The sequence below is a fragment of the Aquarana catesbeiana genome, linkage group LG02 (assembly GCF_042186555.1).
Source record: "Aquarana catesbeiana isolate 2022-GZ linkage group LG02, ASM4218655v1, whole genome shotgun sequence".
Classification (NCBI taxonomy): domain Eukaryota; kingdom Metazoa; phylum Chordata; class Amphibia; order Anura; family Ranidae; genus Aquarana; species Aquarana catesbeiana.
In genome coordinates, this window is record NC_133325.1 from 236,198,567 (window position 1) to 236,270,655 (window position 72,089).

Here is a 72,089-nt window from a genome sequence, read left to right on the forward strand (position 1 = left end):
GCCATTAGTGTTTCTTGCCGAAAAGAATGTCCATCTAGAAGTTTGTTAAAAGTTTCAGTGAGAATGGGAGAGAGTATTTCTGAGAATGTTTTATAGTATAAAGCCGAGTAGCCGTCTGGGCCTGGTCTTTTGTTAAGTTTTAGGTCTTTTATGGCGTTAGCAACTTCATCTATAGTTATAGGCTCATCCAAACTGCTTTTTTGATTCTGAGATAACTCAGGTAAGGTTATTTTTGAGAAGAAGGATTCAGCCTCTGTAGGATTAAATTCATTGTTTGTCTTGTATAAAGTTGCGAGATGTGAGTGAAATTTATGGACTATTTTAACTGGATTACAAGTGTAAACATTTTTTGATAATTTCAAACGTATTGGTTTGAAAGATTTGTTAGTTGAATTTAATGCCCGAGCCAAATATGTACCTGGTTTGTTTGTATTCATGTAGAAATTGTGTTTGGAGCTTTTGAGGGATTTATCAACTGACTCAGTGAGAAATAGATCGTATTCCAATCTAGATTTTTCCAGATGAGATTTTGTACTCTGAGATGGATTATCTTGAAATGATATGTAGGCTGCATTAAAATTGAGTTCTAGTTTTTTTGCTAGATTTTTGCGTTCCCGTTTAAATAGTGCCATTTGTCTTTGTATTGTACCACGCAAGACAGGCTTATGAGCTTCCCACAGTGTTATTGGGGAGATGTCTGTTGTATTATTAATTGATATGTATTCCTTTAACCACTTGAGCCCCGGACCATTATGCTGCCTAAGGACCAGAGGTCTTTTTCCAATTTGGCACTGCGTCGCTTTAACTGCTAATTCCGCGGTTATGCAATGCTGTACCCAAACGAAATTTGCGTCCTTTTCTTCCCACAAATAGAGCTTTCTTTTGATGGTATTTGATCACCTCTGCAGTTTTTATTTTTTGCGCTATAAACGGAAAAAGACCGAAAATTTTGAAAAAAAATGATATTTTCTACTTTTTGTTATAAAAAAAATCCAATAAACTCAATTTTAGTCATACATTTAGGCCAAAATGTATTCGGCCACATGTCTTTGGTAAAAAAAATGTCAATAAGCATATATTTATTGGTTTGCGCAAAAGTTATAGCGTCTACAAACTAGGGTACATTTTCTGGAATTTACACAGCTTTTAGTTTATGACTGCCTATGTCATTTCTTGAGGTGCTAAAATGGCAGGGCAGTACAAACCCCCCCCAAATGACCCCATTTTGGAAAGTAGACACCCCAAGGAAATTGCTGATAGGCATGTTGAACCCATTGAATATTTATTTTTTTTGTCCCAAGTGATTGAATAATGACAAAAAAAAAAATATTTACAAAAAGTTGTCACTAAATGATATATTGCTCACACAGGCCATGGGCCTATGTGGAATTGCACCCCAAAATACATTCAGCTACTTCTCCTGAGTACGGGGATACCACATGTGTGGGACTTTTTGGGAGCCTAGCCGCGTACGGGACCCCGAAAACCAATCACCGCCTTCAGGATTTCTAAGGGTGTAAATTTTTGATTTCACTCTTCACTGCCTATCACAGTTTCGGAGGCCATGGAATGCCCAGGTGGCACAACCTCCCCCCCAAATGACCCCATTTTGGAAAGTAGACACCCCAAGCTATTTGCTGAGAGGCATATTGAGTCCATGGAATATTTTATATTTTGACACAAGTTGCGGGAAAGTGACACTTTTTTTTTTTTTTTTTGCACAAAGTTGTCACTAAATGATATATTGCTCACACAGGCCATGGGCCTATGTGGAATTGCACCCCAAAATACATTTAGCTGCTTCTCCTGAGTATGGGGATACCACATGTGTGGGACTTTTTGGGAGCCTAGCCGCGTACGGGGCCCCGAAAACCAATCACCGCCTTCAGCGTTTTTAAGGGCGTGAATTTTTGATTTTACTCTTCACTGCCTATCACCGTTTCGGAGGCCATGGAATGCTCAGGTGGCACAAAACCCCCCCAAATGACCCCATTTTGGAAAGTAGACACCCCAAGCTATTTGCTGAGAGGCATGGTGAGTCTTTTGCAGCTCTCATTTGTTTTTGAAAATGAAGAAAGACAAGAAAAAACTTTTTTTTTTTTTCTTTTTTCAAATTTCAAAACTTTGTGACAAAAAGTGAGGTCTGCAAAATACTCACTATACCTCTCAGCAAATAGCTTGGGGTGTCTACTTTCCAAAATGGGGTCATTTGGGGGGGTTTTGTGCCACCTGGGCATTCCATGGCCTCCGAAACTGTGATAGGCAGTGAAGAGTGAAATCAAAAATTCACGCCCTTAGAAAGCCTAAGGGCGGTGCTTGGTTTTCGGGGTCCCGTACGCGGATAGGCTCCCAAAAAGTCTCACACATGTGGTATCCCCGTACTCAGGAGAAGCAGCAGAATGTATTTTGGGGTGTAATTTCAGATATTCCCATGGCATGTTTGAGCAATATATCATTTAGTGACAACTTTGTGCAAAAAAAAAAAAAAAAAATTTGTCTCTTTCTCGCAACTTGTGTCGCAATATAAAATATTCCATGGACTCGACATGCCTCTCAGCAAATAGCTTGGGGTGTCTACTTTCCAAAATGGGGTCATTTGGGGGGGTTTTGAACTGTCCTGGCATTTTATGCACAACATTTAGAAGCTTATGTCACACATTACCCACAATTCTAACCACTTGAAGACAAAGCCCTTACTGACACTTATTGTTTACATGAAAAAGTTATTTTTTTTTGCAAGAAAATTACTTTGAACCCCCAAACATTATATATTTTTTTAAAGCAAATGCCCTACAGATTAAAATGGTGGGTGTTTCATTTTTTTTTTTCACACAGTATTTGCGCAGCGATTTTTCAAACGCATTTTTTGGGGAAAAAACACACTTTTTTAAATTTTAATGCACTAAAACACACTATATTGCCCAAATGTTTGATGAAATAAAAAAGATGATCTTAGGCCGAGTACATGGATACCAAACATGACATGCTTTACAATTGCGCACAAACGTGCAGTGGCGACAAAATAAATACATTTTTAAAAGCCTTTAAAAGCCTTTACAGGTTACCACTTTAGATTTGCAGAGGAGGTCTACTGCTAAAATTACTGCCCTCGATCTGACCTTTGCGGTGATACCTCACATGCATGGTGCAATTGCTGTTTACGTTTGCCACTTGCGTTCGCCTTAGCGCAAGAGCAGGGGGCGACAGGGGTGCTTTTTTTTTTTTTTCTTTATTATTTTTTTGCTTTTTTATCTTATTTTTAAACTGTTCCTTTCATTTTTTTTTTTTAAATCATTTTTATTGTTATCTCGGGGAATGTAAATATCCCCTATGATAGCAATAGGTAGTGACAGGTACTCTTTTTTGAAAAAATTGGGGTCTATTAGACCCTAGATCTCTCCTCTGCCCTCAAAGCATCTGACCACACCAAGATCGGTGTGATAAAATGCTTCCCCAATTTCCCAATGGCGCTATTTACATCCGGCGAAATCTAAGTCATAAAATGCTCGTAGCTTCCGGTTTCTTAGGCCATAGAGATGTTTGGAGCCACTCTTGTCTCTGATCAGCTCTATGGTCAGCTGGCTGAATCACCGGCTGCATTCTCAGGTTCCCTGTTGAGACAGGAGAGCCAGAGAAAAACACGGAAGACGGTGGGGGGGGGCATTCCCTCCCACGGCTTGTAAAGGCAGTCTAGAGGCTAATTAGCCGCTAGGATTGCTTTTACATGAAAGCCGACCGCTGGCTGAAAAGAATGATACCAAGATGATACCTAAACCTGCAGGCATCATTCTGGTATAACCACTCAAAGTCGTGAATGGCGTACCTGAAGACAAAAAAATGGTTAACAATGGTAAACAATAAAGTACAGTAAACAGTAAAGTATAAATAATTACATACCTGAAAAACAAACATGATAAAACATAATAACAATAACAATAACAATAAAACATTGCAGAATAGAATACAGTAAAAAAAGAGCAGAACAATAGAGAGAGAGAATAGAGAGAGAGAACAATAAAACGACAACTATTTTTTTTTATTTTATATATATTTTTTTTTTTTTTTTACACTTTTTTTGTAACTAACTTTTATAACTAACCGGTTCCAGGTTCGGGTCTCTCAAAATGCGATGGCATCTTGGGAGACCCTGTGAAAGTGTGCCTAGTCTGTGCAATGCTGTACCCTACGCTAATACTCAACTAGTGCATGGTAGCGTTCAAAACATTCACCAATGCAAAGACCAGGATTGTCAGGACAGGAGGGACAATAATAGCGGGTGTCACGCTTATATCCGCGCTTGCTGCAGACACGACATCTTTTTGGGGGGGTTCGTTGGGTAGGGGTACTCGGGAGGACATAAAAATGCCTCTCATGCAGCCGACTGCATTTGGTTGGGGATGTGAATGGGGGAAGTACGGGCGCTGCAGAAGGGGTGTGTTCCCAATTAGGATTGGCGAATGCAGCAGGAAGGGCACTATGGGCACGACGGGCCTGTGTTTGTCTTTTTGGTGGCAGCGGGACACTACTTGTGCTTGCCACCTCACCAGCTTGAACTGCACTTATGGGACTCGCCACGTCACCAAGTGTTACTGCAGCGCTGGTTTGACTACGACCGGGGTGTACTAGGCCACTGGTGCTTGCCAGTTCAATAAAAAGCTTCCAAAAAAACTGTTAGCGATCGCAGGGATCAGGCCTGACTCTGCGAACGCTGCAGTTATGCGTTTAGTGTTTTGTAAGTGACAGTGATCGATCGATACTGCACTTGGGTGGGCTGGGCTGGGCCGGGCGGAGGGGCAAAACGCAGGTGCTAGCAGGTATCTGGGCTGATCTCGCTAACACTGCGTTTTTGGGAACCCTAAACTGCTGGGGACGCTAGTATAGATCTGATCGGATCAGATATTGATCCGTTCAGATACTATACCACTAAGGGAGGTGTATGCTGCGTGCGTGGGTGTTAGTTGTACTGGCGCTAACCTGACGCTGCCTGGGGCCGGTGCTTGCTAGTTCACCAAAATGCTACCAAAAAAACTGTTAGCGATCGCAGGGATCAGGCCTGACTCTGCGAACGCTGCAGTTATGCGTTTAGTGCCTTGTAAGTGACAGTGATCGATCGATACTGCACTTGGGTGGGCTGGGCCGGGCGGAGGGGCACAACGCAGGTGCTAGCAGGTATCTGGGCTGATCCCGCTAACACTGCATTTTTGGGAACCCTAAACTGCTGGGGACGCCAGTATAGATCTGATCGGATTAGATCAGATATTGATCCGTTCAGATACTATACCACTAAGGGAGCTGTACGGTGCGTGCATGGGTGTTAGCGGTACTGGCGCTAACCTGACGCTGCCTGGGGCTGGTGCTTGCCAGCTCACCAAAATGCTACCAAAAAAACTGTTAGCGATCGCAGGGATCAGGCCTGACTCTGCGAACGCTGCAGTTATGCGTTTAGTGTTTTGTAAGTGACAGTGATCGATCGATACTGCACTTGGGCTGGGCCGGGCGGAGGGACAAAACGCAGGTGCTAGCAGGTATCTGGGCTGATCCCGCTAACACTGCGTTTTTGGGAACCCTAAACTGCTGGGGACGCTAGTATAGATCTGATCGGATCAGATATTGATCCGTACAGATACTATACCACTAAGGGAGGCGTATGCTGCGTGCGTGGGTGTTAGCGGTACTGGCGCTAATCTGACGCTGCCTGGGGCGACGCATATCACCGTCGGGTGATCAGGGGGCTAAACCTTTATTCGGTAATAAACGGCGGGTGCCCTGACACTATAAAAAATAAACGAACTAACCAGCGTCACCCGTAACGGTTATACGGTGATCAGTGGTGAAAGGGTTAACTAGGGGGCAATCAAGGGGTTAAAACATTTATTAGGTAGTATATGGGGGTCCCTGTCGCTATAAAACGCTGACGGCGAACCTAAATATTTACCTCACTAACTAGCGTCACCAGCGACACTAATACAGCGATCAGAAAAATGATCGCTTAGCGACACTGGTGACAGGGGGTGATCAAGGGGTTAAAACTTTATTAGGGGGGTTAGGGGGGTATCCTAGACCTAAAGGGGGGTAATACTCACTGTCCCAACACTGTAACTGTCACAAACTGACACCAATGCAGTAATCAGAAAAAAAAAAAAAACTGCTGGTGTCAGTTTGTGACAGGGAGGGGGGGGGTGATTGGGGGGGGATCGGGGGGTGATCATGGGGGGGATCGGGGTGTTTTGTGTGCCTGGCATGTTCTACTGTGTTGTGTAGTGTTGGTGCACTCACATACCTGTCTTCTCTCCTCGGCGCTGCAACGGAATACCGAGCCGAGGAGAGATTACATAATTTCCTTTGCTGCTGTTTAGCATACAGCAGCAAAGGAAGTGATCTGATTGGCCGGCGGCGATCGCGAGGGGGGGGCCACGAACGGATGGCCTCCCCCTCATCTCCGATCACCGGAGGACAAAACGGGACCGCCTCGGGCACCGGGGGGGGGTCCGATCGGACCCCCCACCCGCGGGAGGCAAATCACGTACATGTACGTGATTTTGCCTGCCCGTGCCGCCTTGCCGACGTACATCGGCGTGAGGCGGTCCTTAAGTGGTTAAAGCTTGTTCAATGGCCATCTGATGTAGTGGGTGTTTGAGCATTATGTCCGGTAAGTACCACGTTGGGTCATGCGCTTTTGGTATGGCTGAGGCTATAGTAGTGTATACTGCATTATGGTCAGACCACGGAATCGGAAATTATATCTGATGCAATAATTTCTGGTATCATTCCTATTGTTAGAAAAATATGATCTATTCTGGTGAAGGTTTGATGAGGGTGCGAGAAATAAGTGAATTTCTTTTTCATTGGGTTACTTTCTCTCCATGAATCTACCAGATTGTATTTGGAAAGAAGTTGAGAAAAAGGTAATCTAGAGGTTATTTTGGATGGTGTAAAAGGTGATTTATCTAGAAATGGGAGGAGGACCTGGTTCGAATCCCCACACATTATCACTGTTCCTATTTTGTGTGTATTAATCACTTGTAATATATGTGAGAGGAATGGTGTAGGTTGTTTGTTAGGAGCGTAGTAGGAAATCACCGTGATTGCTGTATCCATTATATAACCCATGAGTATCAGGTATCTACCTTCTGGGTCTTTAATTTCTGATGATAAGGTGAATGGTGTGGATCGGTGAAATGCAATTAGAGTTCCCCTTTGCTTGGTACAGGCAGAAGCCGTGTAAATTTGTTGATAAAAAGGAGAAATATATTTTGGAGTAGAATCTTTGGTGAAGTGTGTTTCTTGGAGGCATACTATGTGAGCCTTCTTGTTATGGAAAGTACGGAAGGCTTTGGTCCTTTTTTGAGGGACATTTATTCCCTGAACATTCAGGGAAAGTATATTCAGTGGTGCCATGGCAATAGATCAAATAGTTTTGACTTACTTTTTGTTATGCAGAGCTGACTGCGCAGATCAACCTGTGTGGACTGAAGAGATGAATAGATAGAAAAGAAACCAGTGAATTCTGGAGTAAAGAGTAAACAAAAAACATATGAGATTAGATGATACATTGTATAAATTATTTTTTGCAAGTAATCACAATTTACCCGTGAAAGAGAATAAATATCTCTCTCAGGGGAATAAGTGCCTTCATCACACTCCCACATAATATGGTTGGGAGAATGAGGAGGGCTAATGGGGGTACACGGATCTTCCGCTTACAGGAGAGAAGTGCTATGTCAAAAGACATCAAAATGATGTTTCATTAATTGGAGTGCAGAATATAGTTTTTGTTGAAATTATTTATTCCAGGGTGGTTGTATATGGTTAGTCTTGCCCTAGGCTAAATAATTCAGTTAGAAAGGTACTGTTAATAACTTTGGTATTGATGAAGATAGTTTGAATTATTTTGGGATTTTAACCCTTTTAGAGTAAACAATTACATATTTTATTCATATGTAACTGTTTAGATATGTTAACTCATAAAATTGAGGTTGTATTGCTTCAGATTAGAATAAACAAAAACATAACTCTAGGAACTAGTTAGGTAATAATATATTTGTTTTAAGAAAAGAAAGAAAAAGCTTCCATTACTTCTGGATTATTGAACATATTTGTCCTAAAAAGTAATAAATCTATTGTTATTACCTGATAATATATAACTGAACAAGAATTTCCTTATTTCACTTGTATATTCTAAGGCTATATGAATCAGAAGTAATAAGAAATATAACTGGAATGTAACATGATCCCACACAGAGTGTGACTATCAGAATGCAGTTACATTCAGTTATAAATATAGGTTTTTTATAGAGAACCATCTCTTAGTATAACAAATGAAGAGATATCAGGGATTAGGATGTCAGTCCATTGAATCTTCTTGGTCCATGGATGATGTGGCATAACGGCCTCTTTTGTGAGAATGATGATTCCCATTTTGTTCTGAAATTTTCTGGGTGCTGCCTGAAGGTGAAGATGATGCCATTCTTTTGCGTGTGGGAGTGTTGCTGCTTGTGGGTTCTGTCAGATTTAATTTTAAAAGGGTTTGTTGTAGTTCATCTGCTGATCTGCTTCTGTAAATTGTACCTTGGTAGTTAAATCTGACTGAAAAGGGGAAGCCCCATTGATACATAATGTTGTGGCGTTGCAGTTCCATTAGTTGGGGTTTCATGGATCGTCTTTTAGTAATAGTAAGTTGGGATAGGTCAGCAAAAATGTGATAATTGTGTCCTTGAAAATTAAGTTCCTTTTTTTCTCTTGCAGCAATTAGTATTTGTTCTTTCGTTCTGTAATAATGAAATTTTGTGATTATATCACGTGGGGGTCCATCTTTCTTTTTGGCTGTGAGGGCTCTGTGTACTCTGTCCAGTTCTAAACTTTCAATAGGGATATCTGGCTTTAGTTCTTGTAATAGAGCAGAAATAGTAGATTGCAGGTCTGTCACAGTTTCAGGTATTCCCCTTATGCGCAAGTTTGAACGTCTGGCTCTATTTTCGTAATCTTCGAGCTTAGTTTGAAGTATTAAATTCTCTTTTTTTAATTGTTCCAATTCTGTTATATTTTCTTGGGTTGTAATTTCAATTTCATCCATTTTTATTTCTAAGGCTGCGGTGCGGTTTCCCAGCTCTCTTATTTCTTTGGTTAGGCTTTTTGTTATTTGGTCTGAGGTTTGTTTTAAAGCCTTATGAAGCATCTTTTCAAATTGTAATAATATTACTGGGGATGCTGAGGAGTCTTGTGGAGAAGTTTGTGAGAGGATTTGTTCTGTATCTGACTCAAATGGAGAGTCTTGCTGTGACATTTTCTGTCTGTGAGAGCGCCCTGATGCTGTATCTTGTGAGGTGACTGGAGTTGCTTCAGCTGCAGTGAGTGCCTGTGAGCTCTTTGTGAGGTGATTTTTATTTCTGCCACGGTTTCCTCCCAGTACCATATTTCCTGCCCAAACTTTCACAGTTTGTTCCCTGGGGCAAAAAGGTTCAAATGGATACCTTTTGAGCCTGCAGGCTCCGCTTTGTCCTTCTCTTCTCTCCTCAGCGGTGTGGAGCTCTAACAATGCATGTCTGCTCCGCTAGGCTCCGCCTCCTGCCCCCCCAACAGTTGTTTTTCAATCTTCTTGTGTGAAAAATATTCTACTCTTCCACCACACCACCGTGATAGTGACACCACTCCCTCTGAAGAGCGCACTCACCAGATTGCAGACTCTCGTGTTCGGCAAAACAGCAATTGAACCACACCTGGGTTGCATCTGATGAACCGTGAATCCACAGCTCCATATGTGAAAAAATGAATAAAGTGCTCCACATAGCGTGATGCCATTTTGACAGATTTATTAAAATCACTCCAAACACACTTCAATGGTTACACTCACTTTTAAACTGAAACATAAAAGCCACAGCAAGCACAGCAAGCAACAGGATCAGTGATCCAACGGTGCACCGCGGTCACAGCGGACCTGAAGTGTGAACTGGGATCCCATTTGAAGAAGTATTTTCGACAAAACATGTCTTGGGCATGGTTACACGGCATTCCATCGCACTGACATTAGACGCCGCTGTCTGAGGAGGACTACACCGATCGGATGGCTGGGCCTTAGAAGGTTGGGTGAGAGATACAATAGTTCACACTTCAGGTCTGCTGTGACCGCGGTGCACCATTGGATCACTGATCCTGTTGCTTGCTGTGGATTTTTTTAAAGGCTTTTATGTTTCATTTTAAAAGTGAGTGTAACCATTGAAGTGTGTTTGGAGTGATTTTAATAAATCTGTCAAAATGGTATCACGCTATGTGGAGCACTTTATTCATTTTTTCACATATGGAGCTGTCTTGATTGGATTCACGGTTCATCAGATGCAACCCAGGTGTGGTTCAATTGCTGTTTTGCTGAACACGAGAGTGGGAGGCTATACAATCTGGTGAGTGGGCTCTTCAGAGGGAGTGGTGTCACTATCACGGTGGTGTGGGGGAAGAGTAGAAGGTTTTTCACACAAGAAGATTGAAAAACAACTGTTGAGCTTGATCATTAATTTTTGTAATTTATTATCTATAGTGACACTTTTCACTGGGTGTTAAAGAATTTTTTTTCATGATAAAAATAATTTTTTTCATGACACTATTATTATTATTTTTATGTATAAGTAGAGGGTCATAGGCATTATGCTGCTCTGACCCATTATTTTACACAATTTATATTAGTGCCGCTGTCTCTATCTGTACACATGTGAGAGGTATAATTTTGGGATTCTGATCGATCAAGGGGTTAAACCTTTATTGGGAAATATATGGTGGGTACCCTGACGCTATACAAGACTAACACTGCCGCTAACTAGCCAACTAGCTAACTAGCATCACATGTGACACTAAATACAGTATAGATTTTTTGCCAGCTGTCTTAGGTTGAGAGGGATTTGCTTGTGATATATTTTCTATGTATGTACCATAGATAGGTGTGGGTTGATCAACACTCTTTTAGTAATCTATTCACTTTATCATTGGATTGGTATCCATAGATTCTGTTGATGGAGAGAACTCTGGGTTTCACAGAGGGCACTGCATAACCTTTTAACATATGAGTTGTTTTTTTGGCTGGCATACACAATGATTACATGGCTGTTTTAAATTCACTATGATATTCACCTGCACTCATTGATATGTTGACTATGTAATATCGACCTTTGGTTTGTTATGTTGCATGTTTTTTAGTGTGAATAAATTCTCATCTTCTCTGAGAAAGAAAGAAATTCCAAAATGTGTTGGGCAAATAGAGGTCTGTAGAGATCTGTATACAAAAGCTATGATTGTATATTCATATCGTCAGCCTTTTGAGTTTTTTAACCCATAAATGTTTTTTACTAGTTTTTAAAATATGTGTCAATAAAAATTATTTTTTATAGATTTATACGTGTGAATATATTGAATGCCTGTAAAGTTCCTTCCAGACATATTTTTGATGTAACATTGTATGTGAATTTGAATGTATGGTTTTAAGCTCCTGAGGTTAGTTATGGCCTATGGGGTCAAATCTTGAAAACTCGGATAAGTATAACCTTGGAAGTACTGAGAGGTGATATCTCTATCAGCAAGCAGTAGGTCCTGTAATAGTACAGCCACATAATAATGTCTCACAGAGGACACTCCAGAGAGTGCCTGGTAGGGGGCCAGTGAATGTGCTCAAAAAGAATGGAAGGCACAAGTTCTTGAAAAAGAGCCACAGTCACAGTTTAAATCCTTCATACTCTGTAGAAAGTCACTAATACAAAGGCGGGACTGCCTGGAATCTATTTTTCATGCTGCAGAGTCGTCCATTTCAGTTCATGAATTTCTACAGTTTAATATATTGCTTCCACTCTGTCCTCCAAATTAGGCCTATTTCTCAGATTTTCTTGGGCAGGTGGTCTGTGATTTGTCATAATATAGAGTGAAGGGCTTTCTACAGTAAAGCATACATTTTCAGACAATAGCTCCCAGCTGGGGGAACAGCATTATAGGGGTGAAGCAGCCAGTGCAATTTTAGATAGCACTCATGTAAAGACCTCTTTGATTGTTTAGGGCTTAGTTTAGACTCTGAGCCCATATTGACTATCCTGTCTGATGCCCAGGATGCATACAAACCTCTTTGTGTGCACCAGTTAATAGCTATGAAGACTATCAAGGATGTTATCAGCAAGTCCATGAACAAAAGGTGAAGAGAAAAATTACAAGAAAGAAAATGAGTAGATGCTTTACCCAACCAATTGCTGTGGACAAAACCTTCACTTTTTCTTAACTTTTTTTCCTTCTTTCTAGTACCAGTAAATTAGCATTATTAATATTTCAAAAGGTTGTATACAATTTAATGCTAGGCATAAACAGACATCTCAATGAGAATAGAGAACAACAGGCAAGGATAAATCTGCCATCCTATCATGATTCACATGAGCAATTTTTTTTTTTGTTTGTTTGTTTTTTTGTAATTCTTTATTTAATCGGTCAGTCATGTTCATATATATATAAACACAAGAAGGTGTGGAGAGAAATGCAAACAATCTCATTATGGTTGCTAGACCAATAAACTCTTAGCCTACAGTATCTGTAGAACAGAATACAAAACCAATAAAGAACAACAGAAAGAGAGTGGAAATTCATTCCCTCCTTTTCTACTTGCTATTCACCCCTTTATCTCCCCTGTCTTCCCCATCGTGTTTAAATGAATGCAGGGAGATCACCAAAGGGACAAAGCCGTTGTTTTTAGCATAAAATCAAAAGGACAAAAATCTGGCCCAATAAATCTACTCTAATGCCCTGTACACATGGTCGGATTTTCCGACGGAAAATGTGCGATCGGAGCTTGTTGTCGGAAATTCCGACCGTGTGGGGTCCATTGGACTTTTTCCATCGGAATTTCCGACACACAAAGTTTGAGAGCAGGCTATAAAATTTTCCGACAACAAAATCCGTTTGCGTAAATTCCGACCGTGCGTGGCCAATTCCGATGCACAAAATGTCACGCATGCTCAGAACAAATTCCGAGACGGAACTGCTCGGTCTGGTAAAATTAGCGTTCGTAATGGATTTAGCACTTTCGTCATGCTGCAATGTTTTAAATTGTTTAATGCAGCGCACTCTCTTCTTCTTTATAATGCTAGAAGAATGAAGTTGTTTTGCTGCTCATATTCACACAGACTTCTCACAAACTTCTTTCTTTATTATTTATTGTGATTTCATGAATATAATATTTTTATTTGTCACATATCCCAATTTTTTTTTTTTTTTTTTATGTTTTTAGATTTTGTATTTTTTTTTTTAGTTTTTTAAATCCTGATCTCCTGTTATTTTTTTAATTATTTTTTTTAAGCTCCAGAATAGTTTTGGGTGTGTTTTGTGTGTCAAGTTACCACAACACCATTATTATCTTGTATTATTTAACCTCAAGGAGGTTGTTTGGTGTCTCTTTTTAATTTCACATTGTATTTTTGAAATGTACCTGCCTCCTCACAAACAAACTCTTTGAAGGAAAACACACATAGGCAAGTATTATTAAAAAAACCTTCATTAAGGGGTCCTAACCAAATAAAGAGGGAAGGCAACGCTGGATAAACTGCAAAAATTGGCGAAGCCTTTGGCCCCCAGGGCACACATCAACTATTTTAATGCAAAACTGGTGGTTTGAGGAGTCCATATATAAGGAAGTACAATCTGGTCCAGAAGTCCAAGAGATCATGAACAGCAGCAGATGACATACATGTCCCCAGGCTGTGGTCATACAAGAGTCTTGTCAGACCAGACTGAACCCAGGCCATCACTTTCTTGTCTTCCTTCCACTCTTCCTTCCAGGCTGTGTCTGTGGTGGTGGAGGTATGGCAGGAGGAGGATGATGCAACACACACAGGTGGGTATTGGGTGTGATTTGGCCCCTCACCCCCTTAGTTAATGTTTTATAAAGGATTTCCTCACACACAAGGCATTGGCCATCCTGCATGACCTGCAATTTGGTGGCAGCCATGGAGGCAAAGGCCTCTTCACAAGTGGGGGTGAGGGACGCAGAAGCCTCCTGAATCAGCCTGAGTGCTGACTCCTCCACATTACTCCCCTTCCTAGGTCTTTTGTTTGGAAGGTGGAGGGGAGGAACCTGGGATTCTGTGAGGCTCCTACTGGGCCCGGCCACCTCCTGGCTGCCACATACCCCCGGCCTCCTCCTGGCTGCCACATTCCACAGCCTTCTCCTGTGTGCCACATTCCACAGTCTCCTCCTGGCTGCCACATTCCACAGCCTCCTCCTGGCTGAGGTCTTTCTGTGTATGAAAAAGGGACATAGTTTTAGTTTTTTCTTCATCAATCACACACAATTTTCATCTCATGACTGTTGCAAATTGAATGTTAACAAATATAAAAGATTATCATTCTGAGCCCAGCATTTTTCACTCTTGTCCTAATTATTTTTGCCCACTACTGTCTATTGATATGTAAAACACTTTATTAAATCAGCAATTAGTGATCAATAATAACATCTAGTAAACATCATTTATTTATTGACAAGAAATCTGTAGAACAATGCTATACCTGGCTCAAGCTTGGCTCCTCCACTTTTTACTGGCTGAAAGGCCCAGGTTGGACATCGGAAGCCTCAGCTGGGGTGGAAGATAGGGTGGAAGGAAGAGTGGAAGGTAGGGTTGAGAGGGATTCCCTGACTTCAGTCTGGTCTGACAGAAATCGCAGTCTCTCATAGTACCACAGCCTGGGGACATAAACGTCATCTGCTGCAGCTCCGGATCTCTGGGAATCCTGGACCTTCTTGCGCTCCCTAAGATATGTGCTCCTCAGGCCACCAATTTTGGCTTTTAAATAGGGGATGGTTGCCGTGGGGACCACCGGCTTCACCAACTCCAGCAGTTTCTCCAGCGCTGCTTGCCTCTTTTGTGTATGATTATATTGTGGGTGTTTGACCTGCCACAGACAGGGAAGCTCCCTGTATTTGTCTATGAACAGGGGGAGGAAGTTGTGGTCATTGAAGCCATCCATTTTATCTGCAATACACAAGACAAACCCTAATGTCAGGCTAAAGTCTCCTAATCTTGTCCCAATATAGGCCTCAATCTGTAAGCAGTATAGGCCCAAGTTAAAATTGTACCTTCGTTATCACGAACGGCGCTTCCGATACTCCTTCCTCCGCTCACAGATCGTACGTACGACGCACGCGTGTTACGCTTTATATACACTGCGCATGCGTGCAACTAAACCCACCCCTGACGTTCTTTATAGTCTATTCCCCGCCCCTTCTCTTTCGGTGCAGTGGGGGAGAGCACATGGCAGAGACACAACAGGTGTGTGATAATTCCAACAAGGAGGAGGAGGAAAGCCCAGAGCCGGAAACATCACTATCCCACAGGAGAAGATTTAAGGCATCAAATATGGCCTTTGTTGAGATGGTGTAGATGGTCGACATATTGAAGAGGGCCGACTATGATGGGAAGTATGGACCTTACCCCAACCCAAATGTGAGAAAGGCCAAGGTCATGGCTAAAGTTGTGAAGAGTCTGCACAGGAATTTTGGGGTATGGCGATCCAAGGATCAACTGAGGAAGCGGTGGTCGGACCTCAAAATCGGGGAGCACGATCAGTATACAAGGATCAGGAGAGTGCTGCAAAAAAGTGGTTGTCCTGTGTTCCTATTTTTTTATTACGTTCGTGCTGCTCCATGTGCTTTTCCTTACTGTTGTACAGTTTAAAATGGCAACTTTCATGCTCATGGACACATTATTCGTTCGTAGGAAACATTGGTTGTTCGGCCACTAAAACACCATGTTTTGGCCAGATGCAGTTCAATACATTTTTTCTGTCCTACTTCTCTTAAAATAAGTTTGTTGTCTAGATGGGTTTGTAACTAGAATGAAATGCAAAATAGATTCTGTGTAAGGAGAGGACACTCAGCAGCTGTTTACACATCTGGACACAGGAGCACTAGTGTGGGACACTAGAACACCCTTTTAATTAGGGGGCCCGCCAGGTGCTCCAGTGTATACTATAGGGGTGTCTCCATCTGTGAAGCTTGTACAAAACAGGTAAGTATTCAAGCTTGACAGAGGACAAAAATATTTCTTCATCTTGGAACTCTGCCAAAAGAGACAATTGTACCCCACTTCCAAGCAATGTTTCATATTCCTATTTCTGGCCTCAAATATCTGTGCTAAGTATACCTATTTTTTTTCACACAGGAGAGAAAAGACTCGGAGGACACCACTCATCAGAGGAGACCACAGACCCCCCACCTCAGGAAGAAGGGGAAATCCCCCAAACCCAAACAGAGGAGGAGGAGGGAGACATTGTAGAAATTTTCACCACAACAGGTAAGTGTCTGCGACCACAGCTTCAGGTAAGAGATGGAAGCCTGCATATTTATAATACATGGTGTGTTTTTTTTTGTTTGTTGTAGGTGATCGTGATATTGTGGAAGAGGAATGTTATTTCACATTTGAAAGTGCCCAGATCCTCATCGGGGAGATAATGGGGTGTAATTGGGATTTAGAAACCCTAAAGAAAAACATCAGTGATGTTCAAAACAAAATGAAGAACATCATTGATGTTTTAGGGAGAATATAAAACACCTAGAAATCCCTAACTTATTGCAGGTTTATTTTTGTTTTTATGACTAATTTTTGGCATATTATAGAAAAGCCAAATTTTGAAGATGCACACAGTGTGTCAACATGTGCTATCTGCCATCAATGAGATCAATGAGATCAATGTACGCGTTTTGTGGGTGTAACCCCTTCCTTGATTGTAAAGTAGCTGAGAGGAAGGGGTTGCACCCTCAAAGCACGTCCCTTGATCCCCCATAATGGCAGCTAGCACATGTTGACATTAGGCAATTCGTGTGCATTTTCAAAATTTGGCGTTTCCAGCGGTGACATCACCCCATCTGCTGAACGCAATATCAAACACAGTTTATAAATACTCATGTCTGATATTGCCTTCACTATTTATAAAAGTTGAACTTTGTAAGTTCCAGAGTTGTGTATTTTTTTATGGTTTTAAACATGCCTGTTTTACCTTAAAAGGCAATTTCTACTTAATGTGACCTAAAAAAATGTTATACAACAAACATGTTGGTTTGTTCAAAAACCCTTGGGGAAACGCACATATGATTGTGCTTTGATTAAAAAGATTGATAATCAACAATGTGTGCCTTCTTCTTTCAATGCTCAAAAGCAGTTTTTGGATTAAAGTTGTTGTTTTCAGTGACAATGGGGGTTATTTACTAAAGGCAAATACATTTTGCACTACAAGTACAGTTTCATTACATTCTCAAGTGCACTTGTAGTGCAAAGTGTATTTTCCTTTAGTAAATAACACCCAACAGTGCTTTCTAATTTTACACAATCACGCCATTTTCAAGACTCCCCAAATTTCGGTCATGGTGTTGAAAATGATTAATATTTTTGTCAGTAATGCATTACATACATTAACAAAAAAAACAAGGTGTGTGTGTAGCAGACCCACAACATAATAATAATAGTTAGCCGAATAAGAGATTGTCTGTTGAAGAAAAAGGCCAAAATTAGAACATTAACAAAAGATAACCGAGGAGACAGCTAACAGAAAGCCAAGCAGTAAATCAAAGCAAATATTTGTTCAGTTTCAAATATATTTTTATTTAAAAAATGTCTCAGACATTGTCTGGCATATCGATGGCCCCCCTACCCACAGAGTATTTCATGTATCTTATACAGACCTCGCGGGCACTCTGAGGGGCCGAGCCAGGACGGCCAGTTTCAAGCGCTGTCAGGGTTGGTTCATTAATATTAATTCCGGCCTCAGGCCCAACTGAGGCAGCATAGTTCAAAGAATTTCTCCTTAAAAAGTTGTGGAGAACACAGCAACACAGGATGATGTGATTGAGTTTATATTCCGCCATGTGTATCGGTGTAAGAAATAGGCGGAACCAGCTGGCCATTATTCCAAATGTGTTCTCCACCACTCTTCTGGCTCTGGCCAGTTGGTAATTAAAAACCCTCTGGTCCAGGGTGAGGGTCCTCATAGGGAATGGCCGCATAAGATGGTCCCCAGCGCAAGCGCTTCATCCGCAACGAAGACGAAACGAAGATGAATGGGAGTCCTTCTGCATTGTCTTCTGGAGGTGGCAAGCCCAAGCTGCCATTCTACGCCTGTAGAACTCCGTCTGGGCAATGACTCCACCATCCGACATCCGGCCATTTTTCCCTACGTCCACATACAGGAACTCGTAAGTAGCCGACACCACCGCCAACATCACAATACTATTGAACCCCTTGTAATTATAATAGTATGACCCCGAGTTGGGGGGTGGGACAATGTGGACGTGTTTCCCATGAATTGCCCCTACGCAGTTGGGAAAGTCCCACCACTGTGTAAAGTGGGAGGCCACCGTCTGCCATTCCTGTGGGTTGGAAGGAAACTGTGGAGTCAAACAAGAATAAAAAAAATAGTCATTTTGTACATAAACATTGAAAGCAGATTAGACACAAACATTCTTGGCCAACATCAGTATAACATTTATTTTAGGGAGTTTTGAAAGACCAAGGTATAAGGTCCACTTATCAGATTCATCACCCCCTCTGATGGCCCATTGTAAAAATTTTAGGGGGGGGTTTGGACAGGTAAACCTCTCTACTTCATTGAGCGATGAATGCCTAAATAATGTGTATTACTTTGGCCAGCCCCTCCTTACTGTCATAATACAAAGATATAAATACACACTGTACACATTTTAGCACATTTTTACATTCTGCTATTACCTATCAAGATAATAATAGGATACAAAAACTTTTAACATTACCATTTGAAAGTATTCAGGCAGGCCCTTGCACTACATGCTTTGGGGAATTCATCCATAAATCTAAACACAAAAGAGGTGGGTATAGTGTGTATGGGTTTGGCAAAGTCAGCAGATAGAGGATTGGTATCAGCTGACTAACAGTTGGGGGGAGGGAGGGTTCCAAATGGTTTTGGGACCCCCAAAAAAATCCTCTGGCACTCTGCCTGAATTTAAAGCACAAATAACATTTGTACACATTTTAGGGGGTGCTTAGGGTAAAGCACTACTATGGAGCTGACAAAATACATTGTTAAGTGACTGAATGAGGTGGATATAGGCCCAGGAGAGCATGCTGGAGAGGTAAGTGAAGGCAAATATGCATGAAGGACAAAAAATTTTTAGAAAATTCCAGCATGCATGAGGACAAAGGGGACATTCACAGCATATTATAATCATGATAATTAGGGAATAAGAAAAGGAATATAATACATTAGCAAACATTAAATACATATAATGCGATTTTAAAGGATAAATCTTACCTTAATATAGTCCTTCTGCAGGACCTGGATGATGGCAGAACAGGTCTCTAGGATATTGATCCCCAGAGCCTGGGGCGAGATGCCTGTCGAGAACTTGAGGTTCTGCAGGCTTCTCCCCATCACCAAGTACGTGGCGACTAGCCTCTGCTCTGGAGTGATGGCTTGCCTCATGCAGGTATCCTGCCTGCTGATATAAGGGGTCAGCAAAGCCAACAAACAGTGAAATACGGGGTCCGTCATCTGGAGAAAGTTCCTGAAATCGTCAGGATTATTCTCACGGATCTCACGGAGCAAAGGCATGTGACAGAATTGGTCATGCTGGAGCAACCAATTCTTGGTCCATGAACTCCTCCTTGCCCTGTTCATGGACTGGGCTTGTGTCAAGGTAAGAACCTCAACACCAAGCCCCCACACAGCACGAACTCTACGATGAGTACGTACATGCAACATGGCTAGAAAACAGTCAGCTGGTCAGAACGAAGTAACAGAACGCACTGAAGAACAGCAAGGCCTGTGAAGAGTGACCTGAAAATCAATAACGAACAGACAAGAACACAATGATAAACCAATGGGAACTCACTGCACGCACTGAAGACCAGATACAAACCCACAAACACAAACTGAACAGCAGAAAAACGAACTGAAAACCACAAGTCTGAAAAAGCGCAAATCGTCTCTCACCAAACTTTTACTTTTAACACGAGATTAGCAAAAGGAGCCCAAAGGGTGGGGCGCTTGGTATTGAACTGCTCTTTTATAGTCTCGTCGTACGTTGTGTACGTCACCACGTTCTTGACGTTCGGAAATTCCGACAACTTTGTGCAACCGTGTGTATGCAAGACAAGTTTGAGCCAACATCCGTCGGAAAAAAGCCATGGATTTTGTTGTCGGAATGTCCGATCAATGTCCGATCGTGTGTACAGGGCATTATTATATTGACAGTTATTACAACTCAGAAAAAATAGATGGAAGAAAAAAAAAAAAAACATTAAAAAAAAAAAGAGAAAAAAATAGTACCACCCCAAACCAGTGATGGGGAACCTTGGCACCCCAGATGTTTTCGGAACTACATTTCCCATGATGCTCCACTACACTGCAGAGTGCATGAACATCATGGGAAACGTAGTTCCTAAACATCTGGGGTGCCAAGGTTCACCATCACTGCCCCAAACTAATCAGCGTGCGGGAGGGGGCGACCTCTTCTTTAAATAACTTTTAACTCACCCTGTCATTTAACCTAGTGTCTGGCCTATAAGTTGCTTAATAAAATGTTAAATATCACAATACATTATATCCTGATAAAAATGTGAACCAGTAAATGTTGTCTAGCTGGACCAGGTATTGTGGAAATTGTCAGCTACTCCATCTTAAAAAATTAAATAACTCTATTATGCCACATTTGCATCAAAAGCGGTAAAGTAGGCTTCCACAGAGCTGGAACACACTCTTGGGCTGCTACTAAGAGTTGAGCTATAAGCAAAGATTTATAATGCTTCAATGGCACAGCGTTGACCTGCAAAATATATCAAATAGGGGTACTCCCTAGGTCCACTGTTGTGATTTTATGGATTATTTTACGTACTGCACTTCTGCCCAAAATAGGCAGAGAATCTGGCAATCACAAAAAATGTGAATTAAAGGACCCACACCTCACTGACAGTGCAACAGGTGGGAGAGATCTGCGGCAACTGCTTATGTTAATAATTAATTAATTATTAATTAATAAGAGCAACCAAGGATCCAGTTATTAATACAGTTACATTAAGTAAATGACCTGTATTCTCATTAAAATGCAGAGTGTTCCATGTACAAATTGTATCCAGTATGCTCCTAATATTAAAGGATAAAATGATTAGTAGAGTACACCTTTTTTAAAAAGGGTACAGTTGAAGATCACAATAGTGAAAGTCTAAGTAGAAAATGGCAATTAGAAAAGTCAGATTGACTTCCTTTGCTTTTCAGTTAGGAAGCGGCTCATGTAAGTTGAAAGAAGGCAAGTCATTATGAAATTTGATTTATGACATGCTTCAATCTTTAATGGATTAAAGAATAACGTATTTTACTGTGATTGTTGCTTGGAGCATGAAGTTAGAGGTTAAATAATGCAAACAACTGAAAAGTAGGCAGTGACTGAAAATATGAGACATACTTGAACTATTACATGCATCTTAAGATCGTCAGCACGTCCTAGGAATTACATTGAATATAATTTGAATCATCAAGCTGAGGTGACAAGTAAATGTTCCACTGAAAAATGTGCAATGAAAAGCAATGGCATCTTGTTGGTTTAAAGTGATGAAATGTGTTGAAATTCATTGCCTGACTACAAATGAAGTGATGGGCAGTATACAGTATATGGTTCCTGGCATTTACCTGTGACTGCTGTGGTCCATACTGCAACTACAGATATAATAACTAGGGATGAGCCCGATGTTCGAGTCGATTGTAAGTTCGACTCGAACATCGGGTGTTCGTCTGTTCGCCGAATAGTGAACAAATTGGGGTGTTCGCGGCAAATTTGAAAGCCACAAAACACCCTTTAAAAGTCTATGGGAGAAATCAAAAGTGCTAATTGTAAAGGCTTATATACATGGTATTGTCATAAAAAGTGTTTGGGGACCTGGGTCCTTCCCCAGGGGACATGTATCAATGCAAAAAAAAAAAAGTTTTAAAAACGTCCGTTTTTTCGGAAGCAGTGATTTTAATAATGCTTAAAGTGAAACAATAAAAGTGAAATATTCCTTTAAATTTCGTACCTGGGGGGTGTCTATAGTATGCCTGTAAAGTGGCGCATGTTTCCCGTGTTTAGAACAGTCCGAGAGCAAAATGACATTTCTAAAGGAATAAAAGTATTTTTAAAACTACTCACAGCTATAATGAATTATCGGTCCCGGCAATACAGATAAAAGAAGTCATTGAAAAAAACGTCATGGGATCCCCCCAGTCCATTACCAGTCCCTTTGGGTCTGGTATGAATATTAAGGGGAACCCCGTGCCAAAATGAAAATAAAATTGACGTGGGGGTTACGTAAACGGGTGGTCCCACCCCCTCTAATGCCACAGGAAAGCCATAGGGATGTCCCCGTGTGTCAGAGGGGGGTGGGGTCACCCGGGAATGTCACGGTGCCCTCAGTTATAAAAGAACTGTCAAAGCAAAGACGTGTTATACGGCGGGAGCCTCCCAGGGAGGTGGGTCAGTCGCGTTTTTTTTTTCTTTTTCGGTCCATCGGCGGAGCAGGGGAAGAAGAAGACTTCATGGGACATTTTTATTTTTCTATTATTTAATAAAGGACTTGTTCCAAGCCGTGTCTTGTCATTTTTACCATTTTACCATTTTTTTTTTTAAATGGTAGGGGTACATTTGTACCCCGTTACCATTTTACATGGGGGGAGGCCAGGATCTGGGGGTCCCCTTGTTAAAGGGGGCTTCCAGATTTCGATAAGCCCCCTGCCCACAGACCGCAGACATCTAGAGTAAAATTTTTGCCCATTCATCTTTGAAAATAGCTCAAGCTCTGTCCAATTGGATGGAGAGCGTCTGTGAACAGTAATGTTCATGTCTTGCCACAAATTTTCAATTGGATTTAGGTCTGGACTTTGACTGGACCATTCTAATGCCCCGTACACACCGTCGGACATTGATCGGAAAATCCGACAACAAAATCCATGGATTTTTTCAGACGGATGTTGGCTCAAACTTGTTTTGCATACACACGGTCGCACAAAGTTGTCGGAATGTCCGATCATTCTAAACGCGGTGACGTATAACACGTATGTCGGGACTATAAATGGGGCAGTAGCCAATAGCTTTTGTCTCTTAATTTATTCTGAGCATGCATGGCACTTTGTGCGTTGGATTTGTGTACACACGATCGGAATTTCTGACAACGGATTTTGTTGTCGGAAAATTTTATAGCAAGCTCTCAAACTTTGTGTGTCGGAAATTCCGATGGAAAAAGTCAGATGGAGCCCACACACGGTTGGATTTTCTGACAACATGCTCCGATCGCACATTTTCCATCGGAAAATCCGACCGTGTGTACGGGGCATAACACATGAATATACGTGAAATATCTGATCTAAACCACTCCATTGTAGCTCTGGCTGTATGTTTAGGGTTGTTGTCCTGCTGGAAGGTGAACCTCCACCCCCAAGTCTCAAGTCTTTTGCAGACTCTAACAGGTTTTCTTCTTATATTGCCCTGTATTTGGCTCCATCCATCTTCCCATTAACTCTGACCAGCTTACCTGTCCCTGCTGAAGAAAAGAATTCCCACAACATGATGCTGCCACCACCATGTTTCATGGTTGGGGATGGTGTGTTCAGGATGATGTGCAGTGTTAGTTTTCTGCCATACATAGCATTTTGCTTATAGGCCAAAAAGTGACTGACCAGAGCACCTTCTTGCACATGTTTGCTGTGTCCCTCACAAGGGTCCTCGCAAACTGCAAACGGGACTTCTTATGGCTTTCTTTCAACAATGGCTTTCTTCTTGCCACTCTTCTGTAAAGGCCAGATTTGTGAAGTGCACAACTAATAGTTGACCTGTGGACAGATTTTTCCACCTGAGCTGTGGATCTCTAGAGCTCCTCTAGAGTTACCATGGGCCTCTTGGCTGCTTCTCTTATTAATGCTCTCCTTGCCCAGCCTGTCAGTTTAGGTGGATGGCCATATCTTGGTAGGTTTACAGTTGTGCCATACTTTTTCCATTTTCAGATGATGGATTGAACAGTGCTCTGTGAGATGTTCAAAGCTTGGGATATTTTTTTTATAATCTAACCCTGCTTTAGGTTGGGTTCACACTATTGCGAACTGGATGGGGGTTTCCCCGGATCCAATTCGCTTAGCAGGAGACTGTGACCAGCTCTCTATAGAGACGGTTCACACATCTGCGCAGCGGCTCTTGTGCAAATTGCACAGGAGTCCTGTGCATCTTTTGGTCCATTTCAGGTCCGAATTCAGCCCAAAATTCTGGCTGAAATCTGGCCTCAAATGGTGAATGGAGATGCATCGGACTCCTGCTGTGAGCCGCTGTGATCTCTAGTGTGAACCCAGCCTCAAACTTCTCCACAACTTTATCCCCGACCTGTCTGGTGTGTTCCTTGGGCTTCATGATGCTGTTCGTTTACTAATGCCGTGTATACACGACCGGACTTTTCGTCGGACTGAACTCCGAAGGACTTTTCAACAGAGTTCCAGCGAAATGGACTTGCCTACATACGATCACACCAAAGTCCGATCGTTTTGAACGTGACGACGTACAACCAGACTAGAATAAGGAAGTTCATAGCCAGTAGCCAATAGCTGCCCTTGCATCCTTTTTTGTCCGTCGGACTAGCATACAGACGAATGGATATTTCGATCGGACTCAAGTCCGTCGGAAAGATTTGAAACATGTCTTATTTCTAAAGTCCAACAGATTTTTCAACAGTAAAGGTCCGATGAAGCCCACACACGATCGAATTGTCCGACGGATTAGTTCCGTCGGACCAGTTCAGTCGAAAAGCCCAGTCGTGTGTACACGGCATAAGTTCTCTAACAAACCTCTGAGGGCTTCACAGAACAGCCTTTTTTATACTGACATTAAATTACACACAGGTGTAGTCTATTTATTAATTAGGAGACTTATGAAGGCAATTGGTTTCACTAGATTTAATTTAGGGGTATCAGAGTAAAAGGGGCTGAATACAAATGCACGTCATACTTTTCAGATATTTATTAGTAAAAAAATTTGAAAAACATTTTTCATTTTCCTTCCACTTCACAATTATGTGCCACTTTGTGTTAGTTTATCACACAAAATCCCAATTAAATACATTCACGTTTTTGGTGGTAACATGAAAAAATGTGGAAAATTTCAAGGGGCATGAATACTTTTTCAAGGCACTGTACATACCTGTTCGATTTAAACTTTATTCCCCCTCATCCCCCCATTCTCTGTAGGCTTTAACCGAAAGGCATTACACAATAATGTTGTTACTCCAAAAAGAAGCTACCTGGAGCTACGTAAAGGGTCTATGTATCAGTCATACAAAATTTCTTCTACTTCATTTACAATTCGTTTTCTATTAAGCTGTGAAATGTCTTCAACACTACACAAGTCAAGTTCAATGTAACACATTTTTACTTCAAAATACTTAAATTAAAAATGTGAATATCATAAATAAGGGGAGAAAATCCCTCCATCCAGTAACATGACAAAATGTGGAAAATTTCTAGGGGCATGAATACTTTTTCAAGGCACTGTACATACCTGTTCGATCTAAACGTTATCCCCCTCATCCCCCCATTTTCTGTAGGCTTTAACCGAAAGGCCTTGCACAATAATGTTGTTACTCCAAAAAGAAGCTCCCTGGAGCTGCGTAAAGGGTCTATGTACCAGTCATACAACATTTCTTCTACTTCATTTACAATTCATTTTCTGTTAAGCTGTGAAATGTCTTCAACACTACACAAGTCAAGTTCAATGTAACACATTTTTACTTCAAAATAATTAAATTAAAAATGTGAGTATCATAAATAAGGAGTGAAAATCCCTCCATATATCAAAATAGGTTCACCAGTCACAGGTGTGGGCCCTATATTTATAAAGTCAGAATCAAATAAACATTGATGAAGAGAAGCCACAAGAAAGTGTTTACATATAACTGACTAGGCATTTTAATTTATATCACTTATTAAATACAAAAAAAAATTAAAAAAGATGAAATATAAAGTATATATTTCCACCTCCAACATTCACAACATTAAAAACAAAAAGTCCAGACTACAGTTACATATGCATTCAAGGCTATCTATTGGCTAAAACATGTACAAGGAATAGCTCTTACCTAAATGCAGTCATGGAGCACTTCCCTCAGATCCCCCATGGTTGCTTCAATAACCAAACGATCAATCAAACAAATAATTACAAAAGGCAAATGATATCCAAAAACAGTAACTTGGGGGGTCGGCGGGAATTATGGAGCTACACTGGAGAAATGGACTACTTTTTCCTAGCCTCCATTTACTGAATCAGCTTGTGTAATAGAACCATCTAGGGTAATGCAACTGTCTCACTGCTATACTGACACTCTGCTATATCTAGGGTAAATAACCTAATGCCCTGTACACATGACCGGTTTTCCCATCGGAATAAACTCTGAAGGTTTTTCCGACGGAGTTCCAATGGAACTCTGCTCAAGCTGTCTTGCATACACACAGTCACACCAAATTCCGACCATCCAGAATGCAGTGACGTACAACACGTACGACGGGACTAGAAAGCGGAAGTTCAATAGCCAGTAGCCAATAGCTTCTGTTTCGTACTTGCTTCAGAGCATGCGTCGTTTTTTTGTACGTCGGAACAGTATACAGACGAGTGGTTTTCCTGATAAGAATTGGTTCTTTGGGAAAAATTTAGAACATGTTCGCTTTCTAGGTCCGTTAGAATTTTTTATGTAAAAATTCTGATGGGGCATACACATGATTGGAATATACGATGAAAAGCTCCCATTGGACTTTTTCTGTTGAACATTCCGCTCGGGTGTACATGGCATAAGAGTCTTTTAACATGTTCATTTGTGGTGAATGATTCTCACCTCCTTTTGTGATCTAAGATTCAATCATCTTTTATGACCTTAGGATGTGTCTGTGGCCTGGCTGGCTTTGACTATTCCTCCCCCAAAATCAAGTTTTCTTTATCAGTCCCTAATTGGGGTGGGAAAGGATTTCTCATTTGATTATCTCATTATAAATTTAGTACAGCTTATTGGAGAGGTCACAGACAGGGGGCTTAGTCACAGTCAGAGCAATTATTCCTGCTTGAGTAATTTTTCTGCAGGAGTATTAAGCAGTTGAACACAGCAGTTTAACTAAAGCAGGATAATGAAAGCAGCAAGAAAATACCACAAATAACTCTGTTCCACTCTGGACCAACCGCAAACCACCAGTTTGCAAAGTATCTTACAAGTCTGAATCCTATCCCCTCTACCCTTTAATATGCCCCCTCTACTCTGCCTGCTCATACTAGTATCCCCTGTTTTCTAATTCTTACTTCTTTTCACCTCTTCTTCACCTGTAAATGTATACATTTCACCCTTACATCTACCGTCTCCCTTCCACTGTTCTCATCACCTCCTGCTAATACTTAACCCACCTGCAGACCCAAACACCAGGACATAAGTCACACTACCACCTTACTTTCCTCACCCCCCTTCTCCTAACCTCTGGGGATATCTCCCCTAATCCTGGTCCTCCAGTATCTCCCCACCTGGCACCTTCCTTATTCCAGAATTAGCCGTATACTTCTCAGTCTAATCTCAATCTCCTGCTTCCACCCCCCCCCTTCTCATGTGTCCTTTGAAATGCCCACTCTATATGCAACAAGTTCACTTCTGTCCATGAGCTTTTTGTCTCCCACTCCCTTAACCTACTTGCAATCACGGCTTCAATCATCAGACTCTGCCTCTCAAGCGGCCCTCTCCCATGGAGGCCTCCCCTGGACTCATTCACCCAGACCCAGTGGACAGAAAAGGATGTTGGTTGGTTTGCTTCTATCCCCACTGAGCACCTTTCAAGTTCTTCCTACCCCTCCCTCTCTAATCTTCTCTTCTTTTGAAACACACTGTATTCCTGTGTGTATGGTGTCATGCTTTCTTGATGATTTCTCTGCCTGGCTACCCTACTTTCTCTTCTCTGAAATACTATCATTCTTGGTGATTTTAACATCCCCACAAATGTTAACAACCCAGCTACATCCCAACTTTTCAACTTAATCTCATCCATTGACCTAACACAATGGACACAGTCCTCTACTCACTCTGATGGTAATACCCTTGACCTTGTTTTCTCCCATCTTTGCACCTCCTACAGCCTCACCAACACCCCCTTTCCTCTCTTTGACCACAATCTCACCCCTTTCACAATGTCCTTTTCTCCAGCCACCTGTCCCTCAAAGCAGAAAACAATTACCCGCAGTAACATTTGGCACTTTAATCCTTCTCTTTTCTACTCTGCAACTGACCATCTCCATGACAAATCTCACCCCTGTCTTGCCATGACCTGGCCATGGTCTACAACAGTTCACTTTCATCCACATTGTTTTCTCTGGTGCCTCTCACTATAAAAAGTATCATGCCTTGACCATTACAACCTTGGCAGACTGCCGACACCAGAAAACTTAAGGGACATAGTCGCACACTGGAGTGATTGCATAAAACCAAATCTCAGCATGCATTCACCCTACACTACAGCCTTCTTAAAATACAATTCCTCCCTCCATGCTGCCAAACAAGCCGTCTTTTGTCACACTCATTAATACTCCGTTTTCTAGTTTTTCTCTTCCCTTCTCTGCTTTTAATTCTCTACTCTCTCCACCACAATCTCCACCCAGTAACTCGCTCACTGCTCATGAGATTGGCAATCCCTTTAAAAACAAGATTGATGCAATTCATGGGGGCACTTCCACTGCACAGACATCTATCCCACTTAACATACCCTGTACAAAACCACTTTCAACACTTTGCACAAAATATACCTAGACTGCACAATAAAAAAAGTCTTCCTTACACTTTTTGGTATATCGCAGAGATTTTTGGCTGCTAATCACAAAAATAACCTGAAATTTATTTTATGTACCATTATTAAGAAATCTTGTGTTTTTGCAATTTGCAATAACTGTTGACTATGCTGCACATATGGAAGAAATATTTAAAAAAAAATGAAACTGTTGTGGAAGCTGTGTAATATATGCCATCGATGCAAAATAATATTTCCCAATATTTAAATGCCAATAATCAACACGTAAGGTTGCTGTGGCTATGGTTTTCCATTATTTGTAGTGTGAAAAGCTGAAAATATATATACATGTAGGTAGCTGTGCCAACCCTAATCAAAAGTACCGCTCACTTCAACGGGTTTAAAAAATAACCAATAGTGTCCATCAATACTCAATCAATATATGCTTATAGATAACTACTTCAACCTTAATACAAAAATTGTAGTGCTCACATCAGAGTGCTTAGTAATAACTAATATGATTACTGGGTGTAGTCAGTGATGAACATGGTGAAAAGTTTCACCAGGATACCAAGTCACAAGAAAGATGGTATCAGGGCAACTGGAATCCATCAATGCTGGCTGACTGTTGTTGGACACGGCAGCAAGTACAAATGAATATTAACAGCAAAACACTTTTAGCCCTGCTGAACTGATGCATCAGAAAGGTAATGTCATTAAAAGCATTATAGCCATTAAAAGTTAATTTCATATTTCTGGAGATTCCTATGTGATACGGTCATTGTGAAATTTTATTTGTGTTCAGTTTACAGGGATCTATCATAATCACCAAATGTTTTTCAGAAAGTATAACTTTTGAAAAAAATGTTGTCCAGTGTTACCTACATTTATTTTCTCATTTTGTGTACCAAACCTGTGCAAATGCTGATGTCTTTGCATGCAAGTATTAGCTACTTCTAGGGAATCACACAGGAACACAGCCTGCTACCATCTGGCATAATACAAATGCTTACTATTTACTCTAATTCTACTCAGAAATCTACAAAGGAGAGCAAACCTGGTAGCCTTACAGCTTTTTGTAATTGGTATGTGTGATTAACAATGTGTGGTTGGTTAGCATTTGCCACACACCAATCTCTCTTATTGAAACAGTGAATCCACCAGAACTGTGACTACCTATGGCTTAAATCCAGTTCAGTAACACAGGATATGCGTGTAAGAGGCTCCTAATTATCACATTATAGAACTTGTTGTGCTTCTGTTTTTTTTTATATTGACTCTTTTGACTTTATAAACCAGGGATGCTATAGTCCAAGTTGCAATTTTATTTGTAGCTATATTTTACCTGCAACTTGGAGAGATTGCTCTTTTCTCTACCTGTACAGAAATATACATACCAATTTCTTCAGAACCACAAAAAGGCTAGAGGGACAGCACTGTTCTACGTCATTTAACAAAAAGGCTTCATCCTCTGTAATGTCAATAACTGAAACCTTAAATTATTCAGTTTCCAGCACTGCTAATATTAAGCAATCCACTCATGTAGTTTTTTTTTTAACAGAATTTTAAAGCTCTTTGTTGTTATATAAATTACATCCTCCAACTATTTCAGCAATTATGTCAGGACTCATTCTGCCACAGTCACAATTAGAAATGCATTTACTGACATACACAATATCATAATATTGTATTGAAGTTGCAAGCTTTATTAAAAAGATTGCATTTGTCATAGAGCACAATATAAGAATAAACCCTGGAAGTATTCTCTTAGGTCCAATTATAAGATTATTTTTAAACCCACTATTCATTGAAAAACAACAGGAAATAATAAAACTATATTCAAAAAATGACCTTCAATTTAGACACGTATATGGTATTTATGCATGTGTGCAAGGAGCTCCACCATGAGGAAAACTTAAACACATGCCATGATCAGCATGGAAAATTAAAACAATAATATGCTGTACTCAACAAAATTGACATAAAAATATGTGATTTACTATGGGAGTAATATTCTCACCAGTGATGGACAAATCTGCCTAAGTTCAAATGCTTAAGGGTTTGGCAAATCATGTTCAAAATGCAGCAAACACGAACTTAGAGAAGCATCCCAATGAAGTCTATGGAGAGGGAGAGGAAAGATGGTTGTTAAATTCTTGTCTTTTGTAGGGGTAATAAGCAAACTAATTTCCAAAAAGGCAAGGGAAGCTGTGCAGTGCCATTGGGTATATGTACCAATGCGAAACAAAAAAAATAAAGAAATATTGTACAGAAGGGAGAAGGTTTTTCTTTTCTTAATGCAGCTTAAACAGATAATACACAAATACTTTAAATACCATGGTTGGAGAAGCAGAACTTCAAGCAGAACTAAACTGTAAAACAAAATGTGAGTAGGCAGCTTTATATTGTAGAAGTGATATGTTATGTCTCCCCTACAAAAAAACAAATTTACCTGTCTGTTCTTCTTCTTTAGAATGTACTTTGAGCTGGCAGGGGGGTGGAGCCTTAAATTGCGCCGGCAAGGAGCGTGTGCTAGGAACGCTAAGGAGTCCCGTCCATGGGAGAGGAGTGAGAGACTTTCCCTACCACACTCTTGATACACCAAACACCTCGTAACTAAACTCTATACCAAGGGAAATTTATGGAAAGTAAAGTAAAGTAAAGTTAATAAATGGATAAGATCAAGTAAGGGTTGTACCATCATCCAGAAATTTTAGAAATAGAGGGTTTGGGAGCCTGGTCCCCAGCCAGGTCTCACCAAAGAAGCTAGGGAGTAAATTGAATCTCGGTATTAATACAATGAAGATAAATTCAGATATACTGTATGAACAATCAGGTAAAATAGTACAAAAGTTTATTGATACATAACACATGACAGAGATCTCAATAATATTAAAAACTAGGTGACAGTCCTTGAAAATCACCATGATAATACTCCCCTGATGGGGAAGATCACACTGGGATAGTTGGTCACGGGCAGCATTTCAACTAGTTTCACAGACTGAACTACTTCATCAGGAAAATATCTGCAATTTAATTTAATTAGCACGTAATCAATAACAATGTAATTAATCACATACAGCAAAAAAGTGTAACATGTGCAGATAAAACTGTATGACGCAAAACTAAAACCACATGGAACGCTGTGAAAAGTGGAAATGGAATTGGAATAGTGAAGAAGAAAGGAGCACAAATAGCCACTGAATCAGTAAAAAAGAAAAAGCAGGGAGGGTGGAAGGGAAAGGTGGGGGGAGGGAAAGGGAACAGGGGAGGGGGGAGGAGGGAGAGGGGGGAGAGAAGAATAAGGGGGTAGGAAAGGGGGCAAGGGGTGGGGGGAAAAGAGAGGGGGAGTGGAATGAAAAAAGGGGGATGGGAGGAAGGGAAAGGGAGGGGGGAAGAAAAGGAAAAGACCAAGAGTGAGGGGAAGAAGTGTGAGATCGAGGAAGCTGTAGAAGTCAAATGGAGGGGTGGGAGGGATAAAAAGAGGAGTGAGGAAAAAGGGGGCAGTGAAACCAGGGGGCAGAGTTGATATTGAATCTAACTGAACATCAAGAGAGGTGAACATGGTATATACCTAATTTCCAGGTTGTAATAAACAAGGGGTCCTGGAAGGAGAGGTCCCACTGAAGGGGGGTACCAGTAGGGGCCAATGGAAGGGGTACTCTGGGAAGAGGGTAAGGAGTGACAGCGAAACAAGCCTCAGCGCAGCACTCACACCCAGATGCCCTGTGAATGGAAACAAAATACCCCAGGTAATGAGTAATAAAGGCTGTACAGTAGCCACAATAGGCCTGTGTTAAAAATCGCTAAGATGGAGAACTTACAGATGAGGGAAAGGCATCAGCGCTACTCCTAATAAAGATGGGCAGAGCAGGCAATCGATGGGAGGAAGTATCCTAAATCAATCAAAAGAAGAGCTGGAGATGGATAGTGATTCTATAACTAAAGTATGGAGGAACAAAGGTCAAATGCCCAATTGCCCACAAAGTCAGAAATAGCCGACATGTTTGCAAAGCTAAAAAATTCCCTTAAAACATTGCATGGAGACATGGCTGGATGCACATGCTCAAGTAATAACCGAGCTGAAAGTGAATGTAAACCTGAAAAAAATGTTTTTAATGAAGACTTCTACCTGGTAGAGTAGAGGATGTCAAGTCATCTGTGACCAGTCTTGCCACGAAGAGTTAATCCAGCTCTGAGCAATCCCTTGTCTTTTTTAGTAAGGAAAAAAAATGACACAAAGATAGGTTTGTGTCGCCACTTCCCCCACTGCTTTGACTGACAGTCTTTATCACCTACACTGCTTGAGAGATAGAGAGAGAGTGTTACGATTTCAGCTTCACATCCCTCCTCCTTTCTTCTCCAGCTCTCCCAGGATTGGCTGCTCCACACCTCAGCATGATTCGGCATGCTGAAGTCAAGTGGTGCCTTTCCTGAGTTTTGACTTGATGTTACTCAAAACTCAGGAATAGGAGAGTAGGAGAGTGTAGAGGTGGGCGGGGAGTCTTGTGACATCACCACTCTGCCCCCCGAGCTCTGGCAAAGAGACTTACTCACCAATTCCAGAGTTTGGTGAGGCTGTGTCATGAACAGGTGTGACCAGAACCGCGTGATCTGCGACAGAGGACACCCAAACGTATATACGTGAAAATATAATCACTTATTAAAGAAAGTGAGTAATATAGTACAACCGACTCTAATATGACACAGTGCAATAACCAACCACAGACAGAGACCCACAAATAACAACAGACAGATAAATGCAATAAATGGGAAATACCAGGGTCATAAACAATAGCCACGCCAGGGTCATACACAGCAGATCAGCAGATGGACAGGGGATGTTCCAGAGACATAAACCTAAGCCAGGCCAAGGTCATACACAGGGAGGTCAGCAGATGGGGTTGAACACAGGACAGGGAGAGGATGGATGGATCAGACTGCAGGCAGGGATGCAAGGTAACAGGTGGGGCAGGATAGGGATCTGGACAGGGAGACAGGCTCGGGTTCAGGTTCAGGGCACAGGATCAGATCGCTAGCAGGTCAGGAGGCAATGAAGAAATCAAGGCAAACATGTGAATGCTTGCCGAGTATTTATAGACCTGTGATTGGCCTCAAGTGACACCTGATTGTAGGAGGTACTGTCTGCTCCACACTGCCAGGATCCAGCCGCTGGTGGACGCCAGTACTGCGGCCCAAAGATGATATAATATTAACAGGGAAAATCTCTCCTGACAGTTCCAAACTGCCAGGAGACACCTGCTGGTGGACCTCATTACTGCATGCCAAATAACAGGTATTACCAGCGAATGGAACATTTCCTGACAGTACCCCCCCTCAAAGGAGCGGCCTCCAGATGCTCCAATTGGTTGTAATTGTCCATAGTCTATGGCATCAGGCTGGGCAACAGGCACTTCAGACTGGGCAGCAGACACAGGCGCTGGCACATCAGGCAGAACAACAGGTGGTGGCAAAACAGGCAGAACAACAGGTGGTGGCACAACAGGCTGGGCAGCGGACGGTGGCACATCAGGCTGGGCAGCAGACGGTGGCACATCAGGCTGGGCAGCAGACGGTGGCACATCAGGCTGGGCAGCAGACGGTGGCACATCAGGCTGGGCAGCAGACGGTGGCACATCAGGCTGGGCAGCAGACGGTGGCACATCAGGCTGGGCAGCAGACGGTGGCACATCAGGCTGGGCAGCAGACGGTGGCACATCAGGCTGGGCAGCAGACGGTGGCACATCAGGCTGGGCAGCAGACGGTGGCACATCAGGCTGGGCAGCAGACGGTGGAACATCAGGCTGGGCAGCAGACGGTGGCACATCAGGCTGGGCAGCAGACGGTGGCACATCAGGCTGGGCAGCAGACGGTGGCACATCAGGCTGGGCAGCAGACGGTGGCACATCAGGCTGGGCAGCAGACGGTGGCACATCAGGCTGGGCAGCAGAAGGTGGCACATCAGGCTGGGCAGCAGAAGGTGGCACATCAGGCTGGGCAGAGGGCAATCCAAGCTGGGCAGCGGGCACTTCAAGCTGGGCAGCAGGCACTTCAAGCTGGGCAGCAGGCACTTCAAGCTGGGCATGGGCACTTCAAGCTGGGCAGCAGGCATGGGCACTTCAAGCTGGGCAGCAGGCATGGGCACTTCAAGCTGGGCAGCAGGCATGGGCACTTCAAGCTGGGCAGCAGGCATGGGCACTTCAAGCTGGGCAGCAGGCATGGGCACTTCAAGCTGGGCAGCAGGCATGGGCACTTCAAGCTGGGCAGCAGGCATGGGCACTTTAGGCTGAGCAGCGGGCTCATCAAACTGGGCAGTGGGCTCATCAAGCTGGGGAGCAGGCAGTGGTACTTCCGGCTGGAACACTGGCACCTCAGGCTGGAACACTGGCACTGAGACATCAGGCCGGAGGGCTGGCACCGAGACATCAGGCCGGAGGGCTGGCACCGAGACATCAGGCCGGAGGGCTGGCACCGAGACATCAGGCCGGAGGGCTGGCACCGAGACATCAGGCCGGAGGGCTGGCACCGAGACATCAGGCCGGAGGGCTTGCACCGAGACATCAGGCCGGAGGGCAGGCACCGAGACATCAGGCCGGAGGGCAGGCAGCGAGACATCAGGCCGGAGGGCAGGCACCGAGACATCAGGCCGGAGGGCAGGCACCGAGACATCAGGCTGGAGGGCAGTCATCGAGACGTCAGGCTGGAGGGCAGGCACCGAGACGTCAGGCTGGAGGGCAGGCACCGAGACGTCAGGCTGGAGGGCAGGCACCGAGACATCAGGCTGGAGGGCAGGCACAGAGACGTCAGGCTGGAGGGCAGGCACCGAGACGTCAGGCTGGAGGGCAGGCACCGAGACCTCAGGCTGGAAGGCAGGCACCGAGACGTCAAGCTGGAAGGCAGGCACCGAGACGTCAAGTTGGAAGGCAAGCACCGAGACGTCAAGCTGGAAGGCAGGCACCGAGACGTCAAACTGGAAGGCAGGCACCGAGACGTCAAACTGGAAGGCAGGCACCGAGACGTCAGGCTGGAAGGCAGGCACCGAGACGTCAGGCTGGAAGGCAGGCACCGAGACGTCAGGCTGGAAGGCAGGCACAGAGACATCAGGCTGGAAGGCAGGCACAGAGACATCAGGCTGGAAGGCAGGCACAGAGACATCAGGCTGGAAGGCAGGCACCGGGATGTCATACTGGGTTGGATTAGCTGGTGCGGAGGCAGGTTGGGTTACTGGCAGGATCGTCTTGGTTGGAAAAAACTTTTGTTTTTCTTTGGCTTAGCCACTGAAGCTCTGTAGGTGAGGGGTGCAGCAGACTGAAAAGGAGGATTGGAATATGGCAGAGAAGAGGTAACAGTAGCTGGAGGAAGTTCCTGTGGGTTTGTGGACAGCTGAGAAGAGGCAGGTGGGTTGAATGCAGGATAGGTGCAGCGGGTAGGGACAGGGTATTGATATTTGGTGGGAAGCAGGGTATATTGGGCTGAAACGGAGGTTGCCATGGGTGAAGGGGAAAAAGACTCCTGGGCAGGCAGGTGTCTAATAGCAGGTCTGGGTTGTGAAGAGCTGACCGAAGCTGGAAATAATAAGTCTGACCATGCCTGCAGTACAGGTTGAACAAACGTGGGTTCACATACTGCCTGTCTAACCAGGGACTGCACCGAATCTATACAATCCACTAGCACCTATTTAGGACAAGCTGAATAATGCTCCAGAAAGCATACAGCATCATCCTCCAACAGCCACACCAGAGACTCCACCTGATCACTACTGAAGGGGGGAGAAAAATCATCACTTCCTTTAGGACTGCTAGACAAGGCTAGCTCAGCACACACCTGTATCAGGGGCTGAATGTTCTCAAACAGTAATCTACCCTGATCAACCAGAGAATGGGCCAGACGGATACACTCCAGGAGCTGATCGCTGGCCCACTCTTTCAATACCAGACGACAGTAATTGTTATCCTCCAACACCAGTGAGGCAAGGAGAACAACTGTTTCTGATTGCATTTTAATAGCACTACAATGGTTCCTCTGCGCAGTCACTTCTGGTCAGAGATGGCCTTGATTTACTGTCATGAACAGGTGTGACCAGAACCGTGTGATCCAGGACAGAGGACACCCAAACGTATATACGTGAAAATATAATAATTTATTAAAGAAAGTGAGTAATATAGTACAACCGACTCTAATATGACACAGTGCAATAACCAACCACAGACAGAGACCCACACATAACAACAGACAGATAAATGCAATAAATGGGAAATACCAGGGTCATAAACAGCAGATCAGCAGATGGACAGGGGATGTTCCAGAGACATAAACCTAAGCCAGGCCAAGGTCATACACAGGGAGGTCAGCAGATGGGGTTGAACACAGGACAGGGAGAGGATGGATGGATCAGACTGCAGGCAGGGATGCAAGGTAACAGGTGGGGCAGGCTAGGGATCTGGACAGGGAGACAGGCTCGGGTTCAGGTTCAGGTTCAGGTTCAGGTTCAGGTTCAGGTCACAGGATCAGATCGCTAGCAGGTCAGGAGGCAATGAAGAAATCAAGGCAAACATGTGAATGCTTGCCGGGTATTTATAGACCTGTGATTGGCCTCAAGTGACACCTGATTGTAGGAGGTACTGTCTGCTCCACACTGCCAGGATCCATCCGCTGGTGGACGCCAGTACTGCGGCCCAAAGATGATATAATATTAACAGGGAAAAGCTCTCCTGACAGTTCCAAACTGCCAGGAGACACCTGCTGGTGGACCTCAGTACTGCATGCCAAATAACAGGTATTACCAGCGGATGGAACATTTCCTGACAGGCTGCTACTTCTAAGTAAGCGGGTGACATTTGCAAGGTAGCGATACATGTAGGAGGCTTACATATATATATATATATATATATATATTAATACTGTGCCATTAGTTTATACTGGGTGAGTGGTGGGTTTTACATCCACTTTAAAGAAAAAACTACAAATAGAAGAAAGGAATATATTATATAAAGTAGAAGACGAGGAAAACAAAAATAGAAGGAAAGATCTGAGAATCCGTGGTTTACCAGAAGCGATGCACGAAGAGGATCTAACAGATATAATCAAAAAAGTGTTTAATCCATTGACAGGTAGAACAACAACAGATACACTGAAAATTGAGAGATTGCACAGGATAAGAAGACCTTAAAGCGTGGCAATGGAAACCCCAAGAGATGTAATAGTGTGACATCATCACTACGAAGAAAAGGCACAAATATGGGAGAAGCTGAGAGGAGTATCACCATTAAAATACAAAGGAGCAAACCTCCAGATATTCGATGATATAGCACCTGAGACATTAGCAGGAAGGAGGCTCCTCAAACCGCTATTGGAACAGATGCATTTACATAACATTCAATATAGTTGAGGTTTTCCTGAATAAAGAAGGATTACAGGGGAAAGGATCCCACTAAAAAGAGACACAGGCGGACCAAGCTGCTTAAAAAGGGAATACATTTATTACAAAAATTTGTTTAATACAAAAAGATGCCAAGACCAGGTACTCATCACCAACACCAAGATCATGGTAAAATTAGACAACGTTGTCTGTTTAAGAGCAGCTGCATCACGCAATCACTATGCATGCACACACCTATAACCCAAGCAGTAATTAATTTGTTGGACTAGACTAGAAATCCCGGTGACATGCACCATAGGAGAAAAAGTCCATCCTTTTACTAAGTTTAATTAGGTAGATCTCTTTCAGGGGTATAGCTTTGGTTAGAGGATTAATAGTTGAGTCAAATTACTAGTCCCACAGGAACAGTATTGATTGAAGTTGTAGCTAGGTAAAGCTGTCAGTGTAGAGAGGTAGAAGGGATCCACACTTTGCTCCGGGTTCACATCGGGGAACATTTAAGAAGCATAAAAAACTCAGTCAAGGTAGACAACAAACAAAAAAGAGAAGACATGTCTCCACTTACATTACATTTTGCAGACCATCATAATGGCAACACCACTGGCATAAAAATAAAAGGGATCTATACCCTAAACTTACCAACACGTAGGGGCGATTTCGATACAATCCTGCTTCAAAAAGAGAAGATGTGGATCTTTCGATTAAAAACACTCATGCCCCAGGACCTCAATACAGAATGCAGCCTCCAGCCCTTTCTTGAGTAAAAAGCTTAATTGCATCTTTTCGTTCCACACTGGATATACATCTGAAGCAGGTGTTTTATTCATGCACTGCTAAAAGCAGTTGCCATCTGATATATATATAATATATATATGCATTTTTTTAGTTTCAACTAACCTATAAGAGTATATGCGATTTGTGCTTCCAAATGTCATACTGCAATTAATAAATCGCATAAACTTCATCTTGTTGATTTCCTAAATTAAATCCATAGAATACAACCTTAAGCCTGCTCATGCATAAACAATTTAACTGCATCCTTTTGAACTGCAGTGGATGTATATCTGAATCAGACAACTTATCTTTGTATTATCAAATTCAGTTGCTGTATAAAACAATCTTTTTGTATTAAACACATTTTTTCAATAAATTTATTCCCTTATTAAGCAGCTTGGTCTGCCTGTGTCTCTTCTCAGTGGGATCCTTTCCCCTGTAATCCTTCTTTTTACAGCTATTGTATTTAGGCACGTAGACCGCACCATATACTGGTGAGTCTGCAATTTTTAGGTGACACCACACGGGTATTTTTTATCATTACCCAGTGTGGTGATAACAAATAGTTTAAAAAAAACGTTATTTTTATGGGGTTTTCCTGAATGCCTGGTAGGTTGGGAGGACGGTTGCTCAGTAAAACTAAGATTCCCGGAAGAGTTACAAGACTTACAAGACTGTAAAAAACTAGACCTACCTGTCCCTGATGTCCCTGGATGGTCAGACATAATGAAAGAAAGGACACAATTGGAAGATGACCAATGGCAATTAGTCCCTAAGAAGAATGTGACACTCAAAAGACAGCTACAATAAAAAAAAAACAGAAAAAAAAGGACAGCAGCCAAAAAGGAATGGAAGTTGCAAATGGAGCATAGAAGAAATCAAGTTATAAGGGGATATGTTTATAGGGGAAGTCAGGTTGAGGGACATAAGAAAGTAAATATAAAGGTAGAAGTAGAAGAGTAATGGGCTTGAAAGGTACCTCACTCAGCTTAAAGGATATAGGATACAGTATGGTGGGAATAAAAAATAAAAAATAGGAACAACAGGAAATATCCAGATTGAGAAGGTGGGGAAATAGGGAAAAGAAAATTTTAGGTAACATAGAAGGATGGAATGTCTGAGCACCTGGTGAGCTCTGTACCTGTACTTTGATAAGGAGAGGCATAGGCCTAGCGAGCATGCAGAGACAGGGCTTCACCCTAGTGGGAAAGAGTTGACAGGTGGAGAAATACAAAATTAAGGAAATCACTGTTGATTTGAAGGCCAGAGTTAGGTCAAAATCCCTAATATGCAAGAATTTTAATGATAGGGAGGAGAGGGGGGAGGGTGGGGTTGGGGGGCATAGTGGTGGATGGGTTGGGGGGGGGTAAATAGTGTACCTCTCGATACATGCTTTGGTGTCTCCTTCCCTTTTTTTTCCCTCATTTTCCTGTTTTTTTTTCGTGCGCCCCAAAAACCCCTGAGTCCACCCTCAGGTGGGAATGCGGGTAGGAGGGTGAGAAAATATAGAAATATAATATGACTACACTAAATTTTCTAACTTATAACTTATGGGGATTAAACACCCCAGTGAAAAGACACAAGATTTTTAACCGCTTCAGCCCTAGAAGATTTGGGGCAGCTGCATCCCCATTGACAATTATACAGCAATCAGTGCTATAAAAATGCACTAATTACTGAGTAAATGTCAATGGCAGGGAAGGGGTTACCACTAGGGGCCGATCAAGGGGTTAATTGTGTTCCCTAGTGTGTGTTCTAACTGTGGGGGGAGTGGGACCGACTAGGAGGAGACGGAGATCAGTGTTCATACATAGTATGAACACATAATCTATCTCCTCTTCCCTGAAAGAACCGGGATCATACACACAGGTCCCGGTTCTCGCTCCGTCACGAGCGATCGTGGGAGCCTGGCGGTCATCGCACCCCCCAAGGCACTCGCATCGGGGACGGGCAACGATGTGGGCACGCACGCCCCTAGTGGCCAAAAGGTAAAGCGACGTAACATAATATCATTTCGCCCAGCCGTGCCATTCTGCCGCAGTAAAACTGCAGTGGCTGGTCAGCAAGCGGTTAAAGAAATTAAACAATACTCTGTAAATGTAATGTTTTTACAAAAGACACATATTTCACATGATACAAAGGTAAAGCTGCACTCAAAATATTACCCGACATGGTATTATGGGGATTCTACAACAAAAAAGCGAAAGGGGTTGCTATAGGGATGGCTAGAGAGGTAAGGTTTGTCCTAAAGGAGAGAATGGTTGACCCTGAGGGTCGGTTCTTGTTCCTGAAGGGAAGGTTATATGATGTGGATTGCACACTGGCAAATATTTATTGGCCCAGTAAGAACCCAACAGGTTTTTTGAAATAGGTGCTGGGAAAATTAATGGATTTCAAGACATGAAAATTGATATTGGTGGGAGATATTAATTTTTTGCATGGATCTGTAGGTAGATAGTTAGTCACATGCACAGGGGATTGGGAATCATAAACTCAAAATGATTAAGAAGAAATTGTATCATTGTCAAATGATAGATGTATGAAGGATTCAATATCCTAAAGTAAAAGATTATACATTCCACTTCTCTGTGCATTGGACATACTCAAGGCCAGACTACATAATGGTAGAACATAGAATGCTGGAGTTAGTGGTTAGAACATCTATTGAAATGATCTCATTATCGGACCATGCTCCAGTGATAATTAAGATGAGGATAACGGATGCCCAGAATAAGATAAGTACATGAAGACTGAATGAGGAACTGATACAGGACAAAGAGGCGGAGAGTAGAATAAGAAACGAGCTAAAACAATATTTTCGGTTAAACGAAACCCAAGGGGTATTGGAAGCCATGATATGGGAAGCCCATAAGGCCTACATCAGGGCATCTTGATATTTATAGGAGCCCAAAAATAGAAGGAAAGGACGAGCAAAATTAGTATGCTAATAAAAGAAATAATAGGATTTTTAAATACAGCTTACCTGTAAAATCCTTTTCTTGAGAGATTGGACACTGGTTTACCCCAATTAAGGAGAATTCCTCCCCTATATAACCCCTCCCATACGGGGAGGACCTCAGTTTTGTAGCAAAGCAATAGGTAACCACGTAAAACCCATAGAAGGGTGGGAGCTCTGTGTCCCGTGATGTACTCTCAAGAAAAGGATTTTACAGGTAAGCTGTATTTAAAAATCCTATTTTCTTGATCATGCATCACGGGACACAGGGTATTCATTACATAGTGGGATGTCCCAAAGCAATGCTCATTTGAGAGGAGGGAGACACAGATCAGAAAATAGACTGCAAACGGACCAGAGGAACTAAACTGCAGCCTGCAGTACACTGCGCCCGAAGACGGTATCCTCTTGCCCTCTTACATCCACCTAATAGAATCTGGTGAATGTATGAACTGAAGACCAAGTCACAGCCTTACAGATCTGAGCCATGGAGGCCTGGTAATGCACTGCCCAAGAAGCACTAACAGCCCTAGTTGAGTGCGCTTTCACATGAAAGGAGGAGTCTTATATCTTATATCATAAGCCTGAAAAATAACCTGTCTAATCCATCTAGAAAGAGTGAATTTCGACGCTGCTTGGCCTTTCTTATGGCCATCCGGCAGAATAAACAAACAATCAGTTTTCCGTATCTGAGCGGTTGCCTGCAGATAGACACTGACTGCTCCAACCACATCAAGAGTGTGCAAAGATTCTTCCTCCCCGGACTGCAGATCTGGAAAAAAGGATGGTAGGATTACATCTTGATTCAAATGGAATCCTGAAACCACCTTAGGTAAGAAGGAACAATTAGGACGCATAACAATCCTGTCCTTGTGAATAATTAAATATGGCTCTTTACAAGAAAAAGCTGCCAATTCTGATACTCTCCTAGCAGAGGATATGGCTATCAAGAAGACTAATTTTTTTAGTCAAAAGCGCTAAAGGAACCAGGTGCAGTGACTCAAAGGGTTGTCCCTGTAACGCCAACACCAAATTCAAATCCCATGGGCATACTGGAGGTTTGACTGGCAGATTCAACCGCAGTGCCCCCTGAATAAAGGCCCGGACAAGGGAATGTGAAGCAATTGGCTTCTGAAAAAATACAGACAAAGCCGAAATTTGGACTTTGATAGTGCTCAAAGCCAATCTCATTTCTAGGCCTGACTGAAGAAAGGTCAAGATTCTGCTAATCATAAACCTTCTAGGATGCCATCCCCTGGGTTCATACCAGGAAACATATGCCTTCCAGATTTGTAGTAAATAAGCCTGGAGGCCGGCTTTCTGGCATTCACCAGCGTGGAAAGGACTGACTCCGAAAGCCCACGGTCTTTTAAAATGTGGGTCTCAGCAGCCAAGCTGTCAAATTTAGACTTTGTAAAGCAGGGTGGCAAATCAGACCCTGTGTGAGCAGATCTGGCCGGAATGGGAGGACCCAAGGCCTGCCCACTGCCATCTTTACGATCTCTGCATACCAAGGTCATCTGGGCCAAGCCGGGGCTACTAAAAGGACCGACTTTGCTTCCCTTTTGACTCTTCCTAGGAACCGCGGAAGTGGGTTCGGAGGGAAGGCATACATTAGATTGTACTGATCCCATGGGATTGTCAGAGTATCTGACCCCTGAGCAAGTACATCCCTTGTTCTGGACACAAATTTGTCCAGCTTCCTGTTGAATCTGGACGCGAATAGATTCACATCTAGTGTTCCCCACCTTTGACATATGGTCTGGAATATGTCGGGGTGTAGGGACCATTCTCCTGGGCATAATTGCCGGCGGCTTAAGAAATCCGCTTGCCAATTTTCCACTCCTGTGATGAATACTGCAGACAGGCAGGGAACATGGCTTTCTGCCCATGCAAGAATGCGATTCACCTCCCTTTGGGCATCCAGACTTCTGGTGCCTCCTTGGTGATTGATGTAAGCCACAGCCGTGGCATTGTCGGATTGTATCCGAATAGGATGACCCTGAAGCCTGTAAGACCAGTCCATGAGGGCCAAGTAAATTGCCCGAATTTCTAGAATATTAGTGGGCAAGCGTCTCTTGGTTGCAGACCATCTTCTCTGCGTGCATGTTTCTTCCAGAACTGCTCCCCAGCCTGTCAGACTGGCATCTGTGGTTATGATCTTCCATTGTAGTGGAAGAAAGGCTTTGCCTTTCAAAAGATTTTTGGTTCGTAACCACCAATTGAGGCTTTTGCGTATCCTTGGGGATAGGCACATCAGAAGATCCAAGGCATGAGTCTTTTTGTTCCAAGCTGCGAGAATGCTTCTCTGCAGGGGCCTTGAGTGAAACTGGGCAAATGGAACAGCCTCGAAAGTGGCAACCATCTTTCCTAACAGTCTCATACATAGCCAAGTGGATGGACTTTTTTTGTTTAATACTAAGCCGACTAGAGCTCTTACGGCCTTGACCTTTGGCTCTGGTAGAAACACCCTGCCTTGAGCGGTGTCTATGATCATGCCTAGATACTCCAACCTTGTTGAAGGTTGCAAAGAAGACTTTTCTAGGTTGATTATCCAGCCTAGTCTCTCCAAATGTCTTACTGTCTTGAAGACAGCGAGGTTCAGGTGTGCCACCGAATGCTCTATGAGTAGCCAATCGTCTAGATAAGCTACCACAGTTATGCCCTGAGCTCTTAGATTTGCTAAGAGAGGGTCTAGAATTTTTGTAAAAATTCGAGGAGCTGTAGCGAGACCGAAAGGAAGAGCCACAAACTGGAAATGGCGTTGGTCTACCGCGAACCTTAGATAACTTTGGTGAGCGGGAAAAATCGGCACATGAAGATATGCATCCTTGATATCTATTGATGCCGTAAATTCTCCCCCCTGCAGGGTGGAGACCACCGAACGAATTGACTGCATTCGGAATTATCGAATGTGTAGAAACTGATTCAGATCCTTTAGATCTAGGATGGGTCTGACATCTCCATTTGGCTTTGGAACGGTGAAGAGATTCGAGTAGAACCCTGAACCCTGATCTTTTGGGTTCATTTCTACTATCACTCCCTGGGATAGTAAGCGATCTAAGGCCAGTAGTAGTGGTTCTCACTTTACAGGATCTTTGGGAACTCTTGACCTTAGGAAACGAGCTGGTGGAAGCTCTAGGAACTCTATTTTGTAACCTAGAGATACTGAAGAGACCACCCACTTGTCTTGAACCTCTTCCCGCCAGGCTCCTGAAAACTGTAGGAGCCTTCCCCCCACTCGGCCGAGTGGGGGCGCCCCTTCACAGGGATGTTTTGGGGCTCTGCTTGGCAGGCTTTCGTCCCCAAGCCTTTTTCTGCCCTTGGGTGTGACCCTGGGCCTTTCCTCTGAAAGTAGATTGGGAAGGCCATCGCCACTGCTTAGAGCCTGATGTTCCAGGGGAAGGAGAAAGAGACCGTTTGAATGGTGGACGTTTACTCCTCTTAACTGGTAGGAGTGTAGATTTACCACCTGTAATTTTTTTGGATAAAATTATCTAGGTCATCCCCAAATAGGCGTTCCCCTTTGAATGGGAAGCCAGCTAAATATCTTTTGCATGAAAGCTCTGCTGCCCAACTTTTAAGCCAAAGGGACCTGCGCATGTGTACCAACAGGAGAGACAAACGAGATGCTTGCTGGGCAGAATCCAGAATGGCATCAATCATAAAACACAGCACCTGTGGAAGGTCTGCATGGTTCTCCACTTCCTCACTGGGAAGGAGGCCAAGCATCTGCTTAACCTATTCCTTGAGGAATTGACACAAACCCACAGTTGCGACTGTAGGTTGGACTACAGCGCCAGCCATGGAGAAGGAGGCTTTTAATAAAGTTTCCAGCTTTTTATCAGTTGGATCTTTAAACACCTGAGCATTATCCAAGGGACGGGTCAGGTTTTTATTCACACAAGAGACAGCCGCGTCCACGGATGGGACCTCCCACTTCTTGGTGAAGCTTTCCTCCAGAGGATAAAGCATAGAAAACCTTTTAGGAGGAGTAAACAGTTTATTGGGATGTCCCCAGTCCTCATACAACAATTTATCCATTAAAGGATGAATTGGAAAGGAAAACGCAGTCTGTGGGATCCTTCTGACCCCCAGGGAAGAAACAGAGGATGTAGCGGCCTCAGCAGAGGGCATTTTAAATGTGGAACGCACTAGTTCAGTATAATACTGGACCTACCAGTGCCTGAGAGGAAGAAGCTCTCTCCTCTTCCTTTGAATCCTCAGACTGCTCTTGATCCCTATCTCTGGATAGGGATCTCTCCTCATTGTCAGAAGAATCATCTGAAAGAGAAAGTGCAGCAGAGGGAGGGGATCTACCCCTTTTTCTGCTAACTTTTAAGGAAGCTGAAATAAAATTCATAATTCTTCCCTCAAAACCCTCCAATGTAGCCCTAAGGGAATCCTCTTAGACATACACTGGGGCTGTAACATTAGAAGAGGCTGCAAAACCTGACAGGGGCACTGACTCATCCTGTGAGGCTGGCTCCAGTCTTGCAGGGGGGGATGGTAATCTGCAGGCATCTTTAGGACCCCTAGACACAGGTGGTGACTTTCTTGTGCCTTTGTTACCTCCCCCCAAGACCCTCTTACGAGGAGACATAGTCCCAAGCTACAAAGCAGAGGTACTAGTACATATGCAATCACTGTTGTGCTAAAAGTCTCACAATATACATATATGCTTAATACTGCACAAACCTGATGCCGAGTAGGTGTCTTAGGTTAGCCTGGATCCGACCACTTTAAGATGCTCACTGCCCAGACTCTGTGTCCATCTGTTTACAGAGCTCTGAACGCTCTGGGCTTTTAAATTAGCCACCTGGCATCTGCACACCTGCAGTGGAGGAAGGGAATGATCGGACACCAGCTTCACTGAGTGTGTCTGAAAAGCACGTAAGTTTGCTCTTTACTCCCCCTAGTGGTGGAAATCAGGTAAGACACAAACTCATTGAAGAAAATCCACTTGTAATATAAATATATATATAGGATTAACTTCTCTTACCTGTCCCCACCGCAGGAACTGCTGAGAAAAGACAGTTTCCAGACTTCACCCATCACAGCGGGTAGCGTTGTGCCAACCTTCAGGGTTCTTTGGGTTCATACTCAGAGAAGCCTCTTTACCTGGACCTGTAAAAGACTCTGCCAGAAACTTTCGTGCCACTGTTTTAATAGTACACCAAGCCTGGTTTTCTCAGAGCCCAGTCCTCCAAAGAGAGACTTACAGGCAAAACCTTGCTTCTTCGGATGACGAGGCCCGGGTACCATACCATCTTGGGAGTCAAAATATCGGCCCGAGATATGAATCCGGTCAGCATAGCCCTTTAAGCCCCCGCAGGGACCAAACTGGAGCTTTCTTCACAGCACATGTTTTACGTGACCAACCACCTTAGACACTGGTGAAAAAACTGAGGTCCTCCCCATATGGGAGGGGTTATATAGGGGAGGAATTCTCCTTAATTGGGGTTAACCAGTGTCCAATCACCGATGGTGCCTATTTAACCCACTATTTAATGAATACTCTGTGTCCCATGATGTATGATCAAGAAATATGAATTGGAACAACTACAAAAAAACAAACAGATCCATAGGTACATTATGCCCTAGTGCTAAAAAGGGACAAATTAAATGATCTAATGGAGCAAGAAACAAGAATAGCTAAGGAAAAAATACCAATGGGAAAAAAAAACGGGAAAATATTTAGCAAGGATATAATAAAATAAAAAATCGGAAATTTTTATAGGAAAATGAAAAATAACATAGGGGAGATAGAACATTCAACTACAGAAATTGCTAAGGTATTTTAAAAAATATAGTACATTATACTCAGTAAAACAAAATGGTCAACAAGAAACTGAATTTAAAAGAATAGAAAGGATATGAGATTTTTTAAAAGAAGCTAGACTACCCAAGGTATCAGAGGGAAAATGATTAGCCCTAGAGAGACCTATAACACAAGAAGAGATTAACATAGCATTAAAAAATTGTATCCAAACTTTTGCTATGTTCAGATGGGGATGTTTGGCCCATCTCTATTAGACATTAGGATGACAATCCTTCCTTAAGGGAGGAAGATTCTGACCTGTGCTGTGTCTAGCATGAGACTCAGTCCTCCAGACAGTGTGAGAGCTAGAGAGTAGACTCTGGTATGTTGATTATGCAGACAAAAGCTTGAAGGAACATAATTGTCCTTTAAACATCGGTAGACAAAATCCTGGCTGAGGAGTCCTTCACATGGGGTTGTTCAGGTGATCTGTGACATGTTGCCCTGAGTTCATAAAAGAGTCAGAAGCATCCAACAACTTTCTTCTATAATATCTTCAGGTAAAGTGTGTTTCCACCTCTGATTCTCAAACAGGATAGGGGGAATAAAGGATATGTAGAATATTTGGCATTTTTAAACCAAAGGTTTTGAAGCAGCAGAAGTTTTCAAATTCAAATAAGGAGAATGGTATCAAGATAGGATAAGGGAATTTCTCTGCGACAAGAGAACAGCTATCACCATCAGCAGTGTTCTGTGTTTCCTGTAGGCCGTCAGCAGAACACGTGTTGTTCGGGCCTATAGTCCCAGCTCTCTTGCACCTATGATCCACCAATTTCAGTGAGGGGAACCCCAATGGAGTATTTACAGGTTTGGAGTTGTGGAATAAAAGGGGTTTTGGGCCCCCAAAAGAAAATTTCTTGATCCTCTGCCCAATAAACCACATAGTGCTACACACAGCAGAATACATTATTGGCCAAAAACTGGTGTTACACACAGGGAAGCCCTGTCTTACTTTACATTTCACCTGACAAAGTAGGCATACAGTGGAGTCTGAGTACAGTCCCCAAGGTACTCACTTAGACTAACCGATCCAAAGACTGTTAGTTATCTCAATGCAACAAACAGTCAAAAGTTGATAGAAGCGTCAGAGAAAAAAATGAATTGTTTAAAAGAACAGATCCATCGCCTAAAGACACTTGCAAAACTTTGAGCCTCGCAGATTGGACAGGAGTATATGGGTACACTCTGATGGTAGGCCTAGCAAGGTTTTTTTCCAGTATCGAATCATGTGAATGTAGCCAGCATATAACCTATGATCTATGAATAGCAGTGTAAAGCAAGGACCATATCACCTTTAAATCAATTCCAGTATACCCCCCCAAAAAAATGAGAACCCCAAAATTCTAAGCATCCCTTTTTTAAGTTAAGCATTACAGCAAAAAAAAAAAAATTGCTGTGGACTGGACAGCATCTAATAGTGCTATCTAACCTTAAATCAATCTCAAAATAAAATGAAAGACAAAATAGCCCCCAATAATACAAACAAAAGGGCAGCAAATAGGGCTGATTTCCCAAAGATCCAGCAATCAGAAATAAAATACACCTTTTTAACAATGCAGCACATCATAATAGTATATGTTGTGCTCTACTTGACAATGCATTTGGGTGCCTTCCACAACAAATTGCACTGCAAAGCACAACTCGCTTAGAGCTGCTGCATTGCCATGCATTGTAGTAACATGTGACGATATGTGTAAAAGCATCCTTATTCTTTAGAGGAACTACTTTTGTCTTCCTCTTTAAAGGGGTGTTCCGGCCATACAAACACTGTAGCTGCTGACTTTTAATAAGGACACTTACCTGTCCAGCGAGCCCACAATGTCGGCCCCCGAGGCCGATCCATCCATCGGATCGGTTGCCAGCGCCACCATCCCAACTAAGGGAAACAGGCAGTGGAGCCTTGTGGCTTCACTGCCAGTTTCCTATTGCGCATGCGCGCGGCGCTTTGTGAATGGCCCCTTTGGTTCCTGGGACACACATGTCCCAGAAAGCAACGGGGCCGCTCGCTGAAGAGGAGGAAGTGCCGCGGAATAGGAAGAGGCAGTTTAGGAAGACTGCCTAGCAACAGGGGTTTCAGGTAAGTTAAGAATATTTTTTTTTCAATTTTTTTTTTTTTTTTAAATATTGATGCACTTTTTTATATTAGAGTGGCCCTCCACTTTAAAGAGGAAGTAAACCTTTTTGTTCCCTGCAAAGTAAAAGCATAATGGGCTAGTATGCATTGCATACTAGCCCATTATGTGCCACTTACCTGCAAACGAAGCCCGCGATGTCCCTGATGTCACCGCTGGTGGAAGCATCCATCTTCACCCCTCTTTCTTCCGGGGCCGTGGACTCTGGCTCTGTGACTGTCCGGAGTCGCGTGATGTCACTCCTGCACATGCGTGGGTTAGCTGACAGTCACGGCATGGGCCCTATAGAAACGGCACAATTGTGCCCTTTCTTCAGTGCGCATGTGCCGATGACGTCAGCGCAAGCATATATGGTAAATATCTCCTAAACCGTGCAGGTTCAGGAGATATTTCCAGTACCTACAGGTGAGCCTTATTATATGCTTACCTCTAGGTAAAAGAGGTATGTAACGGTTTACAACCACTTTAATCATCTCATCTCACTCATAAATTATGGATTTTTCCCCATGTTTTCTCCATGTTTAACTTCTATTGTGGAACTCCTTCCCAAATAACACAATGTACTGACATACCCCGCAAGTTCTAATACATTCTCTAAGTTAATATCTACCTAATTAAAATATATGTAAATCCAATAATAAATTAATTTCATATAATCCTTAAAGTGGGGGTCCACCTACACCGCCAAAAAAAAAAAAAATATTAAAAGCCAGCAGCTACAAATACTGCAGCTGCTGACTTTTAATAAATGGCCACTTACCTGTCCCAGGGTCCAGCGATGTCGGCAGGCGACGCCGAGAACCCGCTCGGTTCTCGGCAGCTGCCGCCGCCATCCTAGGTGAGGGAATCAGGAAGTGAAGCGTTGCGGCTTCACTTCCCGGTTCCCTACTGCGCATGCGCGAGTCGCACTGCGCATCGTAACTGGTCCCCGCTATCTCCTGGGAGCTGTGTGTTTCCCAGGAGACAGCGCGGAGGGACAGGAAGAGGCATAGACTCCCATGGGAGTCTATGCCGGAAGTGGGTGCAAATACCTGTCTTAGACAGGTATCTGCACCCCCCTCCCCCCTGAAAGGTGCCAAATGTGACACCGGAGGGGGGAGGGTTCCGAAAAGCGGAAGTTCCATTTTTGTGTGGAACTCTGCTTTAACATTAATTTTAAAAGTAATTTTCAATATTTTTAAATCTGCAGCTCTAATGAAAATAATAGCTGATGATCCTGCTGTGAAGGTCCTTACTTTTATGCAGTGACAATGCTCTGTCCCTGTCTTCAAATAGTGGTTTTGTAATCACCATCAGGAAACCCGCTCTGACAAATGCAGCTATTGTTAGGGTGCATGCATATAGACACGACGTGGCAACAAAGAGGCTACCTCCACAGGATATCGTTATAAAGCACTACATAAGTCCCCTTTTGCCTAGGTTCACACATATTAGGGTGTGGGAATGTATCTAAATCACACGCCTTCCCTCACCTGCAGACAAAACATGCTGCTCTTTAGCAGACATGTAGGGGTGCCATTAATTCCCATTAATTCTTAATGACACCCCTATGCATCAGAAAAAGCAGTGTAGAACTGCATGGTGCCATAGCACCATGTGGTACCATGCAGCTGCCCTGTGGGTGCATTTTGCAAATAAATAGACTACTGTGCCTGCTAAAACACACTCACAGAAAATGTGGAGATGTGAACCTAGCCTTACCGTTTATGATCCTCCCCATTTTCCTCCTCTAAGCAGGGGTCCCTTTCCTATACGACTTTATTAACTTGTATAGATGGTAGTCTTTGCAACTGGATTTAAAACTCAATAAAAACGAGCTACAATAAACACTTCCAAAAAGTCATAAGATACCTGTGCAAATGCAATATTTTATTTACAAATGTATCTTACAGTGCCTTGAAAAAAGTATTCACACCGCTTGACATTTTCCACATTTTGTAATGTTACAACCAAAACGTAAATGTATTTTATTGGGATTTTATGTGATAGACCAATACAAAGTGGCACATAATTGTGAAGTGGAAAGGAAATGATAAATGGTTTTCAGAATTGTTTACAAAAAATATCTGAAAAGTGTGGCGTGCATTTGTATTCAGACCCCTTTACTCTGATATCCCTAACTAAAATCTAGCAGAACCAATTGCCTTCAGAAGTCACCTAATTAGTAAATAGAGTCCACATGTGTGTAATTTAATCTCAGTATAAATATAGCTGTTCTGTGAAGCCCTCAGAGGTTTGTTAGAGAACCTTAGTGAACAAACAGCATCATGAAGTCCAAGGAACACACCAGATAGGTAAGAGATAATGTTGTGGAGAGGATTAAAGCAGGGTTAGGTTATAAAAAAATATCCCAAGCTTTGAACACCTCACAGAGCACTGTTCATTTCATCATCCAAAAATGGAAAGAGTATGGCACAACTGCAAACCTACCAAGACATGGCCGTCCACCTAAACTGACAGGCTGGGCAAGGAGAGCATTAATCAGAGAAGCAGCTAAGAGGCCCATGGTAACTTTGGGGGAGCTGTAGAGATCCACAGCTCAGGTGGGAGACTTTGTCCACAGGACAACTATTAGTCGTGCACTCCAGAAATCTGGCCTTTATGGAAGAATGGCAAGAACAAAGAATGCCATTGTTGAAAGAAAGCCATAAGAAGTCCTGTTTGCAGTTTCCGAGATGCGATATGGGGGACACAGCAAAATGTAGAAGAAGGTGCTCTGGTCAGATGAGACCAGATGAGACCAAAATTGAACTATTTGGCCTAAAAATGTTTGGCCTAAAAGCAAAACGCTATGTATGGCAAACTAACACTGCACATCACTCTGAACACACTATCCCCACCGTGAAACATGGTGATGGCAGCATCATGTTGTGGGATACTTTTCTTCAGCAGGGACAGGGAAGCTGGTCAGAGTTGATGGGAAGATGGATGGAGCCAAATACAGGGCAATCTTAGAAGAAAACCTGTTAGAGTCTGCAAAAGACATGAGACTGGGGTGGAGGTTCACCTTCCAGGAGGACAATGACCCAAAACATACTGCCAGAGCTAAAATGGAATGGTTTAGATCAAAGCATTTTCATGTATTAGAATGGCCCAGTCAAAGTCCAGACCTAAATCCATTTGAAAATCTGTGGCAAGACATGAAAATTGCTGTTCACAGACACTCTCCATCCAATCTGACAGAGCTTGAGCTATTTTGCAAAGAAGAATAGGCAAAAATGTCACTCTCTAGATGTGCAAAGCTGGCAGGGACATACCCAAAAAGACTCACAGTTGTAATTGAAGCAAAAGGTGGTTCTACAAAGTATTGACTCAGGGGGGGGCTGAATACAAATGCACGCTACACTTTTCACATATGTGTTGGTAAAAAATTTTGAAAACCATTTATCATTTTCCTTCCACTTCACAATTATGTGCCACTTTGTGTTGGTCTATCGCATAAAATCCCAATAAAATACATTTACGTTTTTTGGATGTAACATATAAATACTTTTTCAAGGCACTGTATGTCTCATATAAGAGACCCTTTCATGGCATTCAATCCTATAATTGGATTGCACTTAGCTACCTTTTTTCTTTAAGAAAAAGGTTCATTGACAATATCTGTTACACAGAAAGGTATGTACAGTATCTAAATACATAAAAATGCTTTTATAGGGTTGTTCATTTACGATTTATAAAGCCCAACTCCAGCCAAAACTATTTTTTGTTTTCGATGGTACTGTCAAGTGTAGTTCCTCTGTCTACATCAGAAAGATATCTCATCACTTTCATGTGACATGCGGCAACCAGCAAAGGAAGTGAGGGTATATCTCCCCTATGGTGACACTGACAGCAAAAGTTCTAACACTTTACTTTCTTAAAATACCTTAAAGCGATTTTTTTAAAGTAACAAGCATGTCGATACTTATCTGTTCTGTGCAATAGAAACCTCCTCTTCTCAGGTCCCCCGCCAGACCTCCTGGCCCCTCCTCTCTGTCCAGTTCCCCCATTGGAAGCTGCTTTCCATGGGGGCACTTGTGCATGCTCACTCCCGAACCCCGCTGCTGTGTCTATTGACGCCCCTCTATTCCCTCGTCACTGGCTTTGATTGACAGCACTAGGAGCCAATGACTACCCGTGCTTCAGCAAAGCCAGCGAGACCTAGAATTGAGGGGAGAGAAGAGCTGCAAACAGTGTAGGGCTGAATGAGGGCTCAGGTAAAAAAAAAGGGGGGGGGGGTGGAGGGATGCTGATGCTTAAACATTTTTTTACCCTAAAGCATTCCTTGCACCACTTTCACTGCCCTTGTTTCTGGGGTTGTATGAGGTATTTATTAGGTTAAATCATTGGATGGAGAGTTAACATACTAAAGAAAGATCAATGGAAATTAGAAGCTTTGCTCACAGAAGAAAGAATGCCTAACTTATGCAACATTTGTGTTTGTGGATTTAATATTTTAATGGGGAAATTATTATCAGTTAAAATAATGAACTCAGTTAAAATAATGACATTATAGAAAATTAGCCTCATATTCTCTGCTTTGATTTAATCTTTCAGGTGTTTTATTTAGCTGTTTGTGGGTGCATAGATGTTTCTTCTCACACCACTTAGCAGAACATTCTGTCGCTGTGTTCCTTTGATAGCCAAAATAAAAGCAGGTTCTCCTGCTGTCTTTAGATATAAAATCTATTTTCTCATTGGATTCTCACCTCAGGAAATCAAAATAAACCAAAACAATCATAGCATTCAGATCTGTGAAGATATATCACTGTTGAGTCTCAATAAATAAATCCTCTTTCCCTGCTAGGCAGAAAGTTCTCACTCAAGAGACTTGGCTTGGTCAGACTATGACTGCTTTGCTACGCTGATTGACGGATTCTGCACTGACCTTCCACACCTGCAAGAGGAAAGCAGGTATTAATCTTACATAAAATTGCTAAAATCCCTTGCAATCCATATGTAGAAGACTTTGCTTTTTTTTTTTTTCAAGCAAAGCTGTAATTTCGCTTTAAATGGATTTGTTTCTGAACTCTTAATTGATCCCATTTTCTTGGTGTTGTGAGAGTTTGGTAATTTAGTCATGTTTCATAATGTACTCTACTTGCCAGGATAATATCATAAAACCATAAAGATCTTGCATATGTATGGTAGGCAAAACTATTTAAGTTTTTATCATGGATGAATGATAATTGTATTTCCTTGAAAAGTGATTCTTTAGTGAAATATGTTATTATGAATTCAAAAATACAAAACCAACTATAAGTATTGTAATATTATTCCATGACATAGTGAAATGACATAACAATTTACTTGTCACTCAAATGTCAAACAAGATGATCTCAAAGCAATTTAAAATATACTAATGTGGCTGGGAATAACGCTGTTTTTTTATTCTGACATTAGAAGCTTTAAGCATCCTTAGACACTGAATACAGTTGGGTATTACGAGAAAAAAGTAGAACAGATAATGATACAAATGTATATCCAAACATGTATCTTTATTGACTTTAGTTTTAAATAATACAAAATTGGCAGATCTTCCAGAGATAATATAACTTACAAAGTAGAGACCATTTTTATTTGCAGCTTTGAAGCCAAACTAGCTACTCTAACCATTTGTATTCCATATAAACTCCTCTTCCTGTTTGTATCAGACATTATACACATTCACTTCCTCAAAATCCCTGACTGTGTATGCAAAGGAGCAAGAAATAATTAGTAAAAAAATGGCATGGGGGTTCTGCGGGTGTCAGGCATTATGAATGACATGGATCTACATTGCTGGATGACAGGATTGATGATGGATGCACATTCTTGGACTTTTGGAGGGTTTCTTTTTATTAAAGGACTTATGAAAACTGTTGTGTGTGTTTATTTACACTTCACATTTTTTTGTGAATGAATAGGGGTATTATGTAAGGGGGCCTCCAGACTCCAATAATCCTCCTCTCACAGATCCTTACACCCACTGGGTCAGGGTTGTGGGGAAGAGGCCCTTGTCCTAATCAAAATATGGCCTGGTATGATTCAAATGGGGGGCACCCTCCTTCTCCACTCCCTTCAAGGCCTGCCAGGCTGTAAGTTCTAATAATAGTGTGGTGTTGATTGTTGGAGGGACACTTCACACTTTCTTCTCTTGTTTTTTTCATGGGGCTTTTCTTTTAAAACCCATATCAGACCCAAAGCATCTGATTTAGAATTTGGGGCAAACCGCACACCTTTTTGTGTTGTTTTTTTTTGTGGAGTCCAACAAATTAAAGTTCATACCAGATCTAAAGGGCCTGGTGTGAATTGGACGGGGAAACCCCATGCGTTTTTTTTATGGGGAGTCCCCATCCACTTTGTTTACAAACAAAAGCAAAACTAGCAATTTAATCACTTGCCAACCGCTCTCACATTAGTTTTACTTCGGGCAGCAGGCTAAGGCAGGCTGGATGACATACATGTACGTCATCCAGCCTGCTCCGGGTTAGGGACACAGTGGATTGCGGATCCCGGGACCCAGTGATCATGTGATCACTATACGATCACATGATCACAATGTCAACAAAGCTATTATGAATTAATTAATTCATAACAGCTGTTTCCTGTGCTGTAATTGGCCCACAGCTATCACATGGTACCTGGGTCAATCACAGCACCCTGTACCATGTGATTAGCTGTAGCCAATCACAGATCACTAGTAATCACAGCTGTCATGAATATAACACATTCATGACAGTTGAAAACTTGGCTGTTACAATGATTATCATTGTAACAGCAAACAAAGTGTAGAAAAAAACAAAAATTCCCTGACCACCCCCTCAGAGTAGTACAGTTTTACTATGGTGTAATTGAACTACTCTGATGAAAGTTTGTAAAAAAAATGTAAAAAATGAAAACAATGTTAAAAAATTTTTTTAAAAATTAAAAAGTGTATAATTTTTTTTTGTTTGTTTTAACATACTGTCACCAATCAGTTTTACTGATCACTGCCACACCAGTCAGGTATATGATGATGCTGAACTGCACTGGTAACAGTATGTAAAAAAAATGTGAAAAAAAAGATGTATTCAATTTTTTCATTTTCAAAAAAAAACTGTGACAAAAAATTACAACTTCTAAAAACTTGTCATACCTCTTACTAAATGCCTCAGACTGTCTACTTTCTAAAAGGGGGGAATTTGGGGGGCATTTGTACTGTCCCAACATTTTAGGGCCTCAAGAAATGAGAGGCCGTCAGTACATCAGAATTGATCAATTTTCAAATATACAGGTATATACCACAGTTTGTATACACTTATTTTCACAAAAAAACAAATAATTTACACTTATTTGGGATTTTTTTACCAAAGACATGTAGCAAAATACATTTTGGCCTAAATTTGATTTTATTGGATATGTTTTATAACAAAAAGTAGAATTTGTTTTTCAAAATTGTCGGTCTTTTTTCATTTAAATCACAAAAAATTAACCCAGTAGTGATTAAATACCCCCAAAAGAAACCTTTATTTGTGTGAAAAAATTATAAAAATATCATTTTGCATACAGTATTGCATGACCATGCATTTGCCAGTTAAAGTAGCGCAGTGCTGAATAGCAAGAATTGGTCATGAAGGGGTAAAACCTTAAAAAACACACTTTTTTCTTTGTAAATGTCAGTTTGCTGTAGTAGATTGTACACATTGTAAATATGTGTCACTTCACAGGCTCAGTACATGCCCCTAGGCATGTTAATTAACCACTTCAGCCCTGGAAGGTTTTACCCTCTTCATGACCAGGCCTTTTTTTGTGATACGGCGCTGCGTTGCTTTAACTGACAATTGCGTGTTCATGCGACGTTGTACCCAAACAAAATTTATATCCTTTTTTTTCCACAGATAGAGCTTTCTTTTGGTGGTATTTGATCACCTGCGGTTTTTATTTTTGCACTATCAACAAAAAAAGACCGACAATTTTGAAAAAAAAACAATATTTTTTACTTTTTGCTATAAAACATACCCAATAAAAAAATGTAAAAAATCTAATTTATTCATCAATTTAGGCCAATATGTATTCAACTACATATTTTTGGTAAACATAATCCCAATAAGCGTATATTGATTGGTGTGTGCAAAAGTTATCGCATCTACAAACTATGGGATATTTTTATGACATTTTTATTTGAATTTTTACTAGTAATGGCGGCGATCAGCAATTTTTAGTGGGACTGCAACATTGCGGTGGACAAATTGGACACTAAGTGACACTTTTTGGGGACCAGTGACACTAATACAGTGATTAGTGCTACAAAAATGCACTGCCACTGTATAAATGACACTGGCAGGCAAGGGGCTAATAGAGGTGGTCAAAGGGTTAAATGTGCTCCTAGGGAGTGCTTTCTAACTGCGGGGGGAATGCTGACACTGGAGGAAGAGAGAGATATGTGTTTAAGATCTCTCTCCTCCTCTCTAACAGGACGGCGGTCTGCCCTGTTTACATAAACATAAAAATAAAAACCGCAGAGGTGATCAAATACCACCAAAAGAAAGCTCTATCTGTGGAAAAAAAGGACATAATTTTGTTTACATAGGCAGACTGCCGTTCTGCCTCTCCAGCGAACGGTCGGTGGGTCCCAGTGACCATGGCGGCAGCTGAACCTGCTTATTGGCTCCCGTCATGTCAAATCACGGTGGGAGCGGGTCATCAGTAGGAATGAGCCGAACACCCCCCTGTTCGGTTCGCACCAGAACATGCGAACAGGCAAAAAATTTGTTCGAACACACAAACACCGTTAAAGTCTATGGGACACGAACATGAATAATCAAAAGTGTTAATTTTAAAGGCTAATATGCAAGTTATTGTCATAAAAAGTGTTTGGGGACCTGGGTCCTGCCCCAGGAGACATGGATCAATGCAAAAAAAAGTTTTAAAAACAGCCGTTTTTTCGGGAGCAGTGATTTTAATAATGCTTAAAGTCAAACAATAAAAGTGTAATATTCCTTTAAATTTCGTACCTGGGGGGTGTCTATAGTATGCCTGTAAAGTGGCGCATGTTTCCCATGTTTAGAACAGTATGATAGCAAAATGACATTTCAAAGGAAAAAAAGTCATTTAAAACTACTCGCGGCTATTAATGAATTGCTGGTCCGACAATACACATAAAAGTTCATTGATAAAAACGGCATGGGAATTCCCCACAGGGGAACCCCGAACCAAAATTAAAAAAAAAAATGGCGTGGTCCCCCTAAATTCCATACCAGACCCTTGCCCGGTGGTTGTGGGGGTCTGCGGGCGGGGGGCTTATCAGAATCTGGAAGCCCCCTTTAACAAGGGGACCTCCAGATCCTGGCCCCCCCTGTGTGAAATGGTAAGGGGGTACAAAAGTACCCCTACCATTTCACAAAAAAGTGTCAAAAATGTTAAAAATGACAAGAGACAGTTTTTGACAATTCCTTTATTTAAATGCTTCTTCTTTCTTCTATCTTCTATCTTCTATCTTCCTTCGGTTTCTTTCTCCATCTTCTTCTTCTTCTTCTTCTGGTTCTTCCTCCGGTGTTCTCGTCCGGCATCTTTCTCCGCAGCGTCTTCTTCCCTTCTTCTCGGGCCGCTCTGCATCCACCATGATGGGAGGCTCCCATTGTGTGACACTTCTCGTCTTCTGACGGTTCTTAAATAACGGAGGGCGGGGCCACCCGCTGACCCCGCCCCCCTCTGACGCACGAGGACCCATGTCTCCTGGGGCAGGACCCAGGTCCCCAAACACTTTTTATGACAATACCATGCATATAAGCCTTTAAAATTAGCACTTTTGATTTCTCCTATAGACTTTTAAAGGGTGTTCCACGGCTTTGGAATTTGCCGCGAACACCACAAATTGTTCACTGTTCGGTGAACTGAGCAGTGGCACGTGCGCGTCCCAGACCCGGAAGAGGCGAACAACATACAGGTACATTGTTTTATGCAGCCGGGCCTCCCTACTGCAATATATGTGCGGTGGGCGGTCTGGAAGTAGTTAAAGGAATTTGCATTTTTGCATTACTTTAGGCATTACTAAAATTGCTGCTCCTCACTAAATGGCATTTTTTTTTTTTATTGATACCTGCCATTTGATTGACAATGCCTTGCCTATTAGCCTAAAAGAATGACTGTTTTTTAACATTAAGCTCTCACTGACATTAATGGGTTTCAAATTCAGCGCCTAAACTTCAGTAATGTTCACCGAACCTGCACTGAACTCAACCCAAATATGTTTGGCTCATGATTAGCAGTTGTATGCTCCTATTCCATTATATATAATGGAAGAAGATGTAGTGATGCAAATGCAAATGACTTTAGAAAGGAATTTCACAATATTTAAGAAGGGTATTATAGCAGATAATATTGATATAATGGGGTTGATTTACTAAAGACAAATAGGCTGCTCACTTTGACAGGGAATTTGAGCTTAGTGAATATGTAAAAATTCACTTTGCAAAGACTACCCAATCATTTGCAGGTAAATTTTTTAAAAAATATGTATTTTGCTTGGTCATGGTTGAATTATGGAAATCAGCAGAGATTTGTCGCATTCACTAAGCTAAGGGAAGGTTCGCTTTAATAAATAAATAGGCTGTTTTCCTTTAGTGAATCAGCTCCTATGCTTCCAGTTACAAGGATAACAATGGATATTGTGTATGATAATTATTGTAACCGATTCTAGAACTGGGCATAGGAATAGTTCTCTAAAAGGTCCTAGGATGTACTGTATCTCATACACCTCAGTTCCCCCTTCCCATGCCCAGTAGCTCCCCAAAATTACAGCCTAGATTTGCTCTTTATCTCAGGAGTGGCTGCAGCAGCTCCTGTGCATAACTATACTTCCAGACAATGCGGGAGTGTCATTGAGAAAATTTTATATTGTATTTACTCTATTTGATTCATGTGCAGATCAAAGTTATTATTTCTGATGGACATATGACACCAGTTAAAGCCATCTTACAGTAAAAAAAAAAAAAAAAAAAAAAAAAACGTTTTTTGATAAAATTTGCACTTATTTATTTACCATAAGTTAACCCTAATTAACTTCTTCCACCCCTTCCCCACTCAGCAATTTTTTGTTTTTAATGATCATATATTTCCAATCTTTGAGCATTAATATTTAAGCTTTTTTTCATTTTCAGTGTCACAATAAAAAACCTGCCAAAATTTGAAAAAAATACCTTTATTTAATTTGTAAATAGTTTTGCAATGCTTTGTATTAGAATCTTAAGGTTGGTCTCACTGTAATCAGAAAAAAATATAGGATACACATTGTACATTTTATCTATGGCAACACTATTTGATTTAAATATACTGCTTCAAGTACTCTAAATGATTTGAACCCCAGCACAGACGATGATAAAACAGATGTAAAAAATCTGCCTCTGTATGCCACTCAAAAGTTACTCATTAAAGAATGTAATTGATTTTCATTTAGCAATACGTCTGAGGAGTAAACAGTTTTAATGCCTTAAAACTTTATATTTAATCTATAGTCTGAAGCTTCCCTGAAACCATTTCCATGTCAAACTTTTCAAAGGTAATCCATTGGGGAATGTTGGTATAAAACTAGTACAAGGACCTTTTTAAGTAATTACATTTTTTTTTAAACTCTTCAGACGCCTTTGTCCTCTAAGTCAAAATTCAAATATCAATCAATTTGAGCTCAATTTTAAGGAATAACATAAAAAAGAATGGTAGCCAGTCCAATTGCAAATCACTTGATGAATTCGCTTTGAAGAGCTGCCAATAATGCTAATCATCAAATGGTTGAATCTCTGCTCTGTAAGGATGCATTTGTAAAGAGTGGCCTATCTCTGTGACTTTGACAAAGGAACTGCTGACTTGCATCACTGTTTGTCTTGTGATGTGAAAGAGCAAATCGATTTATGGAGCTTTTGCTTGCAGATGTAAGATACGATTTGTATGCAGAAAGGCCGCACGACTTTGTCATTTGTTTATTTATCTGCTTCCACTCTCAGGCTGTGTATATATAATTAATGCATGCAAAACATAAACAGATTTGAGTTGGGGGAATTGCTCTTTTATCACATTGGGATTAATATTTATATTTAATTGTGGTATCCAAAAGAAAAAGGGTTTTGATTACATTTTATTAATCACTTACAAATCTTTCTGGAATGTTGCAGTTAATGTTACAGAGCTGCATTTTTTAACATTCTCTCTTGTGTTATTGTTTAACCTTTAATAGTAGTGAGGAATTAATTTATTCAAATGTCAGCATACAGCACAAACAAGGGGCTCTGTGATTACTTGAGATGCATAGAGGTCACCTTACATAACAACAAAAAAAGGTAACAAAAAAAGTCTGTTTTCACCAGAACCAGCTGCCTTTAATTTTTCTGTCATTTGTATACTAATCTCAATAAGAATTCTTTAATGATAAAAAAAGTCTGTTTTTCATAAGTAATTTATTTTAATCATAGGATAGAAGAGGTCTCAGTGTTTAAACAAACTGCATTGTGTGTAATGGGAAACTTTTCTACCCAGAGTGCACAGAAGAAGGACATTCTCAGAGACAAGCTGAATTTCCTGCTACTGGTGGAAAATATCATGGAACATTATTTTTTATGTCTTCTAGATTGCACCTCCATAAATGGACAAAGATGGACAAACATAGTCTTGCACTTTGCCTAGTTTTGTTGAGTTTTAGGTGCTACATGGAGTTCTCCTTTAAGGAATCATCAGATGCACCAGACTAGGCAGCATTATCAAAAAAGACAACTGTTTCAGTGAATATCAATATTTAGATGATATTTAATAGCTGAATAGGCTACCTGTGCATGGCTGTCAAAGCATGTTATAAAGAGCACAGCTTAATGCCCTAAACATTTAATAGCGCAAATGTGCAAAGTAACAGATAGCACAGGTTACAACACTGCAAAACATTACAAGACTACATAGAGGTCCATCCTTGTGTGCCCTAAAGTATTTTAAAACACTACCTTGTGTTGTGTGTATAATAATTTTCCTTCAACACAGAGGCAGAGGACAGCTATCTTGCACGTGCTAAGCCAGGGGTAGGCAACCTGGGGCCCTCCAGCTGTTGTGGAACTATGTTTCCCATGAGGCATTGCAAGGCTGGCAGTTACAATTACTCCCAGAGGCATGATGGAAGTTCTGCAACAGCTGGAGGGCCCCAGGTTGCCTACCTCTGTGCTAAGGTGAGCATGCTGTCCCTTTTTTATTCACTTCACACCCATGTACCAAACCTATGCAAAATATAACATGTTTTCAGTTTTTCTTTTTGGGGGGATTAACTATTGAAATGAGATCTACACAAGCCTACTGCTTATAGCCCACTATGTTTCAAAGCAATTTTCTTCTGGACCAGAGTATCTACCTTAAACACTGTCACAAAGAATACTGTTCAAAACAATGTAAACAGAAAAAAACTGTATGAAATTGATGGATCTTTCAACCCAAATTGCCAATTCACATGAATGCAGCAGAAACAGAACACTACTGCACTTCTCCACTACCACAGTTCCTAACTTTTGTAGTAGTGACAGGTACACATTAAATGTTATGTGACATAAATGTGATGGGATTCCTTTAGTGCAGGTTCCCTGTGGACAGCCATACCAGTGTAGTTACATGGGTGCACCACCCATTCATTTTTCTTGCGCGTTTGCACACCTTTTGCAAAGGTGGTTTGCTGTATCTTTACATGCAAATTTATGCAACAAAAAAAAAACACTTTTTTAAATGTAAATGTTTAAAACATTTTTTTTTTCTGCAGACTAGCTAAATCAAGTGCTAAGGAATTTTTGCATTCAACAAAAACCTGTAAAGGGAGAAACACAGAGGTTGCCACAACTCTATTTTTCTATTGGAAATGGTGATTGCTTGGCTGTCATGCTTTTGCTTTATTTTGAGTCACTGATGATGAACAAGGACTACAACTTTTTTTAGCCAACTGCAGAAATGTTTAGGGTCATTGAGAAAATAATAAAGTCAGAGGGTTAACATAATGACAAGGCAACTAGCTTTTTCAAAAGCAGGTAAGCAATAAATCAATAAAACCATATAGTTATCAGTAAAAATACTGCATAAGAATATATTCAATGTACCAATATTATTATCAAGGCACTTATTTCCATACATTTAATGAAATATATTGTTCCTGCATTTTATATGATATACAAATTATTTATTTTAATCAAATTTACTTTCATTGGGAAATAATAATTGTAACAAGCAATTAACTTTTTTTCAAATAGGACTTTTATTGTTTTCACAAGGATTTTATAGTTTTTAAAACATATTCACTGTTGTATTTGATGTTGTGATTTAATACAATGTTCAAAGAAGAATTACATTTTAAGTTGCCCACTTACAGAAAAAAATATAAATATCAAAAGCTTACCAAAAGAGCTTTAAAATATTCTCATTTTACAGTCAAGCCTTTGCACAATAAAATCACACTTTAAAATTTTCTTTGTTGTTTTCTTTTAATTCACTGAAATTAATCTTAGATGTAGATGCCTTATTTGCATTAATTAAAGCTCCACCATAGAAGCTCAGTTTAATTGCAATCAAATTTGCTTAATTATGCATGGCAAGAGATTCCCAAAAGACAAAGGTTTTAGTAAGGAATTTTGTTTTTTACACTGACAAAATAAATTGAAAATGTCATTTTTTATGTTCTATGTAAGACTTTTAAATAATACGTGGAGCACCTTATATCTTTTATGTAGAGCAATGTTACTGCTATAGTAATTATAGCAATCTACATTTTTCATTGTTAATTGTGGGTGTCAGCCTCATTAATTTTAATTTAAAGAACGTAATGAAATTAACAGAAATTGTGCTGATCTACTGAAAGGGATATTTAAGGAAATAAAAGTTTATCAATAAAAAAAGGAGTATGTGTTTAGAAATATGTTGGGAGTTTGTGATTTTTGGTTTTTATGTAACATGCATAATTACTAATGGGCCATTAAATAGCATTAATGGGTGTTTTCTGTAACAGTTGGGCTTATTCATATTCTTTAATCTAGGTTTGATTCTACTTGAAACATGTGTATCGCCTGCAAATTACTGCTCCTTTTAGTAAACTGGTCCCCTACTGTCAGAGATTATTGATCTGATGAATGAAACCTGTTTGTATTCTAAAAATTGTTAGATATCCTCTGTCCAACTTTAAAAAAAGGTAAAGGTTGATGTGTAAGTTGTGTAAGTGTGTAGTGGAATTAATCTTTGATTATTCTATCCTCAAAAACCTGCAATCCAATTGGTTGTGTGTGCTCAGTGTTTTATCTTAGAAAATGGTACATTTATAAAATTCTGAGAGAATGTTTTGAGATGATCATGTAGAATTTTTATAACCCCCCATCTCAATACATTTTTTTGCAAAAAGTGGTGGTGCCTTCCACATGGCCAACAGTGCCAAGGCAACCATTATTGGCAAACTCAATATCAGCAGGGGAGTATTATGATCAATAACGTTAGATGTGTCTTAGTGCCACTACACTTGTCAGCATATCATAAGGTAATGCAGGACATGTCTTTTATGGCTCTGAAACATACTTTATATTGTGATTTTCGTATACAATAAAGATTAGACTTTTTGCATTACCCAATGGTTTGCTAAGAACATATTGCATACATATATTATCGACAACACTAGGTGACGAACATTACAGCACTTGCATCAAGGAGGATTCCAATACAGTGTGCAAAGAAAATGTGGCTTGATTTTTTCCTACTGCAGCCACCAAAACATGTTACCTTGCTTGCTTGCAGTGGATCTACATTTTACAGGCATACCCCACTTTTAGGTACACAATGGGGTTTATTTACTAAAGCTTGAAAGTGCAAAATCAGGCTCACTTCTGCATAGAAACCAATGAGCTTCTAACCCCAGCTTGTTCAATTAAGCTTTAGTAATAAAACCTGGAAACTCATTGGTTCCTATGCAGAAGTGATGATGAGGTCACTGACTCAACGTGGGTGCCTGATAGGAGAGAGGAGGAGGAGGAGGAGGTGGCACATCATAAGGGCAGCACATTGACTGCATCACACCCCAAAGCTCCACATGTGCAGGGCGCTTCAGTCTCTGCGCGTTATTCAAAAAGTTATTTGGTGTGGGCCTTTTTTGAGACGAGTGCATCAGATCGCACCGCTGCTATTTGCAACATATGTCTCAAACATATCTCGCGTGGCCAAAACATCTCCCGCTTGGGTACCACATGCTTGACCAGACATATGTTGACCTGCCATGCAGTTCGTTGGCAAGCGTATCTAAAAGACCCACACCAAAGAACAAAGAGGACCTCTCCTTGCTCCTCATCAGCTGAGATTTCCAACCCCACTATACCTTCAGTCCTCTCTAAGACCTGCACTGAGAGGAATGAAGGTGTAGAATTAGGTGTGTCACAGCCAAGTACTTGTGGGCAATCTGCTTTTGGTACACCGACGTCAGATTGTACCAGGAAAATTTCCCTGCCCCAGCTGCTGCACCGCCGAAAGAAGTTCGCTCACAGCCATCCACATGCCCAGCGGTTGAATGCTAGCTTGGCAAAATTGCTAGCACTTCAACTGCTGCCTTTTCAGTTGGTAGACTCTGCCCCCTTCCGTGAGTTTGTGGAATGTGCGGTTCCTCAGTGGCAGGTATCCAAACGCCACTTTTTCTCACGGAAGGTGATTCCGGCTCTCTACCGGCATGTGGAAGGCAATGTCCATGCCTCGCTGGACAGGGCGGTCAGCGGTAAGGTGCATATTACCGCTGACTCATGGTCCAGCAGGCATGGACAGGGACGTTACCTAAGTTTCACGGCGCATTGGGTGACTCTGCTGGCAGCTGGGAAGGATGCAGGACAAGGTGCAGTAGTGTTGGAGGTTGTTCCGCCACCACGCCTCCAAAATGCTAATGATTGTGACATACCTCTCTCCTCCACCCCCTCCTCTTCTTCTTCCTCCATGGCCTCTTCCTGTGCTTTGTCCTCAGAACCAGCGGTGCTCCGTAGCCGTTCAAGGGGCTACGCAAGTACGCAGGCCAAAAGATGCCATGCGGTGCTTGAGCTGGTGTGCTTGGGGGACAGAGGTTCTGTCAGCTCTGCAGGGGCAGGTTCAGAGGTGGTTGACGCCACTCCAACTTAAGGCAGGAATGGTGGTTTGCGACAATGGCACCAACCTCCTCTCTGCCCTCCGACAGGGACAAATGACCCATGTGCCCTGTTTGGCTCATGTTCTTAACTTGGTGGTGCAGCGGTTCTTGGGCAGGTACCCGGGCTTACAGGATGTCCTGTGGCAGGCCAGGAAAGTCTGTGTGCATTTCCGCCGGTCATATAATGCCAGTGCTCGGCTGACGGACCTCCAAAAGGAGTTTAACCTGCCCAAGAACCGCCTAATCTGTGACATGCCCACCAGGTGGAACTCAACGTTGGCCATGCTGCAGCGGCTGCACACGCAGCAGAGGGCCATCAATGAGTACCTGTGCGACTATGGCACCAGGACAGGGTCAGGGGAGCTTGTTTTTTTTTCCCCACGCCAGTGGGCCATGATCAGGGATGCATGCACTGTCCTGTCACCATTTGAGGAGGCCACGAGGATGGTGAGCAGTGACAGTGCATGCATCAGTGACACTGTCCCCCTTGTCCACCTGTTGGAGCACACGCTGCGTGGAATAATGGACAGGGCACTTGAGGCAGAACAGAGGCAGGAAGAGGAGGACTTCCTTAGCTCTCAAGGCCCCCTTTATCCAGACAGTGTTCCTGCGTGCCCGTCGATCACACAGGAAGAGGAGGAGGAAGAGGAGGAGGAGGAAGATTGTGTCAGTATGGAGGTGGAGCCTGGCACTCAGCATCAGCAGCAGTCTTTAAGGGATCAGTCCCAAGAAACACATGGACTTGTATGTGGCTGGGAGGAGGTGGCTGCGGACCATGTCGTCCTTAGTGACCCAGAGGACTCCGGACCGAATGCCTCAGCAAACCTACGCTGCATGGCCTCCCTGATCCTGCAAAGCCTGCGTAAGGATCCTCGTATTCATGGTATCAAGGAGAAGGACCAATACTGGCTGGCAACCCTCCTTGATCCACGTTACAAGGGTAAGGTTGCGGACCTTATCTTGCTATCGCAGAGGGAGCAGAGGATGAAACATCTTCGGGAGGCCTTGCAGAAAGGTCTGTGCAACGCATTCCCAGAGACTGGGAGGTTACAAACTCCTGTTTCTGGACAACGTGTTGCTGAGGCTTCGGTCAGTCAAAGAAGGAGCGGTGGAGAAGGTGGCCGTCTGACCGATGTGTTCAGACAATTTTTTGGTCCGCAGCCCCAAGGTATGATTGGTTCCAGCAACCATCACCAGCGTCTGTTTTACATGGTGCAGGAATACCTAGGGGCAAGATCAGACTTGGACACCTTTCCCACCGAAAATCCTCTGGGTTACTGGGTCTTGAGGATGGATCACTGGCCAGAGCTTGCACAGTATGCAATTGAGCTACTGGCCTGTCCTGCATCCAGCGTTCTTTCGGAACGCACATTCAGTGCTGCTGGAAGCGTGGTAACCGATCACAGGGTGCGTCTGTCCACCGACTCGGTCGATCGACTGACCTTCATAAAAATGAATCAGTCTTGGATCACCACCAGTTACCAAGCACCTGATGCTGATGTAACCGAATAATTTTTTTTGAAATCTCAGATCCCTTCAAAGACTGCCTATGCTGATGCTGAGTGACTATCCCTGAATAATTATCCTCTTCCTCCTCAATCATCACACTGATAGCTTGTAAGAACATTTTTGGTTCTGGGCGCCACCACCAGTGCCTAAGGCACAATTTTTCAGCCCCTGTTTAACAGGGGCGTGTAATTACAATTTTTGATGCAATACTTTGCAGCAGGGCTCGTTCCTGCGTTCCAGCTAGAGTTTCTGTGAGGGGTTGTAGTGTTGTGGCACCAGCACCAGTGCCTAAGGCCCAATTTTTCTGCCCCTGTTTAACAGGGGCGTGTAATTACAATTTTTGATGCAATACTTTGCAGCAGGGCTCGTTCCTGCGTTCCAACTAGAGTGTCTGTGAGGGGTTGCAGTGTTGTGGCACCAGCACCAGTGCCTAAGGCCCAATTTTTCTGCCCCTGTTTAACAGGGGCGTGTAATTACAATTTTTGATGCAATACTTTGCAGCAGGGCTCGTTCCTACGTTCCAACTAGAGTGTCTGTGAGGGGTTGCAGTGTTGTGGCACCAGCACCAGTGCCTAAGGCCCAATTTTTCTGCCCCCGTTTAACAGGGGCGTGTAATTACAATTTTTGATGCAATACTTTGCAGCAGGGCTCGTTCCTGCGTTCCAACTAGAGTGTCTGTGAGGGGTTGCAGTGTTGTGGCACCAGCACCACCACCACCACCAAAGGCCCAATTTTTCTGCCCCTGTTCAACAGGGGCATGTAATTACAATTCTTGATCTAATATTTCACAGCAGGGCCCTGTGAGGGCTTACGTTGTTGTGGCCACAACAACACCTAAGGCCCAAATTTCTGCTGAGTATATAGGGCAGGCCCCTACTTTCAAACATCTAACTTACAAACGACTCCTACTTGCAAACGGAAGGAGACAACAGGAAGTGAGATGAAATCTACCCCTAGGAAGGGAAATTCTCTCCTGTAAGAGTTAATATGGGAAAAACATTTCTCCTTTCCACTGATGCTTTCCAATCCTTGTTCCACAAAAAAACCCAAATTTTCAAAAAAAATTTGTCATTGGGACAAAAAGTGAGGTGAAATCTTCTAAAGAGGAGGAAAGACAGCAAAACAAATGTCACAGGGGTGATAACCCTTCCCTATGTTTTCCAAAAAGCTTAAAGATATTTTGGCTGGAGCTAAACACATTAAAAATGTACCCGTTCAAAATGACAGATTCTACTTAACAACAAACCTACAGTCCCTGTCTTGTTTGCACCGCCTGTATACTGCTGTTCAGAGTATATAGGGCCTGGTGGCCCCACACCTTTCCTTATTTTAATTTGGGTGCGGGGTTCCCCTTAATATCCATACAAGACCCAAAGGGCCTGGTAATGGACTGGGGGGTACCGTTTGTCTCACTGATTTTCATCCATATTGCCAGGACCCGACATTACATTAAACCCGCATGCAGTTTTAAATGAGATTTTTTCCTTTAAAAATGACATTTGGTGCAGGGACTGTTCTAAACACGGGAAACATGCGCCACTTTACAGGCATACTATAGACACCCCCCAGGTATGATATTTAAAGGAATATTTCACTTTTTTTTTTTTTTACTTTAAGCATCATTAAAATCACTGCTCCCGAAAAAACGGCCGTTTTTAAAAGTTTTTTTTGCATTGATACATGTCCCCTGGGGTAGGACCCGGGTCCCCAAACCCTTTTTAGGACAATACCATGCAAATTAGCCTTTAAAATGAGCACTTTTGATTTCGAACGTTCGAGTCCCATAGATGTCAATGGGGTTCTAACGTTTGTGCGAACTTTCGGTCTGTTCGCAGGTTCTGGTGCGAACCGAACCGGGGGGTGTTCGGCTCATCCCTAATAAAGATAAATGCTTTCATAATGCGATTACATCAGTTACTTGGACTGTTCATTGTATAGAGTCTGTCAAAGTTTAACAAATATACACTGAGCAAAATTATAAACTCAACACTTTTCTGTTTGCCCCTATTTATCATGAGCTGAACTCAAAGATTTACAACTTTTTCTATGTACACAAAAGGCCTATTTCCCTCAAATACTGTTCACAAATCTGTCAAAATCTGAGTTAGTGAGCACTTCTCCTTTGCCAAGATAATCCATCCACCTCACAAGTGTGGCATATCAAGATGCTGATTAGACAGCATGATTATTGCACAGGTGTGCATTAGGCTCTCCACAATAAAAGGCCACTCTAAAATGTGCAGTTTTACTGTATCGGGGGGCTCTGAAAACCAGTCCGTATCTGGTGTGACCACCATTTGCCTCACACAGTGCAGCACATCTCCTTCGCATAGAGTTGATCAGGTTGTTGATTGTGGCCTGTGGAATGTTGGTCCATTCCTCTTCAATGACCGTGCAAAGTTGCTGGATATTGGCAGGAATTGGAACACACTGTCATATACGCCGATTCAGAGCATCCCCAACATGCTCAATGGGTGACATGTCCGGTGAATATGCTGGCCATGCAAGAACTGTGATGTTTTCAGGTTCCAGGAATTGTGAACAGATCTTTGCAACATGGGGCCGTGCATTATAATGCTGCAACATGAGGTGATGGTCGTGGATGAATGGTACAAGAATGGGCCTCAGGATCTCGTCATGGTATCTCTTTGCATTCAAAATTCCATCAATAAAATGCACCTGTGTTTGTTGTCCATAGCATACGCCTGCCCATACCATAACCTCACCGCCACCATGGGCCACTCAATCCACAACGTTGACATCAGTAAACCGCTCACCCACACTTTGCCATACACGCTGCCTTCTGCCCTGTACAGTGAAAAACGGGATTTATCCGTGAAGACAACACCTCTCCATAGTGCCAGACCCCGAATGTGAGCATTTGCCCACTCAAGTCAGTTATGACGACGAACTGCAGTCAGGTCAAGACTCCAATGAGGACGACAAGCATGCAGATGAGCTTCTCTAAAACGGTTTCTGACAGTTTGTGCAGAAATTCTTTGGTTATGCAAACCAATTGTTGCAGCAGCTGTCTCAGACAATCTTGGAGGTGAAGATGCTGGATGTGGAGGTCCTGGGCTGGTGTGGTTACACATGGTCTGTGGTTGTGAGACCGGTTGGATGTACTGCCAAATTCTCTGAAACGCCTTTAGAGACAGCTTATGGTAGAGAAATGAACATTCAATTCAAGGGCAACAGCTCTGGTGGACATTCCTGCAGTCAGCATGCCAATTGCACGCTCCCTCAAAACTTGCAACATCTGTGGCTTTGTGCTGTGTGATAAAACTGCACATTTTTAGAGTGGCCTTTTTTTGTAGCCAGCCTAAGGCACACCAGTGCAAAAAATCATGTTGTCTAAACAGCATCTTAATATGCCACTTCTGTGAGGTGGATGGATTATCTCAGCAAAGGAGAAGTCCTCACTAACACAGATTTAGACAGATTTGTGAAGAATATTTGAGAGAACTAGGCCATTGAGTTCAGCTCATGTTAAATAGGGGCAAACACAAAAGTATTGCGTTTATAATTTTGCGCAGTGTATTTACAAAGGCCTAATCACCCTGTGTATGTGTTTTTGAGATGTTTTGCAGCTTTATACCGTTATCATTGTATTTGACAATTCCTTTTCTAACTACTTAAGA